The sequence below is a fragment of the Columba livia genome, chromosome 2, assembly GCF_036013475.1.
Source record: "Columba livia isolate bColLiv1 breed racing homer chromosome 2, bColLiv1.pat.W.v2, whole genome shotgun sequence".
Classification (NCBI taxonomy): domain Eukaryota; kingdom Metazoa; phylum Chordata; class Aves; order Columbiformes; family Columbidae; genus Columba; species Columba livia.
The window spans coordinates 138,825,066-138,886,013 of NC_088603.1; the positions used below are offsets into that span (position 1 = coordinate 138,825,066).

Consider the following 60,948-nt stretch of genomic DNA (forward strand, 5'->3'; position numbering starts at 1 on the left):
TGGAGACAAACTGACAGCTGCCAGGAGCTGGGGCCAGATGGGGTCAGGAAGTGGCAGCAAAAGGGAAAGGGATGCTTTTGAGTTGGGGACACAAAACAGGAACTGGAAAGTTTGGAAGACTAGCAAGTTAATTCATTTAGTCCAACAGAGAGAGAAGCAAGAGAAGGAAGAACTGGCAAATTTCAGGCAAGAAATGGAGAGACCGTCCGCTCCTCTTGAAACTGGTTTGAACAGGAGAACATGATCCCCAGAGGCCAAGGAAGTAGCATGGAGGTGTGGGGAGGTGCAGGACTGGTAGATGTTAACTCACAGCTAATCTGGAAACCATTTTTTTCCCAGGAACAAGAACAGGGAAGGCAGCTCACAGTCCTGCTCCCCCACCCTCCCACAGCTGGGCCAAGCTCTGCCTTAGCACAGCTGGCAACCTAGCCTTTAATCTTGTTTCTCTGGATAAACGGATGACAGCCATGTATCATCCTTCCCTTGTTGACTTTTACTTCTGGCACCATTTGTTTCCATTTCATTTTAAGGTCAGTGTGAATTGTCTTGGGCAAAAATGACTTAATAATGAAATTAACAAAATGAAAAAGTGTTCAAGTAATACTATAAACACATCTTTTGGCAACCAGTCCAGCAAGAGAGGGCCTTAGATCAGATTATTCTATAATTTCTTTTTATAAATATATCTAAGCCATTCCCCAGCATAAACTTTCAGACAGCACAGGCACTCAGCAATCCCTTGTAGGCTGTGGATTCATATCTTTCAAAAAACTTGGCAAGGTTTGCTGCATGAAACTCTCCAGTCAAAAGACTGTGATATAACTGACTGCTTTAATATAAGTTCCTAGCAGAATGTTCCATGGAACATTATGCCCTGAGAAAGCATCTGAACATGTTTGCTTGGGAGAGGTGTAGGAGGACCAGGATTCAAGACTCTATGGCAACTGAAGAAAATGGGGTCCCAAAGTCATAATAAAAATGATTCCCTGTGATAGGAAGTTCTGTTTACTCTTCGAAGCTGAGAGCAAGAGAAGAAAAATAATATCTGGTATCTAACCAGCTGGAACAGGTGCAGCATTTTACACTTCGATCAGAGAAAGCAAGTATGTGAATCATCCTGCAAGAGAACAGCACGAGGCAACTAATAAAAAAAAGAAAAATATTTCACGGGAAGAAGAAAACAGCATCCCTATAAAAACAATATTCCTTAGGAGTATGTGGGTTTCCTAGCCAGAGACACAGCAAGACAAATCACATCACAGGCTGTGAAGTAGCTAGCACGGCCACAGCATCATAAGGAGGAAATGAAGGCAAAAAAGATAGGACACATCTCTTAAAGCAAAAGAGCATGGCAGCACTTCAATCAAGGCTAAATAAGAACTGAGCTTGGAAGGGATTAATGAATGGACAATATAGGAAATTATTTCCAGAGTTTCGCACATTGAGCGGAATCTTATGTCTGTACTAAAATGTGCAAAAAGTCCTGTCTTTTTGCACAGATGACTACCTGAGGAGCAAAGCCTGAGACAGTCAGGGGTTTCATCTTGATAGTTATAGACAGGAACAGAAAGATGTGATCATCTCCTACTAGTGTCATGATACAAATTTTTTCTTCCACAGAAGAAGATTAAGTGCATTCTGTCAATTAACTTCTACCCTTTTCATGATAAGCAGTGAAAGACTATTTTAACTAAGCCCAGCATTAAATCAAAGATGTGTGTATACAGAGTAAAATTGTTTCTTTCCTTTGTACAGTTACAAAAAGACCATCTGACTCCAATGATAATTAGCCGCTCCACATGATCTCCATTAGCTCAGTCCATGGAACACCTGAACAAAAGCCAAAGGAACTTGGACATGTTCCTCATACTGCCTTTTCATTATTTTTTTCATCTAAACATCTGTTTTCCCATGTTGACGTATGAGCTCATAACTTGCAGAACAAAGACAACCCAGGCCTTCATGTAGCAGCATATTTATGTAGGTAGCACTGGGCTTTCTGACACTTTCTAGATATCGGTTCTACCCTTCACCCTGTCACCCAAGTTCACTGCCACCTTGTGAGGAATGAGAAAGAGGCACTGAACGCTTCTGATGTGGAATAAGATTTTCAAAACATAACCAGAAATTATGGCATAACTTAATGAGAGATTTTTGTTAAATATAGCTTTATAAGGAAAACATGATCGTGATTACTTCACAAATAGCAATGCTATGACCACTATCACAGATCACGTCTATTTAGCTGCACAACACCATAGCATTTTCAAAACAAATGGAGCACATGTGCCCTGTTATAAAGCTCTTACATTTTAGGGTCATGATCCTGTAACAGTTTGCACTTTTCAAGATTATGGGGACCTCTTGCAATACCCAATGCTAAGTATGCATGTGTAACATCTCAAAGGACCAAGGCCTCTCAAACACAGAGCAATCATACTGTATTTAAGATCACAGGATCCTGTCTTCCATGTGGAAAGCTATGAAAAGTGTAAGTGCTTGCAGATCAAATAAGGGAATTTAGAAACAAGATGAAAGATAACAAAGTTAGAGTACAAAATGGAGTACAAAGTGGAGTTGCTTTGGACTGTAACATGTCTTGTGCTTGTCCTGCTGGTGTTGGCTTCTCTTTGTTTACCTTACAAATACTGTGTACCAGAACACACTTCCTCCCCACTACATACATCCCAAGTTTAGATGAAGGTGAATTCACTGTTAGCATTGGAGTATTTGAAAAGGCTTAACAGTTTACAGTATTGAAGATTTTCTTACACTAGTGCAATTAATATTATCATTAGATTTGAGTTTACATAAAACCAAATGTCTCAATTTTATTACTTTGTTGTCAGTTACATAAAGAGAAGCTGGAGTATTGAGACCAAGAAAATGAAAGGAAGAAATGGACAAGAAGATGATAAATGACACAGGAATTGTAGCGGGAGGATCTTGGAAACAAATGAAAGAATGAATAATATCAGTAGGTTAAGAAGGTGAAGCAGTAATAGTACGGATGTACAGATTTGTGGCCATCTGGGCAACTTAATACAGAAATACTGAATACCAAACACAGTTCCATGTATTCCCTCAATAATGTAACCAGAGTTGCAGGCGTCAGGAGAGTGGCATCTGGCTCCAAAGGCTGCTGTTGGAGACCATGAGAGGGCATCAGCTCCAGCACTAGCTCCAGAGAGATGGGACATTAGAAAGCTCCTCCAGATGCTGGTGGCACAGAAGTGGAGAGATCCTGAGTCTCTAAGTGGTTCTGTATGCATTGGAAAAAGTCCAAGTTAGGAAGCAGCAAATGTGTTTCTGGCAGATTTGAGGTTTATTCAGGTTTCTTTGTGTTATGATTCTTCATGCTCAGTATTGAAGACAGTTCTGTTTAATATCTTTATCAATCATCTGGACAAGGGCATTGAGTACACTCCCAGTAAGTTTGCAGATGACATCAAGTTAGGTGGGAATGTTAATCTGCTCAAGGGCAGGAAGGCTCTACAGAGGGATCTGGACCAGCTGGATCAATGGGTTGAGGCCAATTGTATGAGGTTCAACAAGGCCAAGTGCAGCATCCTGCACTTGGGTCACAACAACCCCAGGTAGTGCTACAGGCTCAGGGAAGAGTGGCTGGAAAGCCACCCAGTGGAAAAGGATCTGGGCGTGTTGATTGACAGCAGCTGAACATGAGCCAGCAGTGTGCTCAGGTGGCCAAAAAGGCCAACAGCATCCTGACTTGTATCAGACTTGTATCCTGACTTGTGTGGCCAGCAGGACCAGGGAAGTGATCGTCCCCCTGTACTTGGCACTGGTGAGGCGCCACCTCAAATCCTGTGTTCGGTTTTGGGCTCCTCATTATAAGAAAGACACTGAGGTGCTGTAGTGAGTTCAGAGAAGGGCAACAAAGCTGGTGAAGGGTCTGGAGCACAAGTCTAATGAGGAGCAGCTGCGGAAACTGGGGCTGTTCAGCCTGGAGAAAAGGAAGCTGAGGGGAGACCTTATCGCTGTCTACAACTACCTGATGGGGAGGTTATAGCATGGAGGGTGTTGGTCTCTTCTCCCAAGTAACAAGTGATAGGATGAGAGGCAACAGCCTCAAGTTGTGCCAGGGAAAGTTCACATTGGATATTAGGAAAAACTTCTTCACATAAAGGTTTGTAAAGCACTGGAACCAGCTGCCCAGGGAGGCAGTTGAATCACCATCCCTGGAGGTGTTTAAAAGACGTGCAGTTAAGGCTTTTAGGGACTTGGTTTAAGTGCTAGATTTAGGTTATGGTTAGACTCGATGATCTTAAGGGTCTCTTCCAACCAAAATGATTCTATGATTCTATGATGGAGAGTAGCTCATTTCCACCAGCAAGTCCTCCTACACCAGAATCCCTGGAGTGTCCTCAGTCCACACCAGAAACCCTCACCAGTGTGCTATGAAGTCACAGATTTTGGGGGCTGTGCAGTTGCTCAGGCCTTCCACAGGTTTTCTTAGTTCTTGTGTCCAGTCTTTCTCCTTCCTCTATTTGTCCTTCGCAGGCAGTAAAACGAAACACCTCTGTTTCTAAGATGCAGAGGGTTATGGAAATAGGAAGAGGCCCTAGCTCTCTCCCAGCTAATCTGGCAGGGTCAGGAAGGACTTCCCAACAGCAGTGTCAGGCTTTTCTGCTGTGACAGAAATGTGGATCTTTGGTGGGTCAAGTGAAGATGAAAGCCACCTTTATGAAGGTTCAGGACAAAACAAAGACATTTGACCTCACTACACAAGCATTTTCACACTATGATAAACTGAGTTGTACCATAAACTGAGTAAAGGTGTTTTTGTGCTTGTGACCCAGGATTCTTCCGAAGGGTCTCTCTCTTCACTGCACAGGGTGCTGACATGACTCTTAGTTACAAGCTTTTGCAGAGAAAAAGTGTGAAGACACCAACTGCTCACCAGGGTAAATGTTGTGGGGCCAGACACTGAAGTCTTAAATCATGTATACACAGCTATAGAAACTTATGAATCTGATTGTAGCAGGCCCTGCAGGAACACAACTAGATGCTGCCCCTGCCCTAAGAGACTTACTATCCAATTTGGGAGACGACCAAATGGAAAGAGAGAAAGGAAAACATTAAACGATAAGAGCAAGTACTTATATAGTAAATACAAGCAGTTAAAGTCTTAAAGATTCAAACAAGATTAAACATTAAAAACACTTTACAGTTTATGGACAATCTGGAAATTGGAGAGGAATAGCGTTTCATGCAGTTCCATGATTCTGCAGATTTGTATCATTCCCAGCTGTTCCACAGATTTCATATCTGAGATTCTCCTTCCAAGAGAGTGTAAAAGAGAAGAGTAGTTTCTAGCAAATCAATACAGAAAAGATAAAGAGGCACCTTTAAGGCCACGCAGCAAACAGGCAGCCACAGCAGAGTAGATGGCTGAAGGAAGAGTAGTGTTACAAGAAACTCAGTTATGAAGTGCTGTCACAGAATATTTACAGGCACTGAAACATAACAAGTTTTTCAAATCTGTTTTCATGCTCTGCATTTATATTTAGGGCTGATTTAAGCATTTATTTCAATTATAGCAGTTGTAGTACAAATTCATTCACAGTTTGGTTCCAATTGTTCTATTTTGATTTATTAAAAGAACCACCACAATGAATTACAAGTATCCATCTCTATTCTTTAAATAACCTTCTGTACTGTGAACTCTGAGTGTTTCACAGTTATACTCACAGCCCTGTTAATTAAGAAAACACTGTTATCTTCAGTATCATGAAAAACTGTGTTACTGATAGATAGACCTTTAAAGTTTTGAGGTACCAATCTCCCATGGGAGTTCCCAGTGAAAGGGAACTTGGATGTCTGATGACAAAAGCACCTTGCTTTGTGGTGGAGAAGACTGAGCTTGCCTCTTTGCAACCCCAGGTATTCCAACAAGAGTGGCATTCCTCCTGCAAGCACTCAACTAGATTCAAATTGCATTGTTCATACTATGTGTTGAGTCCTAAGAGGGTTCAGACCGTCCTTTTGCCATCCTTCCTTGCTTCCATGTACACCCCACCTAAGAAATATTGTGCACTAAGTTCCAGCAATCTGGGGATATAGGAACTTCGTGCTTTAGAGATCCCATGGTTAAATAAACTGCTGACCAAATTTCAACTTAATTTTATATATCAGATAGTATAAACAACTTTATGTAAAGTATTGCTGATAAAAATCCCACAGTAAAACTGCCAGCAGTGCTAAATCAGATTTAAACTCCAACAGTTCCTCTTACTTACTGCTGTTTTCCTGCTATATTCCTTCACGCTTTGGTCTGTATAGATGCATAGAGGTGAAATGACAACATGTGCTAGATACACCACTATTTATATCACATCTAGCTTATATGTTTTGATTCAAGAAGAAAGAAAAATAATGTTTCCTAAGATTGAGAGGACTGTTGTTTCACTTAAAACATAAACACATTTATGTTTCAGTCTCCCAGCACCTCCAGCAATGAACAGGGCAGAAGGAAAGATAAGCAGAAGCGTTTAGTCAGTCAGCCTTTATCTTTTTCCCTATTTTCATCTTCCTCTCCTTTCAGATAAGTGAAAGGGAAAGAGCACACAATGGTTAGCTCTTAACAAACCAGAATAAAACCCAGGCAAATCTCCTGATACTTGTCAGGGTAACAGCACAGGAGCACAGTATGTTTAGAAGAATGAATGATAATATTTTGCAAATAAGTATACATGCTCCTGAGATACCTATTTATGACCGAGTGTCATTTGCTTCCTATTCTTCCTAGAAATTGTATCATACAAAAAATCATATCATGCAAGAAGACCTACAATGCATTCAATGCCACTTATGTCCCCCATCTAACTGCGTAGATAATTTAGAAATACTAAATCCTACGTACTAAGTTCTTCTTATTCATATTTGAAGTCTAACAGTTACATACTGATGTAGGTGCTACTAAACACTTCATGCTGTATTTCACACTGGCATGAAAGCTAGACTTTGCAACGTGTTACATTTTCTCCTAGACATACTGATCCCTGTTAGTTATGAAGCAGGAGACAAGAAGACTTACTAGTGGACAATTTCACTACTTAGCCTTTGCCATACACCTCATAGAAAATTCCCTTAATTCATAAAAAAACCTCTTATACAGATTAAACTGGCTTCAACACAAATAGCTGGTGTGTCGCTCAGGTTTATGCTGGATAAGCAATGGAAAAATGGCCTTATAATCTCTTTGTGATGCCTTCTTCTGCATGGAATGGCTTCAACATTAAGTGTGGGTAATACTCCTACCCACATAAGCAAGAATACCAATAAAGCATCATCTGGTATTATCTAGTTTTGCCAAGAGACTTGCTATAATAATAAAGAAATTAAAGACCTGTTTATTTCTATGTGTTTATGGAGAATTTAGATTTATATTGACAGAACCAAATTAAGCAGCTATATAACATTTCCCATCAAGAGTGAAGATGCTGCCTGAGAACAATCCTTGTCCCAGCACCTTTCACTAAAGAGTGTTTTGCTGACTGAAGATCAGAAACAGGACAGAAGAAAAAATAAAATACTGGAAAGAAATGGCCTCCTAGAGTACCATATAGCCAAAATAACCCAGCCATCTAGCAAAAAAAGAAACCCAACTCCCAAGCAAAAAAATGTTGCAAAACTCATTACTTTCCTTTGCATAACATTTAAAGGGTACCAAGGAAGAATAGTTTTTGTCTTCTCAGCTGAATGGCTAATGAATAAAAGCCCAGATGCTATAGCATCTCCCACATGGAAGCATTGATTCAGAAAGTACCAAAGAAAAAATAGTATGGAAAGCAAATTTTCTATAATTCATATAGAAGATGGTGTTCCATACTGCAGTTCAGATATGAAAAATAATTCAGGGTCTGCAAGAGAGTCACACTAAATTGTGACTGTTTGCAAATATCAAGCTATTTCTTACTATTTCCCTGGTTGGAACATTTTTCTTAAGCAGTAGACAAATAATAATAGAATGAAGCACATCATAGAATCATAGAATCATAGAATGCTAAGGATTGGAAGGGACCTCAAAAGATCATCTAGTCCAATCCCCCTGCCGGCGCAGGAACACCTGGATGAGGCTACACAGGAACGAGTCCAGGCGGGTTTCGAATGTCTCCAGAGTAGGAGACTCCACAACGCCCCTGGGCAGCCTGTTCCAGTGCTTTGTTACCCTCACTGAGAAGTTTCTTCTCAAGTTTAAGTGGAACCTCTTATATTCCAGTTTAAACCCATTACCCCTTGTCCTGCCATTGTTTGTCACCGAGAAGAGCCTGGCTCCATCCTCGTGACACTCACCGTTTACATATATATAAACATTAATAAGGTCACCCCTCAGTCTCCTCCAAACTAAAGAGACCCAGCTCCCTCAGTCTTTCCTCATAAGGGAGGTGCTCCACTCCCTTAATCATCTTGGTTGCCCTATGCTGGACTGTCTCCAGCAGTTCCCTGTCCTTCTTGAACTGAGGAGCCCAGAACTGGACACAATATTCCAGGTGTGGTCTCACCAGGGCACAGTAGAGAAGGAGAACCTCTCTCGACCTACTAACCACCCCCCTTCTAGTACACCCCAGGATGCCATTGGCCCTCTTGGCCACAAGGGCACAGTGCTGGCTCATGGTCATCCTCCTGTCCACCAGGATCCCCAGGTCCCTTTCCCCTACACTGCTTTCTAATGGATCATTCCCCAACTTATACTGGAACCTGGGGCTGTTCCTGCCCAGATGCAATACTCTACATTTGCCCTTGTTATATGTCATTAAATTTCTCCCCACCCAGCTCTCTAGCCTGTCCAGGTCACACTGGATGGCAGCACAGCCTTCTGGCATGTCAGCCACTCCTCCCAGATTTGTGTCATCAGCAAACTTGCTGATAGTACACTCTAGTGTACATACAAGTCATTGATTAATATATTGAACAGTACTGGCCCCGGCACCGACCCTTGAGGCACTCCACTAGATACAGGCCTCCAACTGGACTCTGTCCCATTGACCATGACTCTCTGGCTTCTTCCCTTCAGCCGGTTCGCAGTCCACCTCACTACCCGATCGTCCAGACAACACTTCCTCAGTTTAGCTATGAGAATGCTGTGGGAGACTGTGTCCAATGCTTTACTGAAGTCAAGGTAGACCACATCCACCACCCTGCCATCATCTATCCACCTCGTTATAACTTCATAAAAGGCTATGAGGTTGGTCAAGCACGACTTCCCCTTGGTGAAGCCATATTGACTGCCCCTAATGACCCTCTTATCCTTGATATGCCTTGAGATGGCACCAAAGATAAGTCGTTCCATTACTTTCCCAGGGATGGGAAACTAGAGTTCTCCATCAGTTGCTGTATTTTATGCTTCTTACATCATGAGGTGAACTTTACTGTAACTTCTCTGACTCAGTCAACTCATATAAAGGATAGAGGGAACTAATGAGTACAGTAGGATGAATGGCAGCAAATACAGAGCTGATTTAAAGATTTACTGCAAAGTATATCAGGGTTTTAAATCTGCTATACATTGGCCTGACTTGTATGAGTTGCTCCTGTTCCTAAATGCTGAATTGACTTCAAATCTGAAAGAATTCTTTCATAATTTACATTATTGGTGGCAATTCATGTAATTCAGTAACAGCAAATATTATTACTAAAACACCGTAAACACATGCCCAGATGAGAACAGTTTCCCTTATTTTTGAACAGCTAGAGCACTTAGCATTACTTCAGTTAAATATCTTTTTTTCCAAAAATGCTTTAGTAAAAAAAGAATAATGATAGAAAAGCACACATCTAGGAATTCTGTATTAACTAAATACATAAGAATTAAGGCCAACTTTAATCATACTACACAAGATCTTTTTGAAACTTGTGTATCTTGAGGATGAGTTTCAGATTTTGGCTCCTGCTTTTTTTGATGTTCCTGGTCCCAGAGCGGTGGTACTGATGTGAATGACAGGATTACATTGGATAAGCAATATCTGCCATCTGCTGGAAGGAGAATTTCTAGCGCTGATGAGGCTGGCATTATTTGGTTAGGTGGCCAAATATAGGAAAAGTGAGCTAATAGCATTCTAGAAGAGGGTGAAAAATTGAAACTTAAAGACATTCACAGGCTCTTTACCAGTGGAGAAAGTCACAGGAGAAAAATTATATACAGAGCAACCTAATGGAAGAGGACTAGAGACTTAATCTAAGTCATAATCCACTTTCTGTATGGTATCCCACACTGCTCCCGTTTTTTGCTCATAAACCCCACTAAAAACATTTCTATATTCACAGCATTTCAACAGAACAATCTTCCTCTACCCACTCCACAATTGTTTGCCAGAAACATCAAATACAGCAACACTGCACATTCGAACAGGAAAGAGCCTTGGTCTTCTATTCTTACTTCACATGAGAATCATTTAAGTTAATATTTTAAAACATTTTCAAAAAAGGCATCAAATCTAGTGTTCTTCTAAAGGTATTATTGGTATAGATGGCCACTGTTACACACACATATGTTGCATACAGATAGACTTTGACATTAAATATCTTTGGGACTTTGACAGAACACTGTTATTTGGCTGTGGTTCATAATGCCTTTAAAAGTATTCCATTAGGCTTCAAATTTGTGCTTCCATTATGTGAATGAATGGGGTAAAATGTTATAATCACTTTTGAGCTAAAAGAAATTGCACACTGCCTTTGCTACTCTTCAGTGAGCAGTAGTAAGCTACCTGATTTGGTAAATACATTAGTGTGTTGTAGTCAGACTGGTAGTGCTATTATGACAATTATCCATCACTTCCAAAACCACAGCCCTGTTATCAGCTGCATATAATTTTGCCACACATTAATTGCTCAGTCTGGAATTTTCCATGCTGGATGTTTGCCTCCGGACAATTTTCTAGAAAACTTCAGTCAAAAGCTTTCAGCTGCTTCTGAAAACACAAGTAAGAAAAATAATACATTGTTTTGAGCATGCTAAAAAATTCTGGCAGGCTTTTCTTTGAATAGCTTTAGTACATTAATCCTTTGGTACAGGGACTTGCATTTGCAAGCTGGGTGGCCTATTTATCAAAGATCAACTTCTTGCTATCCCCATGAAATTTTACCGAAGTTTGGCCATGCTACAGACCTTGGAGGCCTTTACATAACAGATGTTTTCAGTAGAGGCATCAGTTTTTAATTAAGCTCACCCAGAGTCCATCCACCTGAGCAGGCGTCGGCCCCAAGTTCTGCATGACTTCTCCCACATTTCTTGCTCTGAGCTGTTGTCACTACTGGATGGAGTTTGGCCATGTCACCTGAGAGCAAGGATGCACTTCCAACAGTCACAACACTGGGTCTTGGTGATACAGAATGGAGAAGGAGAGCTAATCAGGACAGGAATGCTGTGGTGTGGGTGGTATGGTATGGTATGGTATGGTATGGTATGGTATGGTATGGTATGGTATGGTATGGTATGGTATGGTATGGTATGGTATGGTATGGTATGGTATGGTGTGGAAGCTGCAGCATGAGAGAGGAAATCTGGAATGGGCTGCCAAGGTGTTGGGAACAGTGGGATGGGAACAATTGAGAGGAAAGAAAAGGCTGGGGTGGGTAGGTTAGAATCTAGTTTGAGATGAAGATCTAGAGGAGTCTGGGAGTGAATAAATAGGTTGGTAGGAAGGAACTATGAAAGGAAGATGAGTTTCATTGGTGATTAGATACAGTGGAAATGGTGGGAAATGTCTAGGAAAATATATTAGAACAAGAAGCTGAGATAAGATGACAAATCTAAAGGAGTAGATTTGAAATCATTGTAAATGGGGAAGCTGAGGAAGAAAGATAAGGAGTTACGAGAGAAGATACAGTATGGGTAAGGCAAGCGTGGAAACATGAGCCAAGGAGTGCAAAGTGGCCAGTCAAGGAGATAGGGTGGGGGTAAAGCTGGGATTTAGTTGGATGAGAGATTAGTACTGGCTTGAGAAGTCTGTCAGACTGAGTATTCCCAGCTGTCACTTACTTTGAGACTCCCTGAGCAATATGGGACATACGTCTCAGTGGACTATGTCCAAGGCATGGGCTGTAGGGTGGGCATCCCCAAATGATGTCAATCCACACTATCTTTTCCTCCTGTTTCATTCCTTGATCTGCTCTGATGATGCATTTGCTACTAGTGTAGTAAATAAAACTGTGTTCTTCACTGGCCAGGATGCACTGTGAACAAAGGTGGATGAATTCTTTTGTTTCAGTAAACATACCAGATGCACTGTGAACAAAGGTGGATGAAGTCTTTTGTTTCAGTAAACATACCACCTGTTAAAGACAGCATGTTTTAACTTGGTTTCATCATCTCCCTCAGAAAGGTTGTGCGCGTGTGTATGCATCCATTTCTCTTAGGTCACTGTTTCTTCACAGTGTGGGAGGGAGGTATGAAGGAGAAGACGCTGATCTACCACCTCAGCTTATTGTAGAGATGCCTCCCTCATTCTTGCATGCTGCTTTAAAAATGAACCTTAAGTATTTTTATGCTTCTTCTGGTATGAAGAGAACTGAAAAGCGTAAGTGCATGTTCAGAGAGTCAGCACATCAAGAACCACAGGCTGGAGAGGTGAAGATGTGCAAGCAGAGCTGTGTGCAGCTGGCAGTGAGCTCCAACAGCTGACAGGAAGTTGCTGCATTTGTCACACTGAGTCATGCAAAGATCCCACTGTGTCCCCAGCCATACACTAATTTTGTTGAGAAACCTAATCTCAAGAATTCCCTACCGGTTTACTCATAATTTTTGAAGACCACGTTGGTCTCGGGGGCATTCTACTAATAGGCAGTTAGTAATCAATTATTTTGGGATTTTCATAACCATGGTTAGAACAGAAGTTATTTGTGACTTCAGCAGTAAACAGGATGCCATCTTCTCATGTGACTAAGGATCAGGGGGAGGAAGTAATGCAGAGACAAACAGAAGCTTTGCCCCCATCCACTGAAGACTGTAGTAAAAATGCTCATTTTTAGGAGAGCAAAAGGAAATATACATTTGACACTAGAAGAAACTTAGCCATGTGTACAATGTAATGGATGAGTGGATTTAGAATACTTACTGACTCATTGCTCCCTAAAAAAACTGTATATAAAGTCTCTAACATCCTGTAAAAAAAGTGTGTTTGCCTAACTAGAAAAAAAAAAGGATTCAAATATTTAAAATATTTCTCATGTACCTGGAATATAACTTTAAAAGAGCCTTACTAAAGTTTCCACAACCGATCTTTAGTCTCTTTAGACTGGATTTAGAACAAATATGAAAGAACGTTCCATGTTATTCAGTGACAGACAAGGAAGTCTTTTAAACTAAGTGGGTTATGTGTGTATTTAAAGGCTTCCATTGCTCTCTGGTGGCAAAGATTCCCAGGCACCAAACCTTTCCTGAGTGGTCAAAACCACACTTTTTCAACCGCCTCTAAATTCTAAGCTATTTTCTTTCATCTGTCTCCATCAGCCCTTGCCTGTTCCTGTCTTGGGTTCATGCAAGTGCAAAGAGAGTCCTGTGGTATTGCTGCCCAGTGCCCAGAAAAAGCTGTGCTGTGCAATAGCTGCTCTGTCTTATGTGCTGCAGCTAATTAGTGTCAGGACGAACAAAATTAGAAAGGAAAAAAAAGTGACATCTTGAAAATATTCTTTTTTATTTTTTAAGATCAAAAAATTATTTCACTCCCATGAGCTGGTGTCAGGATGACAGAATCCAAATCATGTATATACACTCGAAATGTGGGGTGATGTGTTTTTATTCCCCATGCACAAAATTTCTCCCTCCCCCTCTTAGCTGGCAACATTGAGGCAGAGCTAAAAAAAAAACCCTCTTTTGAGACTCACTTGGAACTTGCTGCTGCCTCTCTGTAGCCCAGTTTCTGGATGCTTGAGTTTCAATTCACAGGCACATGCCAATACAAAGCCCCCTACTGAGCTCGGTGGGGTCATTTGTGACACTTTTCTTCTTGACATGATTTCATGGTTTTGGCATGTCTTTACAGCTCTCCACTAAGTATTTCGATACCTTGGTCTCTGTAGTTTATTTTTGTTTTAAACTCTTCCCCTTGGTTATCATAAGGCCAAATTTCCAAAGCTGCAGAAGTACTAAAGCTGGGAGAGAGGCACAGAAGTACCTCTGTGAAGGACTGACTGCATGTGCACAGGATCCAAGCTTTCTGCATGCTGTGCCTGTGACCAAGGATAACATGACCAAGGATTATATGGTCAGTATTAATAAATACTTTTGAACCAAGTAGAGGGGTGTTACTGTTTAACTCTGAGCAGTGGCTGAAACAGTAAACAGTCACATTTTCTCTCACCTTTCCTTCCCCGGGGGAAGGAAAGGAAAAGGAGGAAAGACTCATGTGTTGAAATAGAAAGATTTAATAAAATAATAATACAGAGCAATACTTACGCCCTGGAATGCGTGCTCCCAGCAATGAACACCAGAAGGTGGACACTGAGAGCACAGTGAGTCCAAAAAAATGCAGAGATCAACAGCAGGTGTAGGGAAGCCACAGGAGAGGGACCCTTCAGGGACAGCGGTCATCAAAGAAGGGCCAACCCCAGCAACCTCACACTTATATATCGAGTGTGACGTTCATGGTATGGAATACTTTCTTGAATAACCTGGATGACAGTCTGAAGTGCTGCTTCTTTATGTTCCCTCCCTCTGGGAGGGAACCTGCAGCTAGACAGTTGAAAAGTCCTTCGTGCCCTTGGCAACATCCAAGATATCAGTGAGTTCTCACATTGTTTTTATACCAAATTCCAAACACTGGAAAGCTACTGGAAGAAAACATTAACTTTATCCCATCTTACTATTCTCAAACTAAATCCAAAACAAAATACTGTGCTAGCTACTAAGAAGAAAATTGACTACCTTGATTCAGCCAAAATAGCACAAGGGGATAGGACATAGCTTCCAAGATTTATCATAAAGTAAGGTCTCAGGGACAGGAACTGTCTTTTTGTTCTGTTCCTGCACTGCACATCTTGGTGAGTTCCTCAAGAGAACTCACAGAACAATACCAATAATAAGCAGGTAAAGAACTAGGATGATACAAGGATCACTTAAGCAATTAAATCCTAGCCCACTTTTTCTTCCTTTTTTACTTCTGCACCTGAAAGGAGTGTTCAGTAACACCTAATGTTCAAGATGTGCAAGTCTAGCATTAATTTTATCTAAAGACAAGCTGAATGGAAAAGACTACACATTTTCAACACTGTCAGAATTGTTCATACTGAGTAAAAGCACAAGCCTGATGAGCACGCTCCTCAGAAAGCAGAATGTAGTGTGAAGTCCTGCCATTCTTTTTGTTGGCTTCTGTCTGAGGTGATAAATGCCAGGCATGGAGGACTATGCTTGTCCAACACTTTGATCTTGGCATTTTTCTCCAGATGTTTCTCGCCTGGTTATTCTACTTGACATGACAGCGCAGAGCTCTCTAGGTGATCTGTGTCGTTTTTCAGCACTGGATACAGCTGTTGACAGTCTTACAGCAGACAAAATTCATTAAATGGGTGCAAGTTTGGAAATCCTGTTTTCTAATGTATTACTGCAGCATCTTAACAACCATACCTAGTGTTCCTAGTCATTGACTTCTTGTTAAAATGTTGCATACTGATTAGGAATACTGATAATACAAGGAAAGAAGACATTTTTAGTGTCATAATTACTATTAACCCAGCTATCTCTTTCCATTTGTACTCTAATAGACTGCAAGTAGTTGCTGCTATGGCTGATGAAACTGAAGGTAGCACAGGGGACCAGGTGAAAGATTTCTTTTAAGCCATCCCATTTTCCTGACACTACAAGTCTCTGACTACCCTTAATACTCCTGATCTGCCCTTCTCCAGCACCACAGCATCTCCTCCTCTTTCCTGAGAATTAAACTACTCTAGTTCTCCCCTTCTTTAGGAGCAGACAGTTCCAAAAGCTGATTTGATTTCTGCTGTAATTTTTTGAAGCTTGGATAGTTATCTAGCCTGGACAGACAATTTAACCAGGCTGGAAATGTGCCAGGTGCTCCCTAGCAGCTAAGGCAGATATGAGATCTCTAAGGAAGAGACAAAAATTGAGCACAATAACACAAATTCTCTTTCTTTCAGGATGTTATTCTTCTCTAGCATATGTACCAGATGGAGCTTCTTTTTTACTTTTCCCAGCCAGTCTGATCCACTCAAGTATTTGGGTCCTTACAGCAGTAACTAAAAGCAACGTTGCAGAGGTGCTCCAAGGCACATCATGAAGGGGACACCAGAATACAAAAAATGATAATGATGTATCAAAAAAGGTATTTTCTTGCCCTGAACAGTTTGCACTGTAACACAGGATGAAAGCAAAATGTAACATACACATGGAGCAACTGGAGTAAAGGCTGGAAAACTTTTAAACTATAATATATTTCAGTTCCTGTCTCTTGTTCAGTTACGTTATATATTACATTTGCATATGCTTAACAAAGAAAAAAAAATCATTATCCAAGGGAACAGGAAGGGCCAGTAGGAAGGTAAGTCAGAGGACAAATAGATGAGGCTGCAGAAATGACAGTAAAAGAAACAGGACCAACAAGAATGGTAAAGCATCTAGGAGCCACTCTGGACCACACAGCACGTCTTATGTGCCCTGTTGAATAAATGAATAGTTTTCTAAAATCTCCTCTCTTCATTACTGTTTGAATGCTACTGCAAGAAATCCAGTATTTCAGAGTTATTCCAGAGAACTTTGGGAGAAATGGTCACCATAAATAGAAATATTTGAAAAGATTATCCAGACACCATCATTAGGAATTGCATGTAACTGTTGGAGGCACTTTGATATCTGCATGATTGTATCACCTTGGATTTTAATAGGAGTCCATTGTCTTGTAAGAATTTTTAAGCATCTGTTATTTCTTCCCTAATACACACAGACTGCTGATATCCTGAGAGTATTTTATTATTATTGTTCACTATAATTCCCCAAAGAATATCCCACAATTCATGAGAGGATTTGAGAGTACGATTATAATACAGGAAATAGAATGTCTATTTTAGACATAATAAAATAGGAGCAGCAATTGTTGAATAGTTTGAATAGTCTCCATAAATGACATGTAATAAACCTAAGTATCATTGAAGTTAGTTTTTAGGTTAGAGAACTGTTTGGTTTTTTGTGGTTTTTTTTGTTTGTTTGTTGTTTTGTTTTGTTTTTTTCTTCAAAAGGGCTTTACAAATGAAATGGAAAAAAAGACGACAAGGGCACATGCAGAATTTTCTTAAAGTCACAGGCCATAGGCCAGTAAGACATGCTGATAGCCCAGAGAGAATACAGCTGCAAGTAGAAAGCTGGGATCCTGCTCAGAAATTCAGTGTACAGTCTGCAGTGTTTGCATCGTGTTGTTTCAGGACCATGAACATGCTTTGAAAAATATGTGGAATTCAACACCCAGGACTTTTTAGATCTTCATTTTTTTAATGAAACACTTGAGCCTATTCACCTTTTGGAAGCTAAGAAATGCTTCTTAAAGTTCAACAAACAGAAGAATCAATGAATAGAGAATACAGTGAAATGGAACGAAAGGGAAGTGTTCATGAATTTGAGTCAAACTGCTTACTAGCAGTTTTAGCTAGAAGACAGGGTGAAAAATGCGTACAGGTTGAAACAGTTCAACTTCTTTGCAGTAAAATATTTTTGTTCAGAAATGCCAAAAGCTTTAAAATACAATTTTTTGTTTCAAAATAATATTTTCTCATTTTAAAAATAGTCTAAGTTAAAACAAGAAAAATACTAAGAAAAAGACAAAACCCTGAATGAAAGTGGGAGAAGGCATGTTTCACATTTAGATTGGCCAAAATTGTTTCTGCCTTTTCAGAAAGGAAATTTTGCCATTGTCCTCATTGTTCTGGTTTAGCTTTCAGCCCAAAATATTTGTTCACTTCCCAGCTTTCTTTTTATTTACATACTGACTTTCAGGCTCTACAAGTGTACTTTCTCAGTGTAAAATTCACAGTTTTCTAAGTATTTTTTCAACACTTAGAAGGATGGAGCATATGACATAAAAGAGTTAGTTTTGGTTAGCCTGCAGAAGACAAGGCTAGGAGAAAATGAATTACTGCCTTTGGCTAACTCAAGAAGAGTTATAGAGAAAACAGGGCCAGACCCTTCTCAGATGTGCACAGTAAGAAGACAAGACACAACAGCTGCAAGCTGCATCACAGGAAATTCCAGTTGGATGTAAAGATAATATTTTTCACAACAAGAGTGTGGCCAAGCACTGAAACTTGAAACTAGAGAACCTGAAAAATCTCCTTTCTTGGAGACTTTCGAAACCTGATGGTACAAGGCATCCTGATCAAAATTCATAGTTAGCCCTGATTTGTGCAGGTGATGGAAACAGATGGGTCCCTCCAACCTAATTTATGCTGTAATTCCAGGTGTGACTATGTTGCACAGTAGTGCGCTGGTTTAGATCAATACCATACATGGAATGATTAAAAACTACACGATTATCAAAAAGCATTGGTCTAGCAGCTAATGCACAAAATGTCATAGAAATTTAGGTGGTCTTTCATGTTCTACTTTAGACTTTCAGGCTAAACTTGGCTAATGTCTAGAAGGAATTTTTTTAAAGTGAACACTTCTTTTCAGTAACTATTTTAGACATTTTAGCTAGGTCTATTTACATAATTAAAAGAGGACAAAGAGTAAATCTGAATCATTTACTCTGAGTATTCACAGTCTTTAACCATCAGTTTGCATCCTGGATTTGTTTTGAACCACTCCAGCTAACTTTCCAACCAAAATTCAGGCAGCGTGCTCAGAATAGTTTGCTGTGAGCACTGTTAACAAGGTTTGGCTTTGCCTGACCTACACAGCCTTCATTTGTTGAAACATCTTCACAGATTCTTGTGGCAGACAGAAAGGCATATAATCTTCAACTGCAGTCTATAAAAACCTCACACTGGCGAGCTGCAGCACAGCCCTCACATTGTTTGACCTACAAAAACCCTTCAGAAAATAGCAGCTATCTCTTAGCATCATAGAAATATCACATGGTACCTAAATGAACCCCAGAGGCTCAACCTAGTGAGTATGGACACAGCCCGTCAGCCATAGGAGAGTCTCATGCAGTGTGGATGTGAGCCAGCATGTGCCAGCCCAGGTCCAGGAACAGAAATGATCCCTGCAGTTATTTTACTGAGCACTATAGACACACATACAATCTTTCAGGAAGTCAAGTTTCAATTACTTTTACACAAGACTGAAGTTTTTACTCTGCACAGGAATAATTTCAATCTGAAGTAGATTGTAAAATCAGGAAGACAACCTTTTAGAAAATCAAATAGGAAAAAAAAGTCTAACTGTTATGTAAATTCTCACATTAAGCATAACTATGAATGCTAAATCAAGTGCCCAAAAGTTATGAAAATGACAGATCTAGCACTGATGGTGTGGATTGAATTCACATGTATGCACTATGTATTATTCATAGTTTAATGACTGACTGTTGTGGGTTTTTCTCCTCCCATGGGACTACACAGCTTTTCATCTACTAAAAAAGGAACTGAAAAAAAATGATACCATCTAACTTAGGCAAGAGTTCGCATTTTCTGGGTTTCCAAGAGTACAGTTGCCCAGAACATGTCTTCTCTGCAGTAGACTTCGCAGCCAAGGGTGCCCAGGCTTCACAGCACCCTGCTATATGAGCCATGAGTAGAACAGGACCACAGTAGGCATCCTGTGGGAGCCCCAGGTGTGCTGCATCAAAAGCTCACTGAAACAGAGATGTTTCCCTGAACTGGAGTTTTCTGATAACTTTTGGTATTTTGGAATATTTCCACCTACCTCTAGGTGAGAATAACAGAAACCAGCTCAAGCCTATAACAAAATCATTTAGAGTAGAACATAGAGGAATAACCAAAAGCGCTTGAACACATCTATGCTGATGTCCCTGCCACTTCTGCCACTAGCTGGCTCAGGTACTGAGAGCACAGGAGACTCAGCAACATAGACTACAGTGCAAAAGGCTAAATGCATAAAAGAGCCCTCATGCTTGGATTCTGTAATTATATTAATAAATTAACCATGGGGTTTCAAGATAACTTGGTGCCTTCTGTATGAACAGCAACCACCTCTTGATTAAAATGCTGCATTAGGAAAACTGTCTTGCCTATAAAATAAAGCTGTGAAAACTCTCCAAAGATAAATGTTAGAAGACCTATTACAGGAGATATTTAACGTACACTTGACAAAATACAGAAAACAATTTTGTATAATCAGTGACATGAGCTAACAGGCCTATAATTCGGTGTTTGCTTTCTGTTAATTCAAAGGGTTTTTTTCCCAGCTGGATAGCGAATCTTTGCATAATTATTTTTCTCAGCGCTTAGGGCTGATAGAAATTCGAACGCGAACAGTCTGCCAAAGTGTTCTTCACCTCCCAAGACACTCCCGAGCTCTATCAGTCATAATGATACTTTAGCTTTGATGACTAAACACTATTTATGTCAAAGGTTTAATGAGAACAGACTTATCCTTCGTACAGGGAATAAAGTTTATGATTTTTGTGAGAATGTTTCTATATTTGAATGATATGTTTATTCACAAGAATGTGAACTATAATAAAAAACAAACAAACAACGTAAAATTAATAAAGACTTTGAAGAACACAGTACTCCTTAACAGTGAATTTTGACTTAAGATTCTACGTCAGCTCAAAAAGCTGTGTCAACAGGAAAAAGGTGAACTTTCAAGTCAAAGTGGGACATGGATTACTCATCTTCTAACTGAACTGTCCTCTCCCTTTCCCCTTAGGTGGGAAAGAAATCCTTCCTGAAGCATTGTGTCAGAAAAAATGAAATTGTTCAAAGACTTGCTGAAATCATTCACCTACTCTGAGAACAGAAGGTCATTAAGAGTTAATCCAGGTACACCAGCCATAGCCCAGGTAAACAAGTTCTCAGGAGACAAAATGTTTTTGCAACTGACACATTCCTTCAGTGGCACCTTTCAAGACACTCTCCAAATGGAGCTCTGTGCTTTGTCTCTCTCCCAACCCTAAACCTGTGTGTTGGTGGAGACATGGCCTCAAATACCCCAGACATTGTGTTGGATGAGACTTAAGACCAAAATATCCTAGTAATGACTCAGATGAATATGTCCTCATGTCAGATGAAGCTCAGCACAAGATTGCAGCCACAGCCCAGGTGGGAAACATCTCAGGAGAGAATCCTTTTGACACACTATGCACCCATTTGGAAGCCCCTTTACAGACCACTAAATTGGAGTTCTCGTTCCTTGTGTCTCCTCTAACCCTTACCCCAAACCTAAGTGTCAGCTGAGCCCTAGACCAACATCCTCAGCCGCAACCCATGTGAATACGTCCTTAGGGGACAATTCTTTTTGTCCCTTGCCCCTTCCTTTGGCAGTCTCTTTCCAACACCAGTCCAAGTACAGCTCTAGATTTTCTCTCTTCCCCCAACTCTAAACAAAAGCAGATCCATAGGTGTGGGCTGGGACTTAGGTCAAGGCCCCTAATCATCAATCAGATGAAACCAGAGAAATTTCTCAGAGCATAATACTTCTTGCAGCTCCTTTCTTGCACCACTCCAAATGGAGATCCAAATTTTGTCTGTTCCCTGCCCCTAAGCCTAACTGTAGCCCCAACTCTCAGACCTGGCATCAACAGAGACTGCCCCAAACCCCCAAGTTGTAGCCAAGATGATAAAGTTCTCAGAAGATAATTCCTTCAACACCCTATCTCAGGCTGACTCCAAGTGGAGCTCTAGGCTCTGCCCCATAGTCTGAGTGCAAAGGATGGGCTGAGCCTCAGCTCCAGACCCTGAGCTAGCAGCCAGATTAAAAGACCTTGGGTAAGAAATATTTTTGCAGCCTCCCTCTTACTCTGGATGCTCCTTTTCTGCCCTGCACCAACTGTAGGCCTAGGCTTTATCTCTCTCCCAACCACGCATGAAATGTTAACACTAACCCTAGCCCCAGCCATCAGCTAAGCCAACATGCCCAGCCACAGCCTGGATGAAAAACGTCTCAGGGAAGAATTATTTTCATCTCCTTCTCCTCTTTGGCCACTCTTTTTTGCTCCATTCCAAGTGCATCTCCAGGTGTGATTACTCTCCTGCTCCTAATCCAGTCCTTAACTCTAACCCAAATCCACAGCCTGGGCTGAGCCCAAGGCACCAAACCATGACCTGGATGAGTCATTTATCAAGAAAAACTCCGTCTGCAGACTGCTCAAACCCTTTCTGGCTATTTGTTGACATTGCCAAGGGTGGCGATTATTGGATCGGGGATTTTTTATTGTTGTTCCTTCCTTCAGGATAGAAAATTAGTATCTGCCTTTGTATTTTCAATAAGTCATGTACTGAGTTCTCCCTAATTCAATTTGGAGTCAAGATCTATGTGAGATAGATTGCCTGCTGTTTAAGATTTGTTCAACTTCCTCACACAAGAGAAACCTTGAATATGTTTCATTGGAATTCAGCTTACTTTATTTAAGTGCTGAGAGGCTTAATTCGCTTCTGCTGTATCCGACTTCTAGTCTAAAGAATATGAAGAGCTGCAAGCCACATGGCTTCAATATTATTTGAGATAATCAGAAAAGCTGTATGGAATAGGTAATTTGACATCCGTGAAGTAATAGCTCCTTTTCCCTCATGCCACACCAAATGGCAGGTGCTGAGTTTTAAATACGGTTGTGGAAAGGTATTATATAGGGTATGTCTAATAGCAGGTGTGGTAAAACAAGGAATGTTTGCAAGGATGAGATTACATTAAAAATATTAAGCTTTCTCTTCATTTGTTCTGGTTTTGTCATTATTTTCTCTTTTGTAACATGTCATTCAACCTTCTGTTGTGTCCCTTTGGAGAATAGTATCAGAAAGACGGTTGCGAATGATGGCTATATTCAGCACCAGAAAGAGTCCTTGGGGTAGTTTGGGTCAAACCTATTAAGACATTTGAAGATTAATATCAAACTAATATTAGTATTAAAATTAGAAAGAAATAGAACATTTGCTTTATTTTATGAGTACTGTCAGAATAGAATGTATGTTCCTGCCATTTTAATGGCTCACACAAACTTCCTTCAGAATATTTCAACTTGCTACAAATTGTATGCTTATTTATGGCTGTATCTCGTTAATTCAGAATATAAAGATATTTATTAGTTTCAGACTAACTTGCTTTACCAATCGAATCAAATCGAAAGTGGCTATTTTCAAGAGAGGATCTGCTACCTCTTTTTTCTGTACGTCAATCTGTTTCCTAAGACTGCTCGGTTATTCACGATGCTGCCACTCGGTGGTGCCATGCTGCTACATTTAAAAACCTTCCGCAGGTCTTAAATTTAATCACTTGCATTGTGAAATTCAGCCCCTCCATTCTCTTGCATTGTTTTCTTTAAAATGAACAATATCGACTGTTCTGTGGCCTCTGTTTAAAAAATAAAATAAAATAATCCATTTTAGCTGAATGATGCTTTCAAATTTGTTAGGCATATTTTTTTCAGATAATGTATTTTGAATTAAACTATGTGATCACTGTTCCATCACCTCTATCTATGTAGGGCAACATCTTAAACAAAACAATTACTTATAAAATAGGTTATCTAACATGTTAAAGTGGCTGAGTTGTGCAAAAAAAAGTACAATGATAGCTAACATTTTCCATTAAATGTGCATGGTCTACACTAAAGCATAAAAGCCTTATGGAAAAAACAAAGTATTATGACTTTGAATGAAAAGAAAGCTAACCTTCTAAAGTATATAAATGTCTACCAGTAAAATGCTCTACCTAAGATTGTTGTTACCCCTGAAGTCAATTAGAAAAGCAGGAATTGACAGCCTGGTGGTATTAAAACAAAAACAAAACCAACAAAAAGCAAACCCAAAAAAACCTAGGACTTAAAAGCAACTTAGGAGTAGTTTACTAAACAAAAATGAGAACATTAAAAACATATAAATACTTGTATGTGAAAAACACATTAACAAAATAAAGCAAAGTTATGAGTATATGAAACCAGCATAAATTATCACTGTGCTGTTTAAACAAATTTTATTTTACATTTTGAATTGACAGTATCCTGTGCAAATTTCAATGCACTAAACCCAGATGTTTTTCTAGCAGGCTATGAGAGAGGAACATTTTTGTAAGCAGAATTGCAAATGGAACGAGTGGGACACAGCATTGCTTTCCAGCAATGCACCACTGCATAAGACTATAGTCTTTGTAAAGCCACTCATCAATGCCAGCTCTGAGGTTCTGACAGCCTAAATTCTGCATGACTGCTGGATGCTGTAAGACCAGATATTTTAAAGATCAAGACATGCATTTGGGGTCAAATTTTTAAGGGTTCATTTTTAACATTCATGAAGGAACACGGGTTTGGAGTTCCTACTGACAAAACAACTCCCACTGTAATATACACAGCTGTATTTTTCACAAAGCAGTACCTGTTTGTGGATGTTGTTAGAAAATACAGCTTTTAGAAAATATCTCTGTTGTTACATAACCTTGTCTAGTGTATTCAGAAGTAACTAAAAGTACACTGATTCTTCTTTTGGCAACCTTTTCAAATGCCTTCTCTGCTGAAGAGCCAACCTCTGAGGGGCCCTCACCATGGCCTCTGAAGCCCGACAGCCAACAACATCGACCTGCAAGTCCCAGACCGCCCTGACGTGGCTCCGGGGCTGCTCCTGGAGTTGCACCGGTGGCACCAACACCCACAAACCGGCAGTTAACGCGACCGCACCAGAGCTGCGCCGCCCCTCTGGGGCAACTGCGAACTAAAATAGAGCTGACGAGTGACCGTCGCCGTGGAAATGGACCCACGTTACCGCGGGTCTGGGCGGGCCCTGCTGTGGCACAGGCACCACACCGAGGCCGTTCCTCACTCGCCGCCTCAGCACCGCGCCGGGCGGGTGGTAGCGGCCCGCACCGCAGCAGGGACGTGTGTCTGCGGGGGTGCCCACAGGATGAGGACCCAGGCCGGCCAGAGCGGCTGCCGAGGCCGACAGGCGGCCACCTCAAGCCGCTCGCCCCCAGCAAAGCCGCTCGCCCTGGCCCCGTGTGAAGCGCCGCGGGGTCTCCCGCCCCGGCCGCAGGGGCAACGCGGCCCCACCACCGGGCGGTGCCAAGCGGCCCCCCGGCCTCCGTCCGCCCCCACCGCGCTCGCTGGCTGCCACGTCGAGGTTGCTCTCCGCACCGCCCCGCAGCTGGCACCACCCTGGGTAGGGCGGGGCGGGGCAGGAGGAGGGCGCCCGGCGGCCGCTGAGGGGGCGGGGAGCTCCGCTCCCGCCTGTCAGGCGTCACCCTCCGCCCCGCGCGCGGCGCTGATGGCAGCGCGTTGCGGCAGCGCCGGGCGCTCGGCGGGGCGGTGACGTTGCGCGCGAGGCGGAGGGCGGGGAGGAGGAAGAGGAGGAGACCCGGGCGCCTCCGGGACTGAGGGAGCCGCGTCCCGCCGAGGCTTCGCTCGTGTCCCGTCCTCACCCACACACCCGCGGCGGCTCCGCTCGGGCAGGCGAGCGCGGTCCTCCCGAGGCCGCGATGCGCTCGGCTTGAGCGCTCTCTCGCCGCCCCGCCCGGTCTGGGCCTTTGCGGGGCAGGGTGCCGCGATGGCTGCGGGGAGCTGGCAGGAGACAGCGGCCCAGCAGGCCGAGGAGGCGGCGGCCCGGGTGCGGGACGTCCTGTCGGGCGGCCTGGGCCTGCTGCGTGCCGAGCTGGGCCTCGAGCTGGGCCTCGACCCGCAGGGCCTGCCCACCTGGCTCGCCCTGGTAGTACCGGTCGCGCTGGGGCTGGCGCTGCTGGGGCTGCTGCTGGCCGTGGCCTGCGGCGGCGGCCTCCGTAAGAAGCCAACGCGGGGCGCAGCGGAACGGAAGGGCGATGAGACGGTCAGCGCGGGCCTGACAGCCGGTGGGGGCCAGGGTAAGGCGGCGGGCCCGGGCCCCGGGCAACTACACCTGAAAGGCGACGAGCAGAAGAAGCGAAACAAGAAGAAGCTTCCGGAGAAAACGGCGCGGGTGAGGGGGCTGCGAGGGCCGCGCCGGCGGGGCGGGGGAGTGGGGAGGAAAGGCTCATTGACAGCGGCGGGATGGGGACGGCGGCGCCCGGGCGGGCGCGGCGAGTCCCCTGCGGAAAGGGGCGGGTGGGGGGGAGGTCGCGTGTGGCGAGCGGCCCGCAGCGCGGCCGTCTCTCTCCGGGCCTTGTCCCCGATGACCGCTGCTCGGGGGGCAAGCGTTGCAAGCGTTTTACCGAGCAGGGGGCACCGGGGACAAGGCCCGGGGAGGTTGATTAGGCACCGTTGAGAGGGGGGAGGACCGCTCGCAGGGCCGGGAGGCCATAGAGCTGCGCCGTGCGATTCACCTGGGCGGTGTGTGTCTATGGAAGGGATGGGGTCCTGGCTGTCTGGAGCTCTCTCGTGGCATCTGGGCTACTCGGCTGCTTTGAAAACCTGGAGGAGCAGTGTGCACACGCGGACGTTATACGTTAATAATCCTGGGTGATGAAAACGCTTGTTTCCTTTTATAAGCTTTTGAGTGTAAACAGCTATATGAAAGCACTATTTTTTAAAATTATTATTAATCGAATGCTCACAAGGTTAGGAACCACTAGTGGAGACCTTAGTTAGTATGGCTTGGGTTTTCAAGCCAGGAGTTGCAGTCAGGCAGGTACGGGCTATTTGAAACAGCATTATAAGGCCCATAAATGCTGTGATGATTCAAACTTGAGTAAGGCTTTTTGCAGTGTCGTTTCGACAGAAGATGTTAACATCAGTCTTGTGGTGAGCTTGCCTCAGTAGGTATATGTCTGACTTAGTTGTTACAGTAAGGATCATCTCCTTTAATAAGGAAATCTGTCTTAGCAGCCCCTTAAAAAGAGTTCGTTCCTGTTCTTTTGTTTGTTTGTTTTTTTAATCCTCAGTATGTGCTGTGGGAACCTTCCATCTTTGTCAGTATGTGTTCACTTCATGAGAAAATCAGTAGAATGCAGAAATTATCAACTATCCCTTTTAAACTTCCAGTTATCATAATTTTGGGCTTGAAGAAATTGGTTCTATAGTTTTTATATTGTTAGTATGTTTGTAATCCTATTTATGTCCAAATGGCTTATAGGAATGAAAGTGCAGCAGATGTCCCCTGCCTCTTAGAACTGTGTCTTTTAATTATGTCTTGCTCTATAAAATCTGAAATGTTTACCTAATGACCAGAAAAAGAAAAGAAAATGGGATTGTACCTTTGTTTGAGTCTGTGGCAGTATTAAGACTCGAAAAGTTTGGTTTTTTTCTTTAATGAGAAGTTAAGGCTAGACTATCTTAAAAGAAAAAAAAAAAAGTGCATACGCCACCAGCCTGCCTTTGAGCAGTGAGCTACTGAAGTTGATTCTGGAAGTTGCAAGAGGCTGAACACTGAGCACTGAGAAGAGGAAGCGTTGTCATTTAGAATCTTTCCAGTATGGCTAGGTCTCCATTTTGGAGAAAGCATGTTAAAGATGAAATTTTTTTTTTTGTCATCTAGAGCAGCAAATACTTTAAGATTTAGTAGATCTATTATGCCTTCTTGAAAAGAAATACTAACCTAGAAATAATTTAGGTTTTGCTTGTTTTATTTGCCTTAACCTCCAGTATAAAAACAAAGCGTAAACTCTTGCAAGTCATCATTGAAGACAATAACAAATGCCTCAACAGAAGATAAAGTGAAGAAGTAGAGACTCTGTTAACTTGGCAGTGATCTGTAGTGTAGGGCTCCATAAAAGCAAACTTTGTATTAATTTTATATAAAACTTAACTAATTGGCTTATTGGTGAATATAAATACTTGTATTGTTTCAAGTTTCATTTATTCACACACAAAATAATGCAAGTTGAGGCTGTGTAAGAGCAAGTATTTTCATAATCAAAAGCATAAAATAGTTTTTCGTATGTCAAGTTGTCATTCCATATTCTTAAGATTTTTAAAGTTATTTTTATAGTACTTGGTATTCATTATTTACATGCAGAGGTGAAGAACAAAACCAAACAAACAAAAACCCACCTTCTTCAAAAAAACAAAATGCACAAACTGAATCATTAGCTGTAGTTCAAATAAGTTTATACCAATGGCAAAGTTTAATAGCCCTGTCTCATGCTCACTTTCCAAGATCAGTTCATAAAGACCTGTATTAGCATGTCACAATATTTTCTGACTTTCACATGAAAAATTCTGAAAATAACATTGGAAATTTAAAGATGCAACAAAAAAAATCTTCCTGACTGCTGCCTAGTCATTTCCATCTTCTGTTTTTGTATGCTGTGATGTTAATACTAAGGTCTGTGAAGGAAAAAAGACTAAGCCTATTATCGGTAGATTTACTACAGGGTTTGCTATGCCAGGGTCTAGATTTCCACTGTGGGCATTTCAGAAAGCTTAGAGCAACTGGTCTGTAGCATTAAAGAGCACACTACAGATGTCTAATTAAAAGCTGTGGGGTCACTTTAATATGGAATTACCAAGCTCATCGTATAGCAGTGATGAGTAACTCTTCATCAGTCAGGATCAGAAGAGTTCTTCGCTGTACCTTTTCTGAAGAATAGTATTGCTTTTTTCTTGCATGTGGTTTTATTTGGTTCTTGTATAGGTAGGGTACAACTTAACTGAAACTTTCAGTAAAATAATTTTTGTTGAATAGCACTGTGTTGACTGGATACAGTAGCAACTATGAGATTCTGTTTATTTACTTGCTGTGGGCAGACTGAGGGGAAAAAATTAAGCTGAAATAGTTTTGCATTCATTAACACTAGTTTACAGAGCCAATTCTGGCTTTTTCCAGCTGCTTGGAGCAAGGTGGTATCATGGTATCCTACTTTAGAGTCTCTGCAGTAAACCTGAAGCCTCTTTCTCTCTTTTTACTTGGTTGGTTTGGTTTTTAGCTCCTGGCAGGGGCAGAGCTCTTTGTCTCCCGTCAGAGAATTTTTTGGCCCCTGTTAAATTTTTTTTTCTTTCAAAAAATCCCTTGATCTCTAATTTAAATTCCTTTCCATTTTGAATAACTGCTGTGCCTCTCTTGTACTTTTTAAACTTTCAGCAGAAGAAGGTGAAACTCTTCATACATGATTTCTGTACAATCTGCAAAATACCCTAGAAACTTGAGAGTAACCATCAACTGTACTCTGCTACAGCTGTAGAAAGCCATTCATACCATCTGTTTGTAGATGCAGAAAATAACGAATTGACTGTGCACTTCCTATTATTTAAAGTACACCTGGACAGTAAAAGCTACACATTTTAGCAAAAGCATTTGCATTCATTTGAGAGAGTTTCCTACTTGATCTGTTTGAAATACCTTTTCAGGCTATGACTGATTTATGCTTATTGCACTTAGACTCCATAAAGACTTTTTCATACTTTCAACTGATACTCGCATCTTTGTTTTGTGTATGTGTTAATTGTTAAATTGCAGAAGTAGGGCTGTAGGATTCTCCAGTGCTCAAAGAGAAAATTACTCAGTTTCTTCCTTAAGAGAAGCTTACAGAAAATAATGTGGGTAAACAGATTCTTTCATTGGCCAAAGATGTTCTAAGTAGACATATCTTTATAATATGAAACTAAGGACTTTGGCAAATATGGCCTTGTAAGACTCAAATAATGTAGCTGCCATTTGAAGTGTGAAACTGAGTTATCCATTGTTTTTTAAATGCAGTGCAGTGCAATATTTTTCATTTTAGCAGTCTTAGCAAAACCTTTATTCTACTTTTGGATTATCTTAATGCTCTTAAATGTATGCGAAAAAAAGGTTTATTTAAATATGGGGATTTTAAGGTCAGCAAGCAAGATGTGTTCAGGAGTTAGCAGTGTTATTGACAGGAGTATTTCTGCCTTGTTACGTCTTCCCTATAGCTTTTAGGGTAAGGAAAAAAAGATGGCATATAATTGCACAATTCAAGTGAATTAATATTGTGGATGCTTAATATATTACCATAAACATTTAATCTTTTTCGCTGTAGTTGTCTTTTAAAATAAACGTTTCTGAATACTATAGAAAAGCTTTTTTTCTCTCCTGCTTCTATCTTTGGTATGTCCAAAAATGATCACATGAATTTTGGTTAAAATTCTATGATTCATCTGTGGGCAGAAAATAAATGTGGAAAGCTTCCAGTAAAAAGGAGACTGTTACAATTCAGGGATACATTGAGGGAGAAATACATCAAAGTAACAGTTGTTGAAATGTATTTCTAATGGTTGTTCTTTACATGATCAGATGATCAGACAGCATTTTAAACAGTCATGTGGGTGAATTTTTCCAGAGGGTTCTTAATGGATATGATTTAGTTTATTACTTCAGAGAAATAGCTGATTTTTTTTTTTTTAAATTAAAAATTTAAACTTTTATCTATTGGATCTTTGAGAGGGGTAAAGAAAGTGTTTTTCAATTTAAGGTATGTATGTAATAGCAAAGAAGCAAAGCAAATTATAGAATTAAAGAAGTTAGTTGGTAGTAAACATTTTTGACACAAGTTCAGTGCTACATGCAGCAAATCCTTTACCTAACTCTTCTGCTACATAACTTAGAAATAGTCATTCTTTTTCCAGGTTAAGACCTTGGACATCCCAGGTACTGACATGAATTATAAAGACATCACACCACTAATAACATGGCTGTGTGAAATCTGGAGAAAAGAGGGAGGTGGGAGGTTCATGAACTGATTTTTGCCAACGGGTTATTTTCAAGATTGTATATTAGGTCTTTGGTATGTCTGTGGAATTGAGTACTATGACGTTTGAGAGGGACTTTTAGAGAGTTTTGAGACACAGATATTTTAAAATATATTTCATTTTCAGAATGCTGAGGGAATTGTACAGCATTTTGGATGTGAAGCTGGTTGTTGCAAGAGAAGAGGGGTTAGGTGACCTGATCTTTCAATTTCTATTAATAGTTACAAAATAAGAAGTTGGCATGCTGGTTAACTACAGTAAGCAATATTATGTTATGCACTGGTGAAAGCATGCCAAGGGTGATTTGTAAGCATAATACAACATGGCAAGACTTAAATACCTGTACCAGTTAAATTGAGGATCAGATTTGATATCTGAAGGAACAGGTCACACTAAGTTGTAACACGGCCTTTGTTTAAAGCAATCAGGTGCATGTGATGCAGAGTTAAAACAGCCTTTTGTAATAACAAAAATAAATCGAGTGTTTATTTAAAAAGCAGTTGCAGAAATTAAAACAAGTATGAAGTAGTTACTTATGCTTAATGTAATTTAATTTTCAGTCTTTATCTGAATTGTTATGAATGTGAATCAATATGAAACTTGTGCAGACTCATTATCAATTACTACTATTGATAGTAGTTTTTCACTCAGTGAAATTAATGGCAATGGTAGTATAATGCTTTGCTTATTTTCATCTGGAGCTAAGCACAGTAACTTCAGTCACAGCTTTTTGTTAACAATAAACATGACTTTTAAAATTATTACATTTTTGCATAGGGAATATATAGGCTAAGGTGTGTGCCTTTGCTGCCAAAGGCAATAAGACTACTTAAATGACTGTCCAGAGTTTTAACTTTACATGTTAAATAATACATGCTAATTTTCTTTCTTTTATTATGTGAGCGGAAAATGGTAGACTAAGGTAACAACTGTAATCAAGTCTGTCTGAAAAGAACAATGGGATGTCATGCTTAGTCATGCTTTGTGTTTGACTTCTGATTTCTGCTCTACTAGGAAGTTTAACTTGTGAAGGAAATGAGCTGTGAGGGTTATGCATAGGTAGAAATTTGGTCAAGGTAGAAATTATTTTAAACTTCAACCTGTTGCGTAACTGCTACAAAATGGTAAAGGTGTTCATTTAATTAGATAAGTTATGGCACGTGCAACTGGTAGCTGTTCTAAGCCAGTTTTCAGGACAGCTACAGAGAACTGTGGCTGTTTTGAAAGCTGGTGACGTTCAGAAATTTACCTTTTGAGAAGCAATTCCTGTGTTGAGTAGAATTGAGATGAAATGAGGAGACCTGTTTTCTTTCTTATTTCTATGTTTGGTAAATGTAGAATTGCAGTAGATATTTTTAACACCAATCCGTTATTCTGTCTGCTGTATTTAATAATTTTCTGAGCATTTATCAGTCAACAAATAGTTTCATTTCAGTATAAGTGTAATTTGAGCTTTGCTTCGTCTGCTTTCTCAAATTGTTTTGTTATTCACACTTATTGTTTACACAGCCTAATGGACGGTCTTTTCTTGATGTGTCTGAGGATGAAGTAATACAAACTGTCCGGAAAGAAAATATAAAGCAACCTGTGGACACAGAAAAGAAGAATGAAAAGGTCAGTTACGGATATGAAGTGACAAAGTCAAAGTTTAGTGCATGTTATTTCAATATCTAAGAAGTCTATTTGTGATTTGAAATCCTATTACATGAATAAAGAGGTGTATTTCTTACTATGAAGAGTACTAATCTAATTTGGTGTTGGAAAGAGCTAAAGTAGTATTTTCTTAACTTCTGAGATCATGTCTCATCATGGAATGTTTACATCCAGCAAACCCTCCTCCCCACTAAACACTGATATCTCTCTTCACCAGCTGAAAATGTTAAGCCTTCAGAAATTGAGTTTGTGTTTCATCTTTGCTGGCTTCCATGGAGATGCAACATAATGATAGTATTGTTAAGTGGCTTGTAAATGATCTAACAATTGGGAGACTGCTATTCAAAGGATTAAGACCATGTGTCTGCTTATTTCTGTTGTCAGATGTATCCATTAGTGATTAGAGTTCTTAATTTCTGGTGACAAATATGGGCTTTGAATTCTGGTGTGAGCTTTTTGTTATGCAAATTGAATGGCTACATTAAAAACATATTTTTAAAACTTGGTCTGTAGCTTCATCTATACCATACTAATGACAATGCTGTTTTTTGCACTATGAAGACTAATATCTTCTAGCCTTATCACAGATGCTATCGCTTCTAGGCAACATGGATTATTTATCATAGGCCTTTGACAATAATTTTGACTTGGTTCTTTTGCTAGCATTGTGCATGAAATTTTCCTACTCTCATGGATTTCTGATTTATTTTTCTTTAACTAAATGCATTTGTTCTAATTATACTGAGGAGTATAAGAAAAATAAATGATTCTGCATAAACAGGCAGAAACCAGTAGTTGATTGTTGTAATTTGTGTAGCTCATTCAAGCTTTAACTAACTTACTTGACTATTCTGTAATAACTTCTTTTGCAGTTGGTATGTTGGCTAAAGGACTGTGTCCTGTTAGTTGGCTATAGGGCTCTAAATGTTTTTAGCATTGGCAAATAGAAAGACTCTTTTTGTGAAATGGGTTTGCCTTAACATTTTGTGCCACGCAGTTCTTTCTCATCTCCATGTGTCACCTATCAGATTGGCTTTCTGGTTTGTTTTATTTTTTTTCAAGAACATAATCAAATTTGATCCTGAAGGAATAGCTGTATATTTCTTCTCAACTTTCACTTTGTCTCAAGCAAGTTTCCTAGTAGGTAAGGTGTTTAAATGCTGAAGTCAAGCTTTCCTTAAAATTGCAAACATAGTGATCTGAATTTTGAAAAGCTAAGTTGAAGCTGCAGCTCCAGGAAATAAGTACTACTACCTGGATATGCAGGCTTACTCAAATGATGGTTTTGTATCACTTTGGGGAACCCTTGGCAAAGCATGATTGTCTTAGAAGTTGATTGTTACACCTGTATTAAAAACATACCCAAGAATTTTCTTTAAACTACAGGTAACTTTACAGGCATCTAATTATTTAAGCCTCTCAAGGCATCTGTTGCATTTGTATCATTATAAACTGCTGAAAAGATTGTAGGTCCTGTGTATGTGTCTTTATATGGCTTGGAATGGATAGTATAAGTCAATGAGTAGGATTTAAGTACTGTGTGCGCATGTGTAGATATATGAAAATATATATAATTCATGACCTGAAGGGTATTTTTGTGTTTCTTAGCTGCGACAGGGTTGTGAATTTCCTGCATGTTTTTTCAGGGTAGATATTTACGCAAAGCAGAATGAGAGGATACAACTTAATGTCTGGATTTTTGGCTGTTTGTAGGGCTTGAGTCTGTTGACACTTTGCATAGTTTTTTCCCTTTTTTTTTCAATTTTAGTGACTTGCAGAGTACAGGGGTTTTGTTTTTAGTGTAAAAGACTGCATCTAGGAAGTGACTCCATGGATGAGATTGCAGAATGTTGAAACTTCATTGCTCATTCTGTTTGTAAACACATTACTGGCTTGTCTTGAATATTAGATACAAACAGAATGTTAGGGATGAGGAAGAAATGTTTATTTTTCTGTTGTTCTTGCATGGGGACCAATGCATCTTAAAGACTTAAACATTTTGGTGGGCCTGCTAAGTTCCTCATGTGCTTGCTGGTTGGTGACAAAGCCAACACTGGAAGCTGGAGGCTTTCTGTGTTGCAGAAGGTGATACTTTGAACAAATAGCCACCATTTTTCAGAAACCTATCTTGTTCAGTAACCTTTGATGTCTCTTGCTGTTTCAGTCAGTTTGCTACCAAGATCGTGACTGTTAGAGCACTAAGTGTGGTAGGTGATGAGTAAATTGGGTAACTAATTATAGTTCTGGTTTCTCAGATCAGGTTCTAGTAACTCAGATTAGGAAAGTAAATGTATTTTCAAGATATGAATTCTTGATCTTTTTTAGAAACAGTGTTTGTTAGACACAAACTTACTTTGAAACTGTTAAACTTTGATGTTTTCATGAGAAGTGTAAAATTTTATGTCAATATCTCTGTAGGAGCTAGTTATTTAAGAAAGGAAGAGCAGTCATCTTAAACTGCTGTCTGGGAGACTTCTGAACTCATTTCAGATGTTCTTCTAGTGCCAGAGGACAGTTGGGTAGTTATGGCTTTGTGTGTGGGAGATGCTAAGACCTCAACTTCCATTCTGAACTTAGCTGAAAATGGGAGATACAGATACAAACATACAAAATTTTCCTCTGCTTGAATTCCAAGAAGCAACTCATTAACTGTTTTTCGTGCTGTCCACTTTCCTTTTTAATTCTTTCATTAGGAGGTGCTTTGGCAAATAATTTGGCTTGTTCATATTCTCAGAACCAATTCTTCTCAAGTTGCTTTTGAAACTGGCCTGTCTCTTTTGGATAATTTTCAGAAGTTGAATAGCTGGGTGTTTGTAAAGGTAGTCTACTGAGCAAATATGTGAGATAATTCGCTTTGGGTACATCCAGGTTGTGGGTCCCCTAATGCAGTAAATCATGAGTTAACTACTGAAGTCAGCTCCCTAAGTGTCATAGGTGTGTTGACACAGCATTACATATAAACAGCGAAGTGAAATTTTTATTATTTCTGCTGCTGCGCTAACAGGCTATACTGCTTTCAGTACCTCCGTTGAAGCTACATGATAATTCTTGGGCTTGCTAACTCAAACTGCATGCTACTGTGGTTCCATAGGATATCTGCTACAGCTGTGGTGATAATTTAGCTGTTATCAGTTCCAAATTCTAGAGAGGTTGTTCTTCTTGGACATATGAAACTAGAAAATCATGTGGTTTGAACTCAAGTTATCAAGCTGGCAATTACTCGTCTTACTCTGGCATGTATTCCAGAAAGACATCCTGCATGATTAGAATATCCTTATTCGAATATTCCAGAGACAGTGAATCAGTGAATAGTTTCCCCTTATAACATTTGAGTGGATAACCATCTTTCTTTAAAGAGTCTGTGGTTTTTTTATTCAGGTTTGTCTGGTAGTTCTTACACTTTTCTTCACTAGATTGAAAAGTATTCAGTACTGTATTTGCGTTGTAAGAAAGAGTCAATTTGCCATCTCTTTAGCTTATCAAAAGATTACACTCCAAAGCTTTCTGCAGTATACTTGCCCAGTATCTTAGGTCATCTTTCTTTTTCTCTATATTATCTTTTTAGCACTTTGTATTGCTACCTGGTGCACCAAAACTGCTTGCAGATGGGGTTGTCTGTGTTTCTCTTGATTTATCTCTGCTTGTGTAGTCAAGAAGCCACAACTGGTGAAACCTGGGTGGGGGGGAGGGAAGAAAAAAACAAAACAAAACAACAACAACAAAAAATAATTAAAAAAAAAAAAAAAAAACTAAAATGACAACAACAAAAACTCCCTGTGTATCTATTGTATAGACTCTAATCACAGTTTGGTTTGAAGTCATTTTCAAAGGTAGAAATTTCTTACCTACCTTTTTTTAAAGTCCCCGGCATACTTTATTTCTCCATGTATAACTTTATGCATTCTTCTGTGCAAAACAAATTATACCAGAGTGGGGTCTGCCTGCCAAACAGTTCATACTCCTCTGTGACTGTGATGCCATCAGCATAGCTGTTTCCACCAGCCTTTGTGTTCTGTGGCATGAGTAATTGTTCCCTTCACCTGCCATTTGTGTACTACATGAGTCTTTCATGCTACCTCAATAGTCTGAGCTTATGATTAGGAATTAGTATTGTTTAGTACTCCTTTCAAGGAACTGCCCATGCACAAGGTTGTTCAGGAAAATCTGTCTTTAATTTATTCTTGTATTTCAGTGGGAGGGTATTCTAAGTCACTATTGCGTGTGATCACTAATTAATTATTAAGAGTTTGTTGTGGGTTTTTTTGTTCTAGTCAAAGAAAAAAAAGAAATCAAAGGGAGATGCTAAAACGATTCAGGATACATCACGTCTAGATGGAAAGGAAGTTGATGAAGGTACTGAACACAAACACAAAAAAGATGCAAATAGACATATTTTGGCTTAAATGCTGTTTAAGATTTACTTTGTTGTGCTTCATAGAGAAAAGCAAACTCATTTTATTATAATTTCACAGTCGCATATTGTGTCTGGAAGTCTGATCTTTGAAACAACAATCTGATCTTTAATAAAATCAACTGATTAATTTTTCTTTTAAGTTGAACTTAGAAAAACCGAGAAAAGTCAGGAATAGTAAGGTTCTTATGTTGTACATGTTTTGTTCTATGAAGGAAAGTATTACCGCATTGAATCCAGAAAAAGTTACCTTTGGCCAGTTATTCATGTTTTCAGACTAATGTCGAAGTTGACTTCCATGTCTGTGTTTTAAGCTGAACCTGTATTCAGACTTAACCTCAATATGAAACAAGTTAAAACTCTTTCAGCTCTCTGACTTAGTCATGTTTTCATTTGGGGGATGTTTTAGGAACCTGGGAAACGAAAATTAGTAACAGAGAGAAGCGACAGCAGCGTAAGCGAGACAAGGTGCTGACCGACAGTGGCTCAGGAGAATCAAATCTCCAAGGAGTGGAAAATACAGTTACTGCATCCATTGAACAGCTGATGCCTACACCATCGCTTCCAGTTGTTCTCAGAAAAAATAAAGGTATGATGGTAGATGGGTCTATGAACATGTTCTAGAAAGATAACTTTGCTTGAGTGCTTAAATGGTTGCTCTGTTTTGGATGTATGCTAGGTATCTTTGGAGGTTTAATTCTTCAGGAGAATATTTCAAGCTGTGTAAAGTTACTTTTGATTGTGCAAAAATCCCCTTTTTTTGAGCCATGCTTTCAAAGGAGTTCAACAGAGAATCTTCTGGAGTAAACGGCTGAGATGCTGGCCTCCATGGTGGTGCTCTGTTAATAGCTGCACAGCTGCGTAGGTATATATCCCCATTCCAGCTTGTGCTCTGCTGACTCTGCCCTTTGTTTCTGGAAACTTCCAAGGCACCCTCAGTATTGCTGCAGGCAACACCAACTCCTTAACTTTTTGAAGACTTTCTTGGTGGGAAGGTTATGCCCATGAGTTCTCTTTACAGATCATTCACTGCTTAACATGTTGACATTTTTATTTCAACATTGATTCAGTAGTATCTGTACTAAAGCTCTTCATAATTGTGGGGCAGAACTGGCTGAGATTTAGTAATCAATTATTATAGCTAAAGATTCAATAAGGAAATGTAGGCTTCAGCTTCTATGGCTGCTGCTGTTTAAGAAAAAGGTTGCATGGGCTGGTTCAAACTGTGTGTAGGCACAGGAATTCATATTTGGCTGCAACTGAGAAAGAGTTTAAGAAGCTCAAAGAATCTGAAGACACGAACAGTTTAGCTTTCTGACAGATTTTTAACTTACTGGTACGCTTGATGTTCTACTGAAATGGCAAAAAGACAGAGCCTAGCAACTACCTGGTACCTTGTAACAATACATTGACACTTGCTTTATTGACACTTGTTTGCATATTGACTGAGTGCATGGTTCTTATCCATGAGGACTAGATCAATTGGTTCCTGGTTTATTTTTTCTGTCTGTTTACACACAAACAGCTTCAAACAGTGGTAATTCCAAATGTCTGTATATTCTGTGGCTAGCATATCATCTTGTATCACACTAACCTGAAAATAATTCAGCCATATCTAGTGTTTTCATGGTAAGGTGGAGATTATAAATAGCTATGCATTTCTGAAATACTTAGGGCTGCCTCTGCTTTAGATTTCTGCTTGCCATTTGGGGGCAAACTAGCTAGAGTTCTTTGAAATCTGCAGTTACTTGGTTTATAGGCCCTAAATAAATTCTGAGTTCATACTGTTTACCAAACAAACACAAGTAATAAAAACTAGAGCATTTAAATTCTTAAGTTTTCTGGAAATGTCTTAATTTACTTTGAGGTACTGATGGTGTTTTTTTCTTAAAATGTCGGTAATGGATACTCTTTATTTTTAAATATTAATTTAACTATTAGATATTTTTAAATACCAAGATTTTTACAGGTGTTGCTATTTGAAAAAAAACTTATTCTAGCTCTATTCCCTGTTTCTTTTTAATCAGGAGATGCACTTCTGAATGCTCAAGTTAGCAGCTCTAAGCCTGCAAAGGGGGAGTCATCAATTTCACAAGGTAAAACACTTCAATTATTAGGCATCGTAATTAACTGGAAAAGTGTTTTACAGAACTGAAAACAGAAATGGTTGCTGCAGGATTTTGCGCAATCACTGATCTGAAACTTTATTATGCACCTGGCTTTTTTGGCTATGCAAATGTTATACTTCTAAGTTGCAGTTACTTCTTAGAGGTTGAAAACAGTCTGATTGTCACGGGTGGTGTGAGAGGGATGCACTTCACTCGTAAAAGAGAAGCAACAATAGACTTTATTGATATCAAACAGTGAGGTAATGAAGTTCAATGATAAATGCGACAGTGGTTTAATAGATTTGATGGCAAAGTATACCTTGCTATTTACTGAACAAAACTGTCAGGGACACCTTCCTGTTGAGTCATGAGGTTCAGAATGTAACCTCTTGCTTTCTAAACTCCTCAGAGAGGAGTATAGGTGCAGCTGGATCCAGACTTAGATTCAGTCAACAGTTTACATCTAAATGATACATATAGGCACTCAATCCTTTATATTGCTTATCTGCAGTTTCAAAGTTTAGCGTGCCATTGGTCACCCAGGATCTGATGCAGCAAGGAATCTCTCAGCCTTGAGTAACCTTGAGAGGTGTCCCTACTCAAGGGGAAGTCATGGCGCACAGGCCAGTGCTGTGCAGGAGAGCCCAAAGAGCTCTGGGATGTCCACTATTTATGGAGTAAGATGATTGACTCAGTCATATTTGGGTACTGACTACAGATGTTACCTTCTTCCAAATGTGACTTGAGTTGGACATTGACCAGCGCTGTGGTTGGGTCAGTGTGTTACCATGAAATAGCCCTTGACTATTGTGGTGTTATCAGTCTCCCCTGAATCCACTTTGAGGCGGATACATCCATTGCAACCACCATTGGTGGTTGTCACTTGAGCAAGATTGCAGAAAAAGGTCTGAGCAGGGGTCAGGGGAAGCACACTGCTGCAATGATATGTGTAGAAAAAGGATTTGGCATCTAGAATTTTCATCCAGTTTACCTATTATACAACTTGTTACTTACAGAGCAGTGAAGCTTATTCTTGCACTCCACTTCAAAGTTCTTTATGCTAGCTTTTCAAACATTTTGTGTTAAGGAATTGATTATTTGCTCAAAGAAAAACTTATTATAGATAATGGCAAAGAGCTCAAAGATACCAGTCCTGATAATTGTAAAGTTTGCACTTGATTCAGATTGTATACATGAGTTAATTGGTTCTTTGAAAGACATACTTTAAATACATTCATTTTAAAAATGTGTAAACATAAATGTATATTTCTAAATAAATAGTTATGACACTATATATGTCATAAACATAATTGTTAACATATTTGGCCATTTTTAGACTGCTTGACAAGTGAATCTTAGCAGTTTTCTAATTAAGAGATACTGCTGTAGTAATATTTGAAGTGAATTAGTCTGGCATTATGAAGTCAAGATGCTTTTTCCTACCCATAGCCGACATTAGTGGTGTTGCTTTAATGAAAGGTGATTGGTGCAATTAAGCAAGGCAACAAATAGTATCACAGAATCCTTTTGGGTGGAAAAGACCCTCAAGATCATCGAGTCCAACCATTAGCCTAACACAATCTGAACCTTACCTGTTGCAACTTGAGGCCACTCCCTCTTGCCCTATCACTTGTTACTTGGGAGAAGAGACCAACACCTTCCATTCTACAACCTCCTTTCAGGTAGTTGTAGACAGTGATAAGGTCTCCTCTCAGCCTCCTTTTCTCCAGGCTAAACAGCCCCAGTTCCCTCAGCTGCTCCTCATTAGACTTGTGCTCCAGACCCTTCACCAGCTTTGTTGCCCTCCTCTGAACTCTCTCCAGCACCTCAGTGTCTTGTAGTGAGGGGCCCAAAACTGAACACAGTATTAGAGGTGGGGCCTCACCAGCTCTGAGTACAAGGTGTCAATCACTTCCCTGGTTCTGCTGGCCACACTCTTCTTGGTACAAGCCAGGATGCTGTTGGCCATTTTGGCCACCTGAGCACACTGCTGGCTCATGTTCAGCTGGCTGTCAATCAGTACCCCCAGATCCTTTTCCACTGGGTGGCTTTCCAGCCACTCTTCCCTGAGCCTGTAGCATTGTTGTGACCCAAGTGCAGGACACTGCACTTGGCCTTGTTGAACCTCATACAATTTGCCTCAGCCCATTGGTCCAGATCCCTCTGTGTGAACCTTCCTACCCTCAAGCAGATTAACACTCCCACTTAACGTGTTTTGGTCTGCAAACTTACTGAGGGTGCACTCAGATCCCTTGTCCAGATGATTGATGAAGAGATTAAACAGAACTGGCCCAAATACTGCACCCCTGGGAACACCACTTATTACTGGCTGCCAACTGGATTTGACTGTGTTGACCACAACTGTTCGGACCTGGCCATCCAGCCAGTACTTTACTCAGTGAAGAGCATGGCAGTCCAAGCCATGAGCTTCCAGCTTCTCCAGGAATCATGAATGAGTCATTAAAAGTACCCAGGTCCAGAATGTGAACGACCTTCTGCTAGTTCTTGAGAGCTTTACTTAATATGCAAACTTCCTGGACCATAGCACAGAAGGAAGGAGCTGTATTCTTCAGAGAAGCAAAATGGGAGAGCAAGAGGCAATAATCAAGATTCAGTAAGGGAAATTATGACTGGCCATGAGGTTAAAAAAAAAAAATAAAAAGCTCTTCATAAGATTTCCCAGAGGTGCCTTGAACTATTAACCTTTATGATTTCCAGAACTTGAATAAAGTTGTATGATCTTGAAGTTAACTGTGCTTTGAGCGGAAGGTGGAACTGGGTGACTTCCAGAGATCCCTTACCTTACCATCTTAAATTTTCTGTGAATCTGTTAAAGCTTGATGGTTATATAGAAGGTAACTGCTTGTGATGGGAGAGTTTTATGATAAACACAGAATAATCAAGCCCCTGCTTCAGGACTTCAGTTGTCTTTTTGCAAGGTTGCAAGAGTTTTCTACCATCTGTACTTTAGTTTCTGTTTCTTTGCTTTTTGTTGTTGCCTTCCTCCAAGGTGTCCTGTTACCATTAGAGGACATTGACTTCCACAAACAATACTAGTGCTGTGCAATTGTATAGAGAAAGGGCAGTGGTTTTTAGGCACCGCAATGATGACCTTACAGATGCTTGTGTTTGGAAGTGATTTCTCTAAGAAAATCTAGGCATAGCTCACCTAATCAATTCTTTGTCAGCAAGGTTGCCTTGAGTGTGGCAAGTTCATGCTGCCTGAGCTGTGGGTTCATTTGAGGAATGAAATACCTGGTCTATAGTTTTTGTTGGCAAATAATATTGATTTAATTGTGCATCAGGTTTGGGCTGGCTATTTAAGTGTTTCACTTGCAATATGCAGACATTTCTTAATCACTTGTAAATCGGAATTTTTTCTGTTGTTCACATTGCATATATAAAGAGAGAGAGGATTTGATATAGAGCCCTTGGAAAAATATTTGTGATATATAGAAAGTCAGGCTGGGTGCGCCAGGTAACCATTAGCCATTATGTTTTAGCGAGACGTAAATTAAAAATAATTAAAACTATAATGGTCTTTCAGCATACTACTGACTCCTCTCAAAAGTATAAATTAAACTTGCTATGAATAGTAATTCCTCAGCAGGGTAGACTGTTGCAGATATACTTGTGGTCTTTTACCTCAATGTAACATAAAATATATTATATATTATCCTCCGTTTAGTGCATTGGGCTTTTCACAAATCACCACCATAACCCTGTAAGAGAAATTACCTGGCAGTGTTGGAAGCATGCCCACTTTTTTTTTTTTTTTTTTTAATCTGGAGCCACTGGTTCACCAAGATACCAGCCCTATAAAGAAAGGGACACAGGAAGGAGAGTGCAGTTTGCTGTTTTTTTCCTCATTCTTCAAGTTAGTAGACAGATGGTTAGTATCATCTGAACTGGAAAATCAGCTGAGACAGAGCAGCCGCTCTTCTGTATCACACTGGTGTAGCAAAGCTGCTGTTTATTGGTACTTCTTTTTTTGTTGTTAAGTATATGTGCGCGTAAGTAATATTTTAATTCTTCATCCAGTTCTTATTTTATATAAAGCTTTCATTGTCCTTGTGTTTAAGTTTCTCCAGGATTGAGTGAAAGCCATACGGTAAATGGAGGAAGCTGGAATGAGAAGTCTGTAAAAATCTCCTCACAGATTGGTGTAGGGGAGGAGAAATGGACATCTGTTCACTCAGCTGCAGCTGGGAAGAGGAAGCCTGAGACATCGGCTTGGGGCCAGGACACTGGAGATGCTAATGGAAATGGAAAGGACTGGGGCGTATCCCTGGTAGGCAGGCCCTGGAAAGAGCGTTCTTTGTTCACTCCTATTGGTGAGCTATTCCAAGAAAAACTTTCTTCACTTAAACAGTTTTACATATTCTTAGTAGTGAATCTCTTAAGTAGCTTTATGTTTATATGTTAAAAAAACATCAGGGAGCTGTCCAGTGAAATGTGAACTAAGCAGTTTCTGTTTACTGGCTTAACATCTGTGTCTCTATTTACAGTTTAGCTGAGGTTTTGGAGTTTATCTGAAACAAAATTATGTTTGTGAAGGAATCAACTTTTTTATATCACTCTTCTAAAGTTCTTGAAGTGATTACTAAGTAACTTTGAAATATAACTTCTCTTTATAAAAATGATGTCTTAGAACCTAGGTAATAAGTCTGTTCTATTGATCCAACATGATCAAATCAACTGTGTTTAGTTTTGGCAGATGTTTGTTTAGGCTTCAGGCGTGAAGATTGTTCAACTCTTGTGACACTACACTCTTTTCTCATTAGAAAATTGTTTTAGTCTTCTCTGGTACATTTTTTAGCCTTTGTCACTTGTACTGCCCATTCTAATAATAGAGGAAAGAATTCTTCATTTCTCTCTGTGCATCACCTTTTTGCTTACTAGTAGATGCTGCTATATGGTCCTTCAGTCTGTGATCCTAGTCTCTTTCTGCAAAGCAGCGTTCCTTTGCAGTCAGTAGCCTTGCTTTAGTCTAGACCTCTTTTGTCTCGTATATCTTGAAATGCAATGCCTGAGATTGGAACTGCTACTGTTAGAGGCTTTACTATTGCCAAGTAGAGGCAAGGGGCTTTTTCATATTCCCATTAGCTGTATTCTGCTTTATATTCTAATAAGGTATTCTTTAGTCACTGTGACCAGCTTGTTGGTGTTATTTTTCTGAGGAATACATAATGCCTGACCAGGCTGATGTGCTTCTGGTAAAACACCTAGTTTTGTGGGAACTCAAGGAAGTTTGAGGACAAATGTGAAGTGCTGTACCTAGCTAGCATGCATCCTTGACTGGGGACTGACTGTCTGGAGAGCAGCTCTGTGGATATGGGGTCTTGGTGAGCACCAAGCTGAACATGAACCAGCCATAGGCCCCAGCAGCAAAGGACAGCAAGAGTATTCTGGGCTGTGTGAACAGGAGTTAGTAGATTGGAGACAGTGATTATCCACTTCTTGGACCGCATCTGGAATACTCTGTCCAGTTTTGAATCCCCACGCCCCAATAAAGTATACTTCTAACCAGATGTTTCTTTTATCACATTAGTGCCACTGATTATTTCTGCTTATTTTCTACCTCACACTTAACAGAGTCAAACATACATTAATTTTAAATGGTTTCTCCTATTTGTCAAATTGTTCCGAAGTCAATTCTGTTCCTTAACATATATACAACTTCTTTAAAGCTAGGTTTCATCTACAGAGTCCATAAATATGCTTTTCAATAACTTAGATGGTTGGAATAGTAAGAAGAAGAAGAATAGTATGTGTCTCAAAACACAATTTACTTTTCTTTTATAAGAAGTTTATGTATAGAAAATGTTTTAGAGGGAAGATCGTAGCTTGAAAGTTGTGTCAAGCTGAATGTTCATACAGTTGCACCTCTATCAGAACTCATAGTCTCATGTCATAAGAAAAATAATGCTGTCAGCTGTGTGAAACATTAAGATGTCTGGATCTTCTGTTGTTTTTTCTGACTCTGTTCATAGTTAAATAGGTAACTTTTTCAACATTGCCAGCAGTGTGAAGTTCTGTTTGTCTTTTTTTTTTTCCTTCCCCCCACAGCTGCTTGGAACGTGGATGGAAGGATTAATACCTCTGAACAGAATTCTACTACTTTCTCTTCATTTGGATTAACTCCTGGAGTTTCTGGTATGTATGCCCTTCCAAAGGTTTTTCAACTCTTTTCTGCCACAGCAGGTGGAAACAGAATTTGCCAAGTGTTACTAATATGTTACTGGTAACTGTAAGCAGGTGGAAGACATGTTTTATGAAAGCATAGAGTGCTCTTTTTGTTAACTGTTTTAAATTGATAATCAGAAGCTAGATCAATAAGGTGATATTTCTCATTTAGCCTTCCTGTTTGTGTGTTAAGTCTAAATAGTGGGCATAAGGGATAGTTCACTGTTGTTGTGTCTCAAGTTGGAGATCTGAAGATTGCTTTCTAGGAAAGTCTGTTTACCCTGATCTTCTGGGAGGATTGTTATTTGATGGTTGGGTTTTTCCCTTCAAAAAAACTGAAGCTCTACTTCCAAAATATGTTCCATAGGAAGAATTTGAAGTCTTGAATCTTTTATCTGTATGATGGAGGGGGGAAGCTGAGCTCTGGAGTTTTCTTGTTTTGAAGGGTGAAATTGCTATGGAATACAAACCCTGGCCTCATAACAAGTCTTGTGTTAAGCTACTGGTTATAAGTGTTGCAGTGATTTACTATACAATAAAGGGATCATATGTCAGGTTTTCTGCTCTTGCTTGTTTACTCTCATTATTGAAGGAGCTTGGTATGACTATTTTCATTCATTGCATATTCTCCTCCTGACTTAATTTTGTTTTCCTTCTTCAGTTCCCTTGTCTTCTAAATATATCCCATTTTCAAGAGCCTTGTAGTTTTCCTGTCCTGCACAGTCCTTAGAATCAGACATTCTTCCTTGACCTAACAGTCTCCCTTTCCTACTTCGATTGGAATTTGTTTACCTAAGAAAACTCAGGAGGCTTGTTAACTTACAAGTACAATTTTATTTATTCCCTTTCAGGATCCAACAGTGAGTCAGTTTCTCAGGCTGGTACTTCTGATTTTCAGTGGGATTTAAGTCATGCTCAACCTCCTGTTGATGACGAATGGTCTGGGTTAAGTATGTTCCTCTAAAATGTTCATCAACCAATTTTGTAATTACTGTTACTTTAAAGTGTAGTTACTTTGTGTTTAGCGACTTTTGTGAGCCAATTGTGAGCGTCTGGAGAAAAACCTGAGATGTTTCACTTCTTTAAGGCTAATCAACAGTTTGAAGAAAGTAGGAAGTAGTATTTTGAATGATAATAGAAAATGATTAATTTTAAAAAAATATTTGGATATTGAAACTCAGAAGAGAAAGAAAACTCATGTATTTTGACTTTATTCAGGCTTTTTCTAGAAAATCTTGGTAATTAATTGAAACAGTCTTGGTTTACTGCAAATGAGGAGAAAAATCTACTGCAAGTCTGCAAAAGACTGTAGATATTCAGCAGATTGTATTTGAGTTGCAGGGTTTGCCCTTATGTTTGTACCTTACTGAAAACATAATGTGATATCAGACTCATTTAATTTAATTTACTTTCTCATTTAGTAAGCATTAGGAAGTTCTTATGTGTATAGACAGCATATGCAGGATAGAAGAACTGAAATTACTTGGAAATTGTAGTGAAACTGGTGTTTACTTGCCTCTTTCCCATACTTGCCAATTTTAAAATACAGTTGTAGTTCTTACCACAATCTCTTCCTGAAGAGGGCTGTAGTATAATAAAGTTACAGCCATTCCTAAATATTTCCTAGTGAAACTGTGTACCTGTGAAGAAAGTTTTTAGCCTTCAGTTCACTTTTGGAATTGCCTTCTAATCAATATATTTATTCAGTCAGGTCTAAGAATGTTTTAAGAAAAACAGTGTGGTGCCTCTCTTTAGGTCATTGATGTGAAAAATTGGTCAAGAAGTTGACCAGAAAAGCTGTGTTGCTTCTTACATTCTGTGTAAAAACAATCTTTTGTTTAATGACTGCAAGAGTAGGGTGGATTGATACAATTCTTGATTCTACCAGTTTTGGCAAGACTGCTTTGACACTGGATCATTTTGAAACTTCTGTCTTTTATCTGATTTAAGGATAGGGAAACCACATTTCAGTTAATCATTTGAAAGTGATCAGTTCAATATATCATCAAAAGCATAATTTAGTCACATTTCTGAGCATAGAATGTTTATGGCTATAGCTTCTGGTAATAGAGTAATTTGGTCACAGATGTCTGTCGACAAATTGAAGTGTACACTAATAGAAGAGTGAAATAATTGAAGTTGAGGCCAGTGTGATACACAGATACAGTTTACTGCTTTAATCAGGCTCAAGACAAGGAAATTAACAGTAGGTACAAATACTACTGATTTTTATTATTAATAAAAAGTAATGGACTTTAAGCAACTAGTGAGAGGGCAATAGATAAACCGTAAAGTGTTGTGTTGTGTTAGGCAGGAATTGTTTTTTCAAATCAGTAAACTTCAGTGTCGAAAGTAAATGTAATCGAGGTAATATTTTTATATGAAAGGTGGAAGATTATGGTAAGTAATCTTAAGATGTTTATTATATTTCAGTTTCATAATGTTTATCAGCAAATTTAATTTGATTTATTACTGCTTTTCATTCTAACTTAATTTTCAAATGTTTAAACTGAATTCCGCTGTAGTTGCCAGACCAAGTTTGTCTCTTCTCCTTCAATTTGGCATAGACTGAGGGTGAGATATACTTGTGATGTTAAAATAAATATAAAATAAAATATGTTGTATAAGGTGTTCTGTTTTACAATCGACTTGCTGTGACTTTCTGTTAAACAAACAGCCTAAGGCTTAGTTCTTCCATTCAGATATTTTTATTTTTTTTATAGCTTACGCTTTAAATATGTCATTCCCATGTGACAACATAAATATGTGCCATTGTAAATGAAGGATAGAAAAATGGAGTGGGGACTTAGAGACTTAGAAGAAAGGAGATTATTAAAAAAAATCTCGGTTTTACAAGATGACTTTTGGCTCAGATGTGCCCTTTCAGATATATCACTTTTAAAGGATTCATAGTAAAGTAAGATTGATCAGTGTTAAGTTCATCTTAATTTTTTCACAAACTAGGAAGAAGTTTTAAGATGGAGAATGACTCTTAAATTTGTTCCTCTTCACATAGTCTAGAAAAGTATATCAAAGCGATGGTATCTAGCTAGCTGATACTGTGACTAGTTTGTAATCTCACTGCTCTGTAAAATAACTGAGTCTTACACATTACTTACAAAAGTCTTCTACCTTGTCATGAAATTTTTTTTTCAGAAATACAGGAAATGGGTATTTATATCTTCATATCAATACGTGGTTTTATAAGTTGGTTGTTTTTTCATTTTTAAACTAAGAGCATCTGTAAAGTGAGGAGACATTCCTGAAGTTCTTTTTAATTTTTGTAGATGGACTTTCATCAGCTGATCCCAGCTCTGATTGGAATGCACCAGCAGAGGAGTGGGGAAACTGGGTAGATGAAAAAGTTGCTTCTGTTCCTCAACCTGAAGGCATACCTGATGTTCAGAAGGTAAAGGGTGATATTTTCTCTTTAGCTCCAAGACTTTGCCCTTACTGCTATGATTTCTTAAAGTAACTTAAGGGCGATGATAAACGTAATCTCTCATCTCTTCTACACTGGTAGGAATAGCACAATTGTGTTTAATGTGTACACAGAGAAGGAAAATGCTTGTCGAGGGTTAAGATTGCGGGGTGACAATAAAACCCTGGCAGATGTATTGTTAACCCCCTCTTCTCCCCCCACTTCCCCCTTTTTTGCCCCTCCCTCTCCCCCCTTCCCACTCAGGACAGGTGATTGGGAGGGAAAGAAGGACAGAGAGAAGAGAGTTGGAAAAATTAACAATGTTTTACTAATGCTACTAATAAGAATAGAGAAAATAATACGAAATATACAAAACCAATCTTGAAAGTCTCAGCAACTGCAGAGCCGGCACTCCTGGACTGGACTCTGCAACCAACTGGAGCTGGATTCAGTCTGTCACTAGGCCTCAGTTTGCAGGGACGACTAGCAAGGTCCTCTCCTAATGTCGACCATAAGCAGAAGGGAAAAAGCAAAGGCAAAAAGGGACGAGATCCTCGTGATCTCCCACTTTTATATGAAGTATTCACGTGAATGGAATGTTATACACAGTTGGTCAGTTTCTTGGTCACCTGTTTCTCATTGCTCCTCTCCTGAGATGTCCATCCATGCTTATCAGTAAGTTTGCATTCCATTGCTAGGTTTACCAAAACATGTGTCTGGTTCTCCAGGAAAATGCGGTTAATATGAAGGCTTTAGCTGACAGGCAAAATTCACTAAAAGAGAAACTTGTTTTTAACAAAACCAGGACAACGGTAAATGTTGTTATTGAGAAAATAGAAGCTACTTAACTCCATGTCAGATCTTACTGTCTCACCATAATACAAGGATTAACTTATCATTGTATATTGAGAGGATTTTGATCCTTTTTTCATAAATACTTAATTCTCTGTATAAAAAACATTTCTGTGCCAACAGTACATGGTTCTGCATTGCCTTTTTCCAACTCCTGTATGTATATTTCCAGATAGCGTCTAAAGAATGTAGTCTTCCTAAAATGTACTGAACAAATAAGATTGTGTTCATTGATACTTTTATATGCAGTTAAATTCCTTATAGCTATTAATTTGTATTGTTTATTTAGTCTATAGAAATCATGTTTCATTGTACTTTTTTCATGTTAAATACCTTATATTCCCATATGAAGGCTTCAGATAATGAAAGAGAAAAAGAGCCAGTTCTTCAGAGTTCTACAAGTGGAAAATCCAAGAAAAAGAAGAAGAAAAAGAAGAAGCAGGGTGAAGAAGCTAACTCTCCTGCACAGGTAGATGGAACAACATCTGGATAGTCTGAGGAATTCACACAGTCACTTTATTTTTATATATTAGTGACTTAAGCAAAAATTATTTTGGGGAAATTTATTTCCTTATGCTATTGGATTGGCTACTATTGTTTCTCAAGAATTAAAGCAATCAGTCTTTTATTAGTATTCTCTTTGATTTGAATGATTCAGTGTTTGACTTGTGAATACCATGTAGTTTTGCTGGATTTATGGAAAGCATGAAATATGTGGAAAGTACTTACCGTTAATTATTTATTTTCATCGAATTAGGATTCTGTACAGTAGAGGTGCTTCCAGCAAACCGAGGATGATTGGAGTTTTCTGTGTTACTTAAACAGCTTTTGAAGAATTACATTGAAACAGATTTGTTGTAAAAATAGCAGAAGCAGACTGCACTTCACTTGGCAATTGAATCATGTTTGGACAGATGAAAACAAGTACTTTACTGATAGGAAACAGCTTTGAATAGCTCATGCTCAGAATACATCCTGCTTCTGCTTGTAGTGACAGCCATTCCTAGTTTATGTTCTTCACAAAGTCTTAAATGCTCTCTTGAATCTGACTAGGTGAATTGGAGAGAGAGAAAGCATTACTTCAGTCATTCTTGCTTTGGATTTGCCTTTTATGATTACCATGTCTTCAGTCTGAGATTTTATTAAAACAATTTTGAAATATTAAGTTGATATCACATAGATTTCTTTTAACCTTGCCTCTGTGGAGATGGATGCTTGTGTCAGTTTGCAGTGTTTCTTTCAACACAAATTCAAATTGAGGGTAATAAAACTGCAGTTTTGTAACTTAAATCTGTCATGTTCTGGTATTTGCAATGGCTCTAGGTGTAAGAATAGTAGGTTGTGATTAGCAGGTGTTCATGGATGTCTTATATAGATCTTCAGGTTAGTGAGTGCATTCTGTATTTTATTTTTTTTCTGTTACCTGTGAGCTGCCTTTTAAGTTGTATACATCAAAGGGAATCCTGCTGTCTGTATTAATATAACCAGATGGTTTATTCTACCCATCAGTCTCCAGCCATTCTGATTTTGTTACTTTTATTTCAGTCTATCAGTCTATGACATCATCAGTTTAAAGATGATAATTTCTCTGTATTTATTTTTTCTGGAAAACTCAGGGGGTTGTTTCTTGATAGGAGCAGACAGAGTTGCTGATACATCACAGATAAGTTATCCTCGTTATAGCGGTTTAGTAACTTAACTTGTCAGTTCTACTTCAAACTGACTTAAAATTTTTGTATTTATCCTTTGAAAACTGAGCATGTTGATTTAAACAACATCTTTCTCATTGATTGTTCACATTAAGTGTTCACACTCATATTTGTTGACTTCAGTGTTTGCTAAGGCAATGGAAGCTACCTTCAGAGATAGATACAAGGCAGTATATATTCTTTCCTGTCAAGAAACAACAGACTTAAACTGTGACTGTGTTTTCATAAGGTTCCAGGGGAAATAAGTGAAGAAACAGTGTTTCAAGAAGGCACTTTCAGCTTAAAACTGGAGGCCTGTGTTCTATTTACTGTTCAGTACCATGAGATTCTTCTGCTGCTATAAACAAATGTTACTACTCTAATTCCTCATGTGAAATGAAAATTTTCTGCCTTTAGAGTGTTTAAGGAATAAAGCTTAAGACTATTGGTTACTTTGAATATATTTTCAGTTTCTGTACCAAGAGGTTTGTTTTACAGGCATCCTGGCAGACTAAATTTGGTTTAAAAAATATTATTAAAGCTTAATACATGATAGAAAACTGTGCAGGTTAATATGCAGAGCTTATATTTAAAAGCATTTTACTTGTAACAAAGTGTAGAATTGAGAATAGACAAGTCTCATAATGATACTTTTGCAAAGATTTCAGAGTAATGTCAGTTTAATTTCACAGCCTTGTAATTTCACAGGAGTGTGAAGTGCTGTTCATTCAGAGATGGGGATTTTTGCTAGTAATACATGAAGAGTGCTGCTTCCTGGGCTTTATTGGGTTCTATGGGTATTTTTGTGTTAATAAATTTTGATTGTTCACGTAGAATAATATTAGCCCTCTGCTTTGATATTTTTGGTAGATTTTATTAGTAATGGAAGCTGATTGTGGCAGCAAAACTGATGTGCTGGGAAGAAGAGTCAGAACTTTGCTGTAAACACAGGCTTTTTCTTTCCTCCCCCACTGCCTTTTGTAGGACACTGAAGAACTGGATAGAGAAGCTGGAGAGGAATTTCAGGAGGATACCTCAAAAGTTCAACCACAGCAGGAAATAGCTTTTTCTCTGAAGACCAAGAGTACTAGTGAACCGGCCAAGGTAGGGATATAAAGTTGGGTTTATGTTAACAAATTTTTGATTTGGAAGTGCTTAAAGCCCATTAAAACTTTAATTTGTGTAGGTAAGATTATAGTAAGAATACTACTTCAGGTTACACATTTATGAATAAAATGGTGATTGAGAGGCTGAATTTTAGGTGTGGGTCACTTAGTAGTTTTTAAAAGGATGTGTTCTCTGAAAAGCAGTATTTTGAAATCAGTGATCACTTCCATGATTGTCAAGTTATTTTATTGTTGGAATATTCAAGTAGTAGTTTACAACATTGAAATTTGGAAATAAGAACTAATAGGCCCGGGTGAGAACTAATAGCACTTTTTAATGTTTCATTGCAACAGAATGAAGTTTTATTAACTAATTATATTCTGACTTAAATGTCTAAAATTTGATTTTTAATGGCTGTGCTGAGCTTGATGACTGAATAAGTACAGTTTTTATTCGAACCAATTCACTAACTGAGCATTTGCTTCAGTTCACAGTTGAAACAAATATTCTAGAGAATACGAACTCTCTTAAATCTTTCTCCAACTAGCGACCTTTTTAGATACTGTTATCCTACAAGAGTCACATTGTAGGAAGAAGTGTTTAATGTTTCTAGTGCTGTTGGTTTTGTGTTCCATGAAGAGTGAACAATACCAGTGAGACAGCAGTTTGGTACCGCAGAGTATCTGTCAGGATATTGAGTTGAACTTTTTAATTGCTAAGCATTTTTTTATAAAGATAATGACGCCTTAAGATTCAAATGAAAATATTAAAGTGGGATCTTTTATGAGAGGCTTCAGGTCACCAAAGGAAAAGTACAGAAAGTGTTTACTGCGAACATGTGCTTTGAAAAGCACATTAAGACATACTTCCAGCTTATTCTGAATATTCTACGTTGAAGTAAAGCTTTTACTATAATTATTTAGTTTAGGTTCAGTTCAACCTTTATTCAAGGTTAGCAACAACCACCTATTCTGACTAGTGCAAAGGTTTTTTTGTCTCTTTGTTTGTGGGTTGGCTGGTTGGATGGTTTGTTTAAGCTGTATCTGAAAAAAGAGGTATCTAGCCATGTATGCAAGTGGCTTTATTCTGGGAAGTGTGTACTTCAAAAAAAAAAAAAAAAGCTTTAAAGCAAATACATTATTTTGTGTTGGAGGCCGTAGTTAAAAATGTGTAGACAGAAAACTCACATTTGGATTGTAACATCAAGGTGGTTTATTTGACATCCAGAAAGAGGTGTACTGGTGCATCCCTTTTGCTGCTTAGAAATCTAAATCTATTTGAGAAACACTTTTCAGCTACATATAATGATTCTTTTGATCTACAGTTAGATATTTTATTTTTTTCTCACAAGTTGTCAGCACTGCCAAAATATCGGCCCAGTTTCAGTGGACTTTGCTCAATTGTTTAGTTTTTAAAACCATACCAGACTTCCTAGGTGATTTGATGGCATTGACTCGGATGTAGACCTGTGCTGAGCACTAAAATATGGAGGCTTGAGTGCTCCTGTTCGTCTTGAGTCTTAAATTTAATCTGTTCACATGTGCCTATATAGCTGTGTTCTGTGAAACAGGGCATAGTCAATGTTAAACTTGGTGTGGGGGCGAAGGACAAACAAAACTATTATTAACAACATTCACTGGAAGTTAGTTGGACTTGAAAAAGGACAATTAGTGAATTGTTGTATCTGACAATGCAGATGGTCTGTCAGTCTTTATCCAAGGCTCCTTGCCATCAGATTTAGCTTTATTGTAATTTCACACATGCAGAGATGCATTTTGATGTTGTTTGACTTGGCTGTTCCAAAAAGTTCTGCAGTCTGTGACCCATGTGTGAAATGGATGACTTAAGTTTCCAAGGTAGGTAAGCTAGTGTTGAGCAAATGCTCTAAAACATGAGAATGCAATATGAAGAAAAATAAACTGGTATTAGAGTACAAATAAGTTATTATCCAGAATGTACTCATAAAGATCAGAAACAGCTGCATGTTGAACACTTCTGGGTTTCATCTGGTGATTATATTTTTCCCATATTATACATTGGGCTGTGTGGAAATCTGTAATGTTTTATCAGGAGGCACAGGTTGGAAATCCTTCATTTGTAACAGTTTTACAAGTCACTACTTCATTAATAAATAGTAGCATCATGTATATAGCTATTTGTATTATCAAATAGACTTTATTAGTTGTTTCAGGTTTCCTTTCTGAACTGATTGGTTAACACAGAATACCCTAGCAAAGAGTAGTTCCCAATTCTTAATGTTTGGTATCTGTATCCCCTTTCATCCAAAATTCAGACATAAGTATGTTATTTGGAAAAATGTCCACATGTACCTGTGTTGTTATCTTTGGAGTAGCACTGTGTGCTTTAACATTCAAGCTGCTACGTTTGTTACTCAATCTGAGACAGTTGTATGCCATGTAAATCTTGAGTTGCTTTACCTGCAGGTAGAGAGTGACTCTGTGCTAACAGAACTGTGTTACCAGTGACCTGAATCAATTACCTTGCACAACTAGGAGCTTGAAGTGCTTCTGTTTGAGAGGCCACATCCATCTTGTTAGAGTACTTACGTATTGTCATGTATTTATGAAGGTGATGATAGGTAACCATTAGACATTACAATTGGCTAGGCTTGAAAATCCTATAGGATGGGAGTTCATTTTATAAGCGTGGTTGATAATTAAAAAAAAAGACAAGATTACTGTATTTTCAGTAGATTAAGAGAAATATTGCCATTCTAGTTATTAAAGAAACTTTTTTTCAGTTGATGTGTAACAGCACAGCAAACTCCTCTATTCATAAAAGCTTAGAGAACTGCTACGCTCTAAATTCACACGTTGGGGTTTTTGGTTGTTTTGTTTTTTGATGTGTTGGTGGGGTTTTTTTAATAAAAGATGCTTAACTTCTTGCTCAGTATAATGTGATTAGGAAGAAAAGTTAAAAGTATATCATTTTGTTCTTTTGTGTGTTCTGACTGAATTTTTGAGATGCTCACATTACACTGATGGAAACAGTACAAACTGGTGACTATAATGTAGGGCATGTGTATGTCCACATCAAGGACTGTATGTAGATTGCACTGTTTTGTTGTGATGGTTCCAGGTCCTGGCTGCTGTGATACAACTGCAGCAATGACTTATTAATAACATCCTGAAGTTGGGGGTTTTTTGCTAGACCAAGACACTATTTTCTAATTCGAAGCCTTTTGTCAGTAGTTTACCTGCTGTGGTATCATATGGGGTTTTTTTATGTTCTGGCTCTCCTATTGGAGTGCCAAAATGTTTTTTGCATTTTGACTTCTGTACGTTAATTCCAGTAAGTGCTACGCAGTAAGCTACAGTTATATCTTGTCTCTGTAGTGGGAACATTCAAAACAGACTGGATAATTGGAGAATACTAGCAGTATCTTTCAATTGGCAGTTGTTCCTACAGTAGTTTCCACTGAAATACTTTGACTGCTCTTGCAAGTATCTGTTATTCTCATATAAGCATACAGAGTGTTTTAAGCACTTGATACAAATAACTACGAGTGCTTTCTAAATATTATGAAAGTTAAATTTGTTTTTTGAGTTGCATATTTGGACCTATTTGCTTTGCAACCAAATGCAAACATGTCACTATCTTGCATCTCTTCTGAATATGTATCCTATAATCTTCTTAGGATCTTAGTGATTTTTAGATTGTTATCACTTTCTTTGCATGCCATGTATGTATTTTGAGAAGAATTAATTTGTGTGGTTTATCTTTGCTTGTACACAACTAGGAGTTTTGGCACTAGATGGCAGTCATAGTCTTGTAGCCTTGATTTTAAATTTTGAAAGATTTTACTATTGGCTGAATTATTCAATGCCCTCTTTCCAGCATCTGCTAAGTATACTCCCAAAATAACACTGTGTAAGAGTGTTTTACTGTTGTATGACTTACTAACTTTTGGAAACTTTTCTGTTTTTCAAATAGCCTGAGGAGGCTCCTTCGCTTGCTGTTTCTACTGAGCCATCTGTAATTGTATCAGAGAGCGAGTCTGACAAGATCGCTTCCCAAGTGCCACAGATGCTGCAAGAGACAGATGTATCTAGCTCCAATATTAAGCAAAACAGTGTGCCTCCTCCACAGAGTAAGTACCTCTCAGTACAATTCATCCATCTGAATTCAGGGTGTACTTTTTTTTTCTTCCCATAGAGCATATATAGTCAGAATGCTTTACCCTGAGGTTAGGTTTAGAGTGCCATAATCACGTACATATGTATTTCATTTATATATCTTGCCATATTTTTGCTTTCATTGAAATACTTGGGCAGATGTGTTTTCACTGTGAGGAAAAACTAGCTTTGTAATGCTTGAATGACTGAAAATGTCTGTTGGCCTTGGCCGGTCCTTGACAGACATCTGTATGGACTCTTGACCTTCAGGACTGGAGCTCTATGCTGTGACTAAGTAGTTCTGCCAACAGTGTTTCAAAGGCTGGCTTGCCATTCTTCAGTGGATGGGTACCAACAGAGCAGCTGACAGGATGTTTAGCTACCAGAAATTTGGAAAAAAATACAAGCAACACAGTTTTCAACCTACTGGGGTTTTCTGACTTTTCAGCTTAGCTTATTAGCATATTTTTCCCATATGCTTCCGTGAAATGTAGTAATCATGGAGAAAAACTGTCGCTAATATAGGAGCAGAAAGCTATTGGGTGATGTGCTTTTGTTGTAGCCTAACAGCACGTACCTCAGGCTGAACTGCTCCAGGTATGTTGCTTTTTAAAAATGTGCTGTGCGCAGAGATGTCAGACATACCTTCTCTTGTACTCATCAAAAGTGCTTATATTGAAGTATTCACCCAGTAAAACAGAAAAATTAGAAGGGAAGTTGGGATGTGAAAGGCAAAAGAGTTGACTGAATTACATTCTTTAATGAGCTTAATAAATACTGACATTATGTAAAAAGTTCCTGACTAAGTGTTGAAGTACTGAAGCAGTTTTTAATGACTGCACTGGAAACTGTATGATTTCATAGTATTAGTCTCACTGAACTGTGTTAATTAACTTACTAGTTTTGAATATATTAAACAGCAGAATCTTTCAAGTCTATGTATCAACTTACAACTTTTTGTTCTGCCTCTAAAATATGAAGGCTTTTGTAACTGATCGATGCCTCAGCAATTGAAAGAACATCTCTTATATTCAGCATATCAAATATTTTACTCGATTTACCACTTTTTGCAGACAGCATGTTTTAAGGCAATCTGTTTTAATAAAATAGTGCTTCTTTATTTATGAATTCCATGTAACCGCATATTTACATGGTTGATTGTTTTTTTAATAATAAATCGTAACTTATTTAGTGGTTAGAAACAGTGTAATCTTACAAGAGTGAATATTTAGTGTCAGTTTTGTACATATGCATGATTTCCAGTTAGTCAAAAAATAATGACTCTATTGTAAATAATACATTTACAAAATGAATGACCTTTGTGTGTATCGTTCTGTGTATTTGTGGTATAAAAATGTAGGTTGAAATTAGCAGGTGTTGCTTTAGATGCACTTCTAATTAGACTATGTGGTAGATGCAGGTAAATATAAGTCTGCTTCAAAAATCGCATTGGTGGGTTGTCCTGAATTACTTTATAATAGTATGAGGTGTATTTTTGAAGTCAATTCTGTGTAAACTTTCTCAGTCCTAACACTGTAGTTATGTTTTGTTTTTAGCGAAGTCTGAAGAAAGCTGGGAATCACCCAAACAAGTTAAAAAGAAGAAAAAAGCAAGAAGGGAAACGTGAACTTCCTGAGATGGACGTGTGTTACTGAATATTGTCATGAAGATTATGCTGTTTATGCAATAATTTGTGAACATGTACAGAATTTTATATAAATTTCAAACAATTTTTAAAAACAGAACTGCTGTGAACACAACCATCTTTAAAAAGGAATCAAAAGAAAGTATTGTATAGCAAGCAGAACATCCTACATTTGAAAGACACTCTGAAGAGTCTGTTTTTCCAAGTTTTGGAGAGAGATCTTTAATTAAACAAACAAACTGGTTTTACAACACAGTGCCCTGTTTACAACAGATTATACTCTCATCTACAGCTGCGGATAAGATTGATTTCGAGGAAGGATTTTCTGTAAAAACAGTTGTCTGTACAAATAGTGGGTGTTTCTTGCCTCTCTTATGAGTGATGCATTAGAAGCACAGAATGTCAATCATTCGAATTTGTTTCATGCCTAAATCAAAGTGCTTTGATTAAATACATAATCTGCCATATCTTTACAGTAACTTGGTTAGCAAGTCTGCTAGCTATTGCAGGAATCACAAGTGCAAATCATTAACCATTTGTACAGTCAGACCTTCATGGTTTATTATATGAAGTTAACAAAACTGCTTTGGGTTAAAAGTTTGAGAATGTGGTTTGAAACTTGAGTATGGTTCATGAAGTTATTTTTGATAATGTCTATTACCTTACTTGAATTATTGAAGATAACAGTATATTTTTAAGAATGCAGTAATGTGCATAAAATCGGTTTTCTCCTTAATTCCCTACAGTTCTTGGTTGATTCAGACTCGCATCTAAAACTGTATTCTTTCAACTTTTGAACTTACGGAATGAATTGAAATCAAATGTTCCCTTCCTTTAACGCTTTTAAACTTACCATACCCAATTCTGTTCTGTTCCCTGTTACTAAAACTCTGAAGAAAGCAAAGTGATGATTTTTTTTCCCTCACCAGTTATTTGGGGTTTCAAAGATCTGTTGGAGAACTGGAGTGGCTTCAGACAGCTTTAATTGACATTGTCAAGACCAGTTATCAGGAACACATTTTTTTACTGCCTTAACCTGTAGTATGTAGAATGTGTCTAGACTTCTGGACAGGAGTTAGTGTTTTTATATAAAAAAAAAAAATAAAATTCATGCAAGTATAGCTGTTGTAAAATAAAGACCATTTCCCACTTGAAACTGTTAATTAAAATGGTGTTTCAGATGTGTTGTCATTTTCAGGCACTGTGTAACTACATGGTATCAAACTGGCAGATGTGTTTGTGTCTGTAAGGTGCATGCTCAGCCATGTACACTGTAAATAGCCTTTACAAAACTTTGTTTGATAAGGATGGTAATGAACATCACCTGGTAAATTCAGTTAAAGAAGAGCCAAGTTTTCTGTTTTTTGGGTTTTTTTAAAGGATTGATTTCTGGTTTTGTGGCACAAACAGAACGGTTAACAGCTGTAACACATGGTACTGATCAACAACCTTGTACTCTTACTGTACTGGACTGCAGTTTGACAGTATTGCAAGGCAACAATAGTTAATGCCTCAAGCTGGTTTTAATTGTACTGAAAATGCACCTTGCTAATGGAGAGCTTTCCTAATAAATGGATGTCAAACACAGGTATTAATCCCTGTGTATCAGGAACATGTGACACTCTAAATTGATTTGTTAAAATAAATTGAGCATATCGACAGTACTGATTTATTTACTGGGAGGGGAGTAATGCCTGAGACTGATACCTGCCAAGGCTTATGTAAAATAAATTTAGAACTGAAGTGTAGTTTTTCAAGGAGTATCTTAAGGCAAACACAAAAATAGGATATTACCAAACCATGCAGAGTCCTTTGCATGTAAATAATATTATCATTTGTCATCTTCATAGTAAAGATTTAAAAGAATACCCTTTGAATTCAGGTTTGTAATGTGTGTCTGAAATGTCTGTTTCCAATCTGTATGTTGTGCTATGAGCCTCTTGTGTAGAAAATATTAAGATTCTTTTGTAATGAGAGCCTGACCCCAAGAGCTTTTGCTGCTGCATAATTGCTTTTTTTTCTCTTGAGGATAAAATTGGTGATATTGCTGGGTTAGTGAGCTGTAGCTTTTAAATGGCTTGTCATCCTGGAAAAAAATAAAAATAAAAAAAAGGAAACAAACTATTAAACAACATAGGAACCCTCCTAATTAACTGCTACTGCTAAGCAGAACCATCTAAATACATAGCCTTCCTTTCCAAGTGTTGTTACTTATTTAGCAGCACCATTAGTGTTTTCTTAATGTACAGTTTCAATGTCCTAGAAAGCAAAACTTGCTTTATTTGACACTCATTAAAGAGGCAGTAACTGTATAGCATATTGTCTATAAATAGAAACTTGGTTATCTATGTACTGTCATGTTTCTATGACTCCAGCAGTTGTTAGTCTTAATGATACACTGAATCCAGACTTTGGTACTTGGGTAGAAAGAGAAAACACCATTTAAAGAAGGTTAATCATTTTTTCTTCTTTCTTTTTTGTTTTGTTTTTGTTGTTGAATGCACGGGATGGTTTCATAAATCAAATATATTGGGTTTTTCTAAATACTCTGGAATTATTTGTATGCATAATTTAAACGTGTGATGATGTATAATTGGATATTCATGGCATATTTTTATTTCTTTTGTGGGGAGGGGAAGGTGTACAGAGTTCATATGTGCTTGTTGCAAAGGTAACAACTGTGCATTGGTTTGGGGGGTGAAAACTGTATTTCTGATGCCCTTTTAGAAGCCTAAAGAAGTGCAAAAGAAAAGCACTACTCTAATATTTACTAAGAATGTACATATTAAAAACATTTCAAACTTTATAGAAATACTTCTAGTACTGTTGTGTTGTAACTGGATTGTATCTCATTGGAAGCAGCCTTATTAATAGTTCCTAGCCATGGGATTGTCCTGTGAGTAAGGCTTTTGAGAGGTGCAGCCACCAGAGTACCTGGTGTGAGTAGACTTTCAGCTGTTATTAATCACAGTTGCTTTGCCCTTAAGTGACTTGGGTTGGTTGCCAGCCAGGATTTCAGTTGTTAAAAAACTGCAGGTCTCTTGCAGCC

General features: G+C 38.8%; 1 protein-coding gene across 1 annotated transcript; it reads left to right on the forward strand.

The window, feature by feature from the left end:
- Positions 1-25,405: 25,405 nt before the first annotated feature.
- MTDH (metadherin) lies at positions 25,406-60,711 on the forward strand. Its single transcript, XM_065054060.1, has 13 exons — positions 25,406-26,025; positions 32,202-32,306; positions 36,617-36,698; positions 37,166-37,345; positions 38,784-38,852; positions 42,947-43,198; positions 44,934-45,020; positions 45,902-46,000; positions 48,338-48,459; positions 49,676-49,792; positions 51,996-52,115; positions 56,073-56,229; positions 57,811-60,711. The coding sequence occupies exons 1-13, from the start codon at positions 25,621-25,623 to the stop codon at positions 57,879-57,881; spliced, it is 1,866 nt and encodes a 621-aa protein (XP_064910132.1). The 5' UTR covers positions 25,406-25,620; the 3' UTR covers positions 57,882-60,711.
- The last annotated feature ends 237 nt before the right edge of the window (positions 60,712-60,948 follow it).

Excerpts from the sequence above, each read along its gene's own strand:
- MTDH (XM_065054060.1), top strand. The coding sequence starts at position 25,621 with ATGGCTGCGGGGAGCTGGCAGGAGACAGCGGCCCAGCAGGCCGAGGAG. Across the intron at positions 43,199-44,933 it reads TTCTTTGTTCACTCCTATTG|CTGCTTGGAACGTGGATGGA; the intron begins GTGAGCTATTCC and ends TTCCCCCCACAG. Across the intron at positions 45,021-45,901 it reads ATTAACTCCTGGAGTTTCTG|GATCCAACAGTGAGTCAGTT; the intron begins GTATGTATGCCC and ends ATTCCCTTTCAG.